The sequence below is a fragment of the Podarcis erhardii genome, assembly GCF_964252035.2.
Source record: "Podarcis erhardii genome assembly, chromosome: 14".
NCBI lineage: Eukaryota > Metazoa > Chordata > Lepidosauria > Squamata > Lacertidae > Podarcis > Podarcis erhardii.
The window spans coordinates 12,473,130-12,545,218 of record NC_138503.1 but is presented as its reverse complement, the minus strand read 5'-3'; the positions used below and the strand labels follow the sequence as shown (position 1 = coordinate 12,545,218).

Here is a 72,089-nt window from a genome sequence, read left to right as displayed (position 1 = left end):
TACATGACAGGGCTGTGTGATGGGAGTCACAGAGTTCACCGTGTGTCAAAGAAACAAGTCAAGGAGAACATCAGAACTTTTCCATAACATTCTGCACCAGAAGCCCTTCTTTCAGTTAAACACATTTGAGTTTCTCTGTTGTTTTGAAAAATTGTAACTCACGCTTCAGGAGGCACTGCCCTCAATGGCAGTTTTCAAGAATTCTCCAAAAATAAGAAGGGGCCTGATGGCTCAGTCCAGAAGCCCATCTAGTCCAGCAGTCTGTCCTCAAAGTTACAAGCCAGATGCCCAAAGGATGCTGACAAGCAAGACAGGTGTCCTTTCCCACCCTGATCCCTGGCAAATGACATGCAGAGGCATAATACTGGATGTTATGGCCATCATGACTGATCCTGAATGGGGTAACTGTGCCCCTGAAGAACCAGGAGTCCTTTTGGACTCACAGCTGTCCATGAAGGCGCAGGTCAATTCAGTGTCCAGGGCAGTTGTTTATCAGTTCCATCTGGTACGCAGGCTGAGACCCTACCTGCCCGCAAACTGTCTCACCAGAGTGGTGCATGCTCTAGTTATCTCCCGCTTGGACTACTGCAATGCGCTCTACATGGGGCTACCTTTGAATGTGACTCAGAAACTGCAATTAATCCAGAATGCAGCAGCTAGACTGGTGACTGGGAGTGGCCGCCGAGACTATATGACACTGGTCCTGAAAGATCTTTATTGGCTCCCAGTATGTTTCCAAGCACAATGCAAAGTGTTGGTGCTGACTTTGAAAGCCCTAAACAGTCTCGCTCCTATATACCTGAAGGAGCGTCTCCACCCCCATCATCCAGCCCAGACACTGAGGTCCAGCACTAAGGGCCTTCTGGTGGTTCCATCGCTGCGAGAAGCCAAGTTACAGGGAACCAGGCAGAGGGCCTTCTTGGTGGTGGTGCCTGCCCTGTGGAACGCCCTCCCAGCAGATGTCAAGGCAATGAACAACTATTTTACTTTTAAAAGACAACTGAAGGCAGCCCTGTTTAGGGAAGTAATGTCTGACACTGTAATGTTTTTAATATTCGGTTGGAAGCCGCCCAGAGTGGGGAATAAATAATAAATTATTATCATTATTATTATATAGCCACTGATATCTTCCATGTGTTTGTCTAATCCCCTTTGAGTGGTGCACAATAATATTAAAATGAGATACAATACAAAAGATTCAGAGTCCTAGCAACCAAATCCTGTCTACTAGGACTGTATAGTTAATATTCCATAAAATGATTGGCGGCAGGTCCACACCATACATTAAAGGCACATTCAGTGCCTTTATTATTATTATTATTATTTATAGCATGTGACCTCCCCCAAAGTATCTTGGGGGTACTGGGAATTGAAGCTCTGAGGTGGGGTGAGGTGGGGAACCCCAGTTCCCAGGATTCCTTGAGGGAAGTAAATGACCCTCATTGTCTCTTCCTCCTCTACGATTCTATTTGCTTTAAATGTGCATTGAATGCACTTTTAATGTATGGTGTGGATGTCTCCAAAGTTACGCTTCAGGGAAAGGCCTAAGAACATAAGAATAGTTCAGCTGGTTCAGGTCAAATGTGTGACTATCATGAAAGGACCCACACTTCTGAACTTGCTACTGCACTGTTGCACAACACCACAACATGACATAATACAACACCACAACATGTAATCAGCAGCTTATAGCCTTAAACAGGCTTCTTAAAGTGTTATTAAAATGAAGCAGAGGTATATTTGGGTGACTGAGCACCAGATTCATTCCCAAAATAGTGAAGTCTCAGATTAATAAAATGAATTAATAATAAAGAAAGAATGGGATCTCTCTCTCTCTCTCTCTCTCTCTCACACACACACGCACGCACGCACGCACGCGCACACACACACACACACACAAACACAAATAGGGTGTTTCCACCTCCACCCCCGTGTACATTCTGTACTTAGTCTGTTCTGTAATCTACTTAGCAGATTTGAGTTTCAAGGCTGTTCCTTGACTTATGTAATAGCAAAAGATTAAAATTTAAATCCTTTTTTTTCCACTAACAGCATGATTAACGTAAGTCTTCTTTCACAGATACTTACAGATCTGAAGGGTGGGGAGAGATCTGTGAAGCTGCATCGACAGCTCTTTTAAAATTAAATAAGCGGATATTATCTGGAGAATTTTAAGTGGGATAAGGAATCAAAACTCTGGATGTTCCTCCTTCATGCTTTGATAGGGATATATATTAATTGGGCATTTTCTCAGGGAAAGGACGGCGGAGCAATTTGAACCGATACTGCAAAGAGTGATTTGCATTTAGATGAATTAGGTCTTGATTTTATTTATCTCCCCAGGAAACCAATCCAGCCAGGAGCCAGATGCAAGGATCCATGCCTGGTGCTAGATCACAAGAGACAGAAAAGGGATCTTATTGATGTACCACTCACCCTGCCACCCAACTCCCCTGCCTGAGCTGGCAAAGGTTGCCTCAGTGCTTGTGTTGGAGAACTCAAGGATGATTGTCCTGGCAGACTAACATTCACTGTCTGGTCTAAACGAGGATTTCATGGCCACCATGTTAACCCTGGGGCTGTCTCAGTACATCATGAGCTTGGCTCATGTTGCAGGTCAGAAATCTCAATCTGTTTTTTTGTTACTGGTAAATGGTATTTGATGTTCTGGGGATTTTCTTGTTAGCATAGCTGGAGGTCCTGACAAGGCTTGCTTTGGAAGAGCAAGATACAGAGGTCCATCAAGCAATTTGCTCCCATGCATCTTCTCTAGTACTGTGGAACCTGGAATGTCCATTGGTTTTTGGTGGCGCTTGGGATGAGGAAGCATATTGGACAATGACTGGAGTGTCGGTGGTGCAAGTCTTAGAGTGAGGTGAGGCATCTTACTTTGCTGCTACCATTGTGTCCTCAGGTAGCTGTCCAGCAGTTCTTTATAAGATAGTGCAGGGTCTGGTTAAGGTCCTGCCACAAGAACATCTGTGCAGTCAGAAGCCTTCAGGGAAACAACAACAACAACAACTTATTATTTATACCCCGCCCATCTGGCTGGGTTTTCCCCATCACTCTGGGTGGCTCACAACAGAATATTGAAAACACAATAAAACATCAAACATTAAAAACTTCCCTAAACAGGGCTGCCCTCAGATGTCTTCTAGAAGTCAAATAGTGGTTTATTTCCTTGACATCTGATGGGAGGGCATTCCACAGGGTGGGCACCACTACCGAGAAGGCCCTCTGCCTGGTTGTCTGTAACCTCACTTATCGCAGTGAGGGAACCGCCAGAAGGCCCTTGGAGCTGGATCTCAGTGTGTGGGCTGGACGATGGCAATGGAGATGTTTCTTCAGGTATACTGGGCCAAGGCGATTTAGGGTTTAAAGGTCAGCACCAACACTGACCTGAGAACACTGAGAAGAGGATACTACTCTAGATTCCCATCAGCGATCTTGCTATGTCCACCACCCTCCATTCCAGCAAGCAAGAGGTGTTATCCCAGTTCAAGGAGAAGTTCTGCCAGACAAAAGTACTAGAGGAGGGTGCAGAGCAAGACCATTGAGGTGTGTGGCCTGGGTAGGATCCCAAGGGCCAGGCAGAGAGACCTGGAGGGCCACATTCAGGCCCCGGACCTGAGGCTCCTCACTCTTGCTTTACGTCCACTTTGGGAATAAAAGTGAGAAGGAACTGTTAGGATTCCCGCTCCGTGTTTGCAGTCATGGGATTGTTGTCTATCACATGACGGTGTATGTTTTGACTCCACAGAGTGGGAAGTGACAGAGACAGGATGTTTGTGTTACTGTGTTCCGTGAAGTGGAACTATTGTCCTTTGTTCTTTCTCTTTGGTGCCAATGCTAGAGAGAGAGGGAGCCATGTTGTGTTTATATGTGTGTGTTTATATGTAAATAAAGTAGATTAGCGAAAATGCTGAGTTGCTGAGGTCTGTTACGCTGCCAAGACTCTGTGGATCCCTAAGTGTGCCGGTGTCTGTTGGCATCGGTCGCTGTGATGTTCGGGCTGAAGAAAGCTTCTGCAGCTCCTGAACGATTGACCAGGAGGGAGAGAAAATGCCAGTCGGGCACGTGTCTCTGCCAGAATCCTACTTGAGAGTAGGATGGGCTCTTGACAGGAACAAACAGGTTGAGTCAGCTGGATAGCACAGTCGATTAGAGCATGATGCTGATAATGCCAAAGTTGCAGGTTCGATCCCTGTAAGGGACAGCTGCATATTCCTGCATTGCAGGGGGTTGGACTAGATGATCCTCAGGGTCCCTTCCAACTCTATGATTCTTTGATTCAAGTCACTTACAAAGGATAGGGGCATATTTTGCAACTGCTGCACATTCATAATGTGGACAGTTCCCGTAACCCACGCTGAGTTGCTGCTCTCAGTCTCCACATAAATATTAGTAAGCATTGACTCTGAATGGTTTCCCAACGTGGTCAGTTTAACGCAAAGCTAATAGATTCTTTTTCAAAATAATATAATTGCTTTGTATCCTTTGTGGGGAAGAATAATTTACTGACTGGCATTCCACTAATTAACAACCAACGTGAAAGCCCCTCAGTGCCTTCCTATTTATGAACTTCAATATCTGTGACTATTCAACAGTACATTATAATAGATTCAATATTGAAATACCTTTTTCTATGTAAAAAAAATAAATCAGAATGACTTAATGCTTGACATGACAAGATGTGCTCTTAAACTTAGGCAAGGACGCTCTCACAAAAGAGGCCACTTGATATCAGTATAATTCTTAATTCTTTCCACCAACTTGGAAGTTCTATCGTGGCAATCTACAATTGCTTACAACAAAAGCTTTGCTGCTCATAAGGGGGCCTTTACACACGGATCTTTGTTTTCTCCCTTATCTTCCCTTTTACTCTCCTGCGGATCTTAATTTGGTTGCTATGGAAGCAACTTTCAACATCCAATTAGCGGATATAAATCCCATTGAAGAATTCTTAGCATTAGCTTAGGCTACCTCTGTGTAATTCTACTTCCATAAACCACGGAGGAGGGGGGGGGGAGTTAACAGGGAGCCAGATAAGCACTGTCATTCATTTCCGATGCTGACAACCAGGAGACAATCGTAGCTCAAGGTAGCCCCCAAATCCCTTTACAGCGCTAGTAATATTCAAATGAACACATCTTGCTGTCCACAACGCAATGAGAATATATAAACATCAGCTCCTCTGGCTTTGAAGTACAGATTGCCATTTCAGTCCCTTTTGTGACACGGATCCTCTTCAATAACAATTATTTTTGCAACGGTGCTTGGAGGTTCTGAAAGGAGAGGTGGAAATTCCAAAGACAGAAGCAGGCAGGTCTTGAATGACGTTGATAGCTCAGTTGGTGGAGCATGAGATATTTAATGTCAGGGTTGTGAGTCCGAGCCCTACATTGGACAATAGATTGCTGCATTGCAGGGTGTTGAAGACTTTCATGGTCCCTTCCAGTTCTATAGTGCTAAGATCCTTTGCCTTCAGCTCCACTGAAGACAGTGTGTGCTTCCATTCAAGATGTGGGGAGGGTCTGTGCAACCTCTTCACACCAAGACAAAAGCGTGGTGGGTTCTTATCCAATATATGCTGCTTGCAGATGATGCCGCCTTGGCAGTGCACTCTGAGGAAGCTCAACAGAGACTCATCAACCATTTTGCCCAAGCCTGTATGGAGCTCAGCCTCACCATCAGCACTCCACACATCAGCACTGGTGACCACTCACTTGAGGTGGTCGATGATTTTGGGCTCCACCATAACCATCAATGCTGAGCTGGACAAATGTGTTGGCAAGGCAGCTAAGGCAATGTCTTGTCTCTTCAAAAGTGTATGGGAGAATATGATACTCATGACCAATACCAAGGTGAATGTCTACCAGGCTTACATACTGCTTTATGGAAATGAATCATGGGCAACTTACACCTGCCAGGAAAGGGGCCTCAATGCCTTCCATGTGTGCTGTCCAGCATATTTGCACTTCTTTCTCAGTAATGTCAGTGCTGACTTGGTCATGAGAGCCAGTGTGGTGTAGTGGTTAAAAGCGGTGGGCTCGTAATCTGGTGAACCGGGTTCACTTCCCCGCTCCTCCACATGCAGCTGCTGGGTGACCTTGGGCTAGTCACACTTCTCTGAAGTCTCTCAGCCTCACTCACTTCACAGAGTGTTTGTTGTGGGGGAGGAAGGGAATGGAGAATGTTAGCCGCTTTGAGACTCCTTCGGGTAGTGAAAAAGCGGGATATCAAATCCAAACTCTTCTTCTTCTTCATGTAGAGAGAATGGAGGATGGCAGGATCCCCAAGGACGTGCTCTCCGGGGAGCTGACTTCAGGCACTAGGCCTGTTGGCAGACCAACTCTGCATTACAAAAATGTCTGCAAACATGACATGAAGTCTGGCAACATTAACCCTGCCATGTGGGAATCCCATGCATGTGACCACGGTGCGTGCAGATAGTCAGATCTGGTATCCACAGCAGTGCCCAGAGGAGGAATGCCTGCTGGGAGAAGAGCAGAGAGAAGAAATGACATCGTGCACCTGTAGCAGTAAAACTGGATGCCTTCATGTGCCCCATCTGCAACAAAACATGTCTCTCCTGTATCAATCTCTATAGCTGCAGCAGGCACTGTAACTTTACTCCTGAAGGCATACTCCTCCATTGTCTCCCTAGACAGACAGATGCCAACAATGGTTCAAGGAAATCACTAAACTGCTAAAAAAATGGAATGGACACAAAAACTTTATCCTAATAGATGTCGGAAATCAAGCCCATATCAGGAGAAACTGGCAACTCTCCCAGGCACCCGGCTTGATCTCCTGTTGACCTCCCTGGCTGCATTCCCATCAAGATCCAGGCGAGGTCTCGATAGGCAATCCTTCTCAGCGTGAGAAGAACACACCCCTCTTTCCTGCCCCCTGGCAGGGGAAAGAGATAGACAGAAACGTATTTACATGCCTTTATTTCTGTCTTTGCAGCATTACAAAAAACATGACTGCTCTCTTCAAGCTCCAGCAGTCTAAAGACAAACACTTCCTGGACAGGAACAAACGGAAGGGCTCATATTACACTCTGAGCTAATTCCGATGCTTCGCACTGTGAACTGATTGTCCCTCTGATTCCCACGGGCAGTCCCAACATTCCCATCATGTTTACTTTTCAAGCTAGCACTTTGCAGCTGCATTGCATCCATATCGTAACATAATAGATGCATTTCTCGTACACATTACTTGGCTGGGAAACTGCACAGCAAAATTCAGTGAAGTGCTGGTTGTGGCGGCTCGCTGTGTTTCTACTTCCATATTGTTTCAGAAAGTGTGGATCTGGTAGGTTCACTTTTTAAATGTGAACCGAATTTAATTTCTACCCCAACCCTGCTAAAGGCTCAGTCTGGGTTTGTTGGCTGTTGGGCCAAGTGTCAAGCCTGCCTTGTCTTCGAGCTTAGACTCCTCTCAGAATCTAACTCACCTTACCATTCTTCTTCTGGCCTGTGGCCTCTGCTTTGCTTGACCTTGCTTGTGTAGACTTACCTTGTGCTTCATCTGGCTTTGACTTCCCTACTCCTCTGAATGGGTGGAGCTCAGTGGGAGAGGAGGGGCAACCTCACCCTGGAAAAGTGAGCTTGTTCACACCAGAACAGTTCGCCACACTGTCACCACTCTCTGTAGAATATATATTTGTAATTACTAAGCATGCACGTGCCTTGCTTCTTTGCCCCCTCCTCTGTCCACAGATGAATAATTTCATCAGTCTTCCTTTCAATCTGCTGGAACCTTTGGACAAAAGAGATGGCACAAACCCTCTGGCTGCTGTCTGAAGTGTTAATATTGTTCCAGAGAGTGGTGTTTGTTTGTACACCATCTAAGCTTTAACCGCTCCACATCATCTTTGAGCCTCCCTGCATTTAATTGACACATTGCTTCCCCGCTTCAGGAATTAATAACAGGAATGGACTGTGCTCATGTTTCAATCTCCTGACGGTGTTCGCAGGCACACAGATCAAGCCTGGGCTGATATTCCCGTACTTCCTTGATCGTGAAAGAGACTTCTTCTTTGTGTGTAGAACCAACATTAACATTTCAAAAGTGAAAACAAAACAAAACAGCACGCTTCCATCTCCATAACCCCTGATCAGATTGTGGTCACATCGGTCTGAATTTTGCTACGCGTCTTAGCGACTCCTTATTTTGAGAGGAAGCAAACAAATAAGAGTCATGTCATCCGGGAAAATCCACCAGCCTCTCCTTCTGGCAAACAGCATAATGCTAGTTTATTCTCTTTTCACCATCAAAGAATTCCATCTTTTCTTTTCTTTCATATGCAGCTATTCTTGATGTCTGGGGGGTGGGAAGAGAGAAGGGCAATGATGCCATCTTTTCTCATTAGCTAGAAAGCAACTGGTAGAACTCTGCCGCATTCAATTTCCTCATACATTCATAACATGGAGTAGAGGCTAATAAGGAGACAGACAATTAAGTCAGTCCACAGACAGGCACACGTGCCGTCATCAAACTAATAGCTCATGTTACAGTCATTTCCCCTCCATCATGACTATTTCATTTCTAATAAAGCAGCCTTAGCACCGTCTGGTCCCCAGATGAAGAATATCTACAGCCGTCGGAAGGAACCTGTAGCTCTCCAGATATTGCTGGACTTCAATTCCCATTATCCCTGACCATTGGCCATCTGGCTGGGGCTGATGGAAACTGGAGTCCAAGACCATCTAAACATGCTCTCCATCCCTCTGTGGTAGACTATATCTGTTTTCAAAAGTTCATGGACCCAGGGTAGGCTTCCTGCCTCCCTCCCTTTGAGCTGGTGTGTTGAAAGCATTTTCTCTGGGAAGCCTCTGGTCCCCTTGATATTATGGAAGGGTCATAGCTAAGTGGAAGAGTATCTGTTTTGCATGCAGAAGGTCCAAGTTTTAATACCCAGGTGAGGAATGTACCCTGCCTGAAATACGGGAAAGCCTCTACCAGTCAGTGTAAACAATGCTGAGCTGGATGGTCTGACTCAGTGTAAAACAGTTGTTAGGTTTCCAGTGTCCTGTGTGTTCCTTTCATCTTATTCTCCCTAAGAATGCTTGTGGCAAACACTTTGTTCTTGCATTCCTAATACAGCCATCTACAGTCAAACCTTGGTTCCCGAACGCCTCTGTTTTGGAATGTTTTGGCCCCCGAGCGCCGAAAACCCAGAAGTAACTTCTCTGGTTTTTGAACGATTTTTTAGAAGCCAGAGAGCTTTCGAGCCAATTTTTTCTTTTTCTTTTTCCATTGACTTTGCAGCCAGCCCGCTGATCCTCAGTTTTCAAATTTTTCAGAAGCTGAACGGTCTTCCAGAATGGATTAAGTTCGAAAACTGAGGTTCCACTGTATAGGACAGAGCACAATAGGTAAAAATGGAGTCCTACCTTAGTCCAATTAAGAAGACAACAAATCAAAAGAAAACAAAAGAAAGGAAACAGCAACATTGTATCTGTGACCTGTCATATGCCAGGTGAGTGGGTGACCTACCCAAACACCCAACTAGAGCCTGGATGAAGGTCTAAACAGCAGGCATATTTTTTAGCAGGAACTTGAGGGAACTTCTAAAAACTAAATAATAATGATATTTTTTTTTGTCTAGGGGCAGCTGAAACAGATATGCACACAATGCCTGAGCCAAAAATCCATCTGTATCTGTAATCAAAAAAGTTGTGGCCATTTCTAATCCAGATGATTGTCTGCTTGAGTTTATTAATCACATTTTACATTTAGCCACTGCTAAATGTGGGGGGTGGCACTGTGACTGGGCCCATAATAAACAAACGTTGTGGTGAGTTCCCTCACCTTTCCCCCCGGAAAAAAGCACTGATGCTAAGTATCTCCTGGTAATGGTGATGGGGGATCAGGTCAGAAATTCAGGGTAAGAGGAATGGAATGGAGTGTCATGAAGAAGGGCGTGGATGACTGGCTGGCTGGAACACTGGATAGGAGCTCTGCATGCCTGCGAGTCCCGTTTGTAATGCGCCCTACAGTTCCCTCTCAATCAAATGTTTCCCCACAAAGCACATTATCATGTCGATAGATGGAAACTTGAAATGGGCCTTTATTCTTAACTATGGGCACTATTACGATGTCAATGGAATCCTTTCATATCCTTCCTAGCATTTACAATACCACCAGCAGCATTAGAATATCAATGAGTTTCCATTGCATTTGCTATTTTATTTCATTGCCCTCCCTCTGCAACCTCCTGAGCAAACAGACAATAAATGCAATGCCATTGCAGCGCTTGCTTAATTTAATCCTCACAATGCCAGGGAAAGTTGGGGCGAACACCAGCTCTGCATCTTCAGTGTTTTATATCGGGAATGAAATTTATACTGCAATATAATACACAAGGATCCTTGTAAGATGTACAGGATGCATACAAAGGAAGTTAATGTTCAAGTGCTCACATTACCTTGCCTCAGCCTCCTCAAGAAAGACCCTTAATGTATTACCATATAAGAATGTTCTATGTTTAATAATGATGGTCTCTCTCTCTCACACACACACCCAAAAAAAGATGATTGCGGCGCTGATTATTCTCTAATGTGTGGCTCCAGAAGGAGAGTGGAAGTCTGAAGTAGTCCCTTTCAATACAATCAGAAAGCTTTAGAACTCAAAATATGAATTAATTCTAAATTTAAAATACTGCAATTAGGCCACAACCCAATAGCCAGTTTCTTGGGAATAAGCGTCTGTCATGTCCTACCCTCGCTATGAGTCCCAAGGAATGTCAGAACCTCAGTGTCCCTTGCTTTCAGAGACCATCTGGTGATCCCCTTTGCTCTCACAAGCCTGGGTACTCTGATCAGCATTGACCCCATTTGTCAGTGTGTTTTATTTCCTCAGTTAAGTATTTCCTGCTACACTCTTGCAGCCCTAATTCAGTTTAGGTTCCCTGCATTATGGAATCCATCCCCAACTTCTTTAAGCCCATCACTGGGGGTTTCCTGCACCCCAGACCTTCCTTACCAATTCCTTCTATCCCTTTTCCTCCAGTTCTGGAGTAAATATTCTCACAAGCTTCCCTGTACCATCATTCTCTGTCTCACACTATGCACTTTTTAAAAATCTCTCTTCTTCCCAGTCTCCCTCTTTGCCTCTGTCTTTGGTCTTCTGCTTCCTTTCCCTCCAGTCTCCATCTCTATATTCCTGTCTCTCTCCCTATTCCCATTCCCATCCCTGCCTCTGTCCCTGTTTTCATTCTCCACCTCTCTGGCTCCTCTCTCCCCAAAGCTACCTGCTCCACCTGCTTTCTCTCACTTGGCAAGCGATTCTGCTGGACAGTAAGGTAAAAGGTAAAGGACCCCTGGACGGTTAAGTGCAGTCAAAGGTGACTGTGGGGTTGCAGCGCTCATCTAGCTTTCAGGCCAAGGGAGCCGGTGTTTGTCCACAGCTTTCCGAGTCATGTGGCCAGCAGGACTAAACAGCTTCTGGCACAATGGGACACCGTGATGGAAACCAATGTGCACAGAAACGCCGTTTACCTTCCCGCCACAGAGGTACCTATTTATCTACTTTCATTGGCATGCTTTCAAACTGCTAGGTTGGCAGGAGCTGGGACAGAGCAACGGGAGCTCACCCCATTGCAGGAATTTGAGCTGCTGACCTTCTAATCAGCAAGCCCAAGAGGCTTTATGTCTGCATTCCAAAATTTATTACCGCCGGAGTGGTACCTATTTATCTATTTGCACTTGAACATGCTTTTGAACTGCTAGGTTGGCAGGAGCAGGGACCGAGCAATGGGAGCTCACCCCATCGTGGGGATCCAAACCACTGACCTTCTGATCAGCAAGTCCTAGGCTCTGTGGTTTAACCCACAGCGCCACCCGCATCCCATGTCATTCATAGTGAGAAGCTATTTTTAGACAGATTCCAGAGACAGAATGCAAAGCTGCCCATTGACAACAAAGGAGAAATTAATTTATTTATTGCAGCTGGAGCTGACTACAAGTTGTCCAGCCCTTAACTCTGGGGGGGGGGGGTCCAAATGGACAGAAAACCATGAACAGGTTGATATGTACTGCTTAGTAGACATAGAACACCAACTAACTATTGGTGCTGGAAGGAAAAGCAGAGGAAATGGAATGGAGTGTTTGTTTGAAAATTTATTTCTTTATTTCTGCATTCCAAAATCCTATTAATTTCAATTACATTCTGATCAAAATAATCCCTTGTAAAACAACTGTAATATTAAAAACTTCTGCTTGTGTGTTGACACATTAAGTGATTTATAGAACTACAAGTGAGGCACTCAAACTATATCCTTGTGCTTCCTGTGTGTTGCAATTATTCTGCCCGTGGTGTTTCTTCCTGTCGTCGTAAAATGTTATGTCTAGCTTTTCCCAGTTGTTGCTCTTCTCCATCATGCCTTCATTTTCTCTTTCCCCCCCCCCTTTTTTTTTTTTGGCAGATGTTTTCGGCAGCACATCATCAGCACGGTTAGTGTGTTACTGGAACATCCACAAATCTTTCCGCTTTCCCAATGGTAACACACTGTTGCCCTATGGAGGGACACTTTTGCACTAGAACACAACAGAAAGGGACAAAAATAAATAAATAACCTGGAACATTTGTAGTGGTGCATAATTAAACTATATAATTCAATCCAACAGGAGGCAGTGACGGCCACCAGCGAAGATGGCTTTAAAAGCGTATTGGACAAATTCATGTGCAGATAAGGCTCTCAGTGGCTACTAGCTGCTTCTGAATGTCAGTAGCTGGAAACCACAGGAGGGGAGAATATTCTTTTGCTCAGACCCCTGCTTGGTTTTCCACAGCCATTTGCATGGCCACTGTGAGAACAAGATGCTGAATTAGCTGGGAGGGGCGGCGGTTTGGTCTGATCCAGCAGGCTCTTCTAATGTTCCTATGTGGTATAAAAAGTTGCAGGATTTCATCAGTGTCATGAATGAGCCAGCCCCCAGGGAAGGTTTGCAGCCAGTTGAAGGAAGCATCCAGGAACAGAGCGGTTTAACTGCCAGGCAGGATGAGCACCCAGCCCTTTGGAATGCAGATTGATAAGGGAATGACTGAGAGTGAGCCAGAACCCTGACAACGCTCTTGAGAAGCGCAAAATGCCGCGAACAGAGAAAGAAGTAGATCATCAGGTGGGAAAGAGCTAAGAGACAGCCCCTCAGAGAATGGGGAAGAGTTGGGAGCTGACCCTCTCAGTCCAAGGTCTCGGCGAATGGGAGGGCTCCAAGACAGGAAGCAAAACAAGAGACATCAGAAGCGAAAGTTCAGCTGCTTCTGGTCTCGCAGGAAGCAGTCTTCAGAAGGGTCATCATGACTGATGAGGCTGGCGGCTTGTTAGAGCCGTCCGGTGAACTCTGTTTTTTGCAATACACCTTCCTTTTTAATTAACTACGCTTGCTGTGTTATCAAGACGGGAACCCGGACTCCTGACAATCAGGAAGCTATGGGAAATGCACTGTTCAGAAACAAAGCAGCACGTCCACCCCAAAATCTTTTCAGGCGCATATAGTATTGAAAGTAAGATTGCATCTAACCACCCTGCTAGCATAAAGAGCACAAATGAATACACAATAAGAAGGAATCTGAAGGGACTCTGAATGTTAAATGAGGGAGTTGGGAGAGAGAAATATGAGCATTATGTTGGAGCCCCCAAATCTGCAAAGATTCCCAACAGTGATCTTTGGTGAAGGCAAGAGGAAGGGGAGGGAGGCACCAACAAGCGTCAGTACTAAAGTATAGAGGCTAAGTGTTTTAATACTACTCTGGCAAGCAAGCAAGGATGGTGAGGAGAGCCCTTGACTCCTAGTGGCTCAGTCAATGGGAGGCATCTCTTCTGAAGTAGCTCAGATGAATAGATGTCTGTGGCAGCTACACTGTTCAAGAATTCATTTACCAACCTTTACTTCTAGGAATATCACTTGTGTCAGAATTTCCATGAAGACAGTTGGCAGAAGCATATATCTAAAAGCCCACACAATGAGAGCATGTGATGCTACAAATTTCAAATAACGCAGTATTATAGTTTGCTGGGATAGGGACGCGGGTGGCGCTGTGGGTAAAATCTCAGCGCCTAGGACTTGCCGACCGCATGGTCGGCGGTTCGAATCCCCGCGGCGGGGTGCGCTCCCGTCGTCCGGTCCCAGCGCCTGCCAACCTAGCAGTTCGAAAGCACCCCCGGGTGCAAGTAGATAAATAGGGACCGCTTACCAGCGGGAAGGTAAATGGTGTTCCGTGTGCTGCGCTGGCTCGCCAGATGCAGCTTGTCACGCTGGCCACGTGACCCGGAAGTGTCTGCGGACAGCACTGGCTCCCGGCCTATAGAGTGAGATGAGCGCACAACCCTAGAGTCTGTCAAGACTGGCCCGTACGGACAGGGGTACCTTTACCTTTACCTTTATAGTTTGCTGGGAAGATTGAGGAAACATATGTGTTATCTGATCAGCTGAGGCATCCATTGTTGTTGTTTAGTCGTTTAGTCATGCCCGACTCTTTGTGACTCCATGGACAAGAGCACGCCAGGCACTCCTGTCTTCCACTGCCTCCCGCAGTTTGGTCAAACTCATGCTGGTAGCTTTGAGAACACTGTCCAACCATCTCGTCCTCTGCCGTCCCCTTCTCCTTGTGCCCTCAATCTTTCTGAACACCAGGGTCTTTTCCAGGGAGTCTTCTCTTCTCATGAGTATTGGAGCCTCAGCTTCAGGATCTGTCCTTCCAGTGAGCACTCAGGGCTGATTTCCTGAAGAATGGATAGGTCTGATCTTCTTGCAGTCCATGGGACTCTCAAGAGTCTCCTCCAGCACCATTTGATCCAAAAACACAGAGAATGGGCCATGATTTACTTTACAGAACCTAAAAATATGTATTTGGGAATATAACCACAGCTCCAATTTTAACTCATGGTAGAGAAATTCCACCACTGTGCCCCTGAAGCTGGGAATCTTAATTGTCTGGGGGCAGGTGATATAAAGGATCATCTGATCCAATACAGTGGTACCTCGCAAGACGAATGCCTCGAAAGATGCAAAACTTGCAAAACGAAAGAGTTTTTCGTTTTTTGAGTTGCTTCGCAAGACAGATTTCCCTGTGGGCTTGCTTTGCAAGACGGAAACGTCTTGCAAGTTTGTTTCCTTTGTCTTGCAAGTTTCTTTCCTTTTTCTTAAAACCATGCATTCACTTCGAGGAGCAACTCATAGCACGCGGTGTGGTAGCCTTTTTTGAGGTTTTTGAAGACTTTGGTGATTTTTGAAGCTTTTCCAAAGTCCGTGCTTCGCAAGACGAAAAAATCGCGAGACGAAAAAACTCGCAGAACGAATTAATTTCGTTTTGCGAGGCACCACTGTACAAATTTTCCTATGTGATCAGTCTCAGAAGCTATGCTTGTGGGTCCACCATACAAATTTATAAGATTGACAGCACAGGAGACAAGGCCTTTTCAGAGCTGCCCCCCTGTCTATGGAACTTCCTCACATGTTTGGTCTCTCCAGAGTGGATTTTAAATAGGCTTTGAAAACTCATATATTCCATGCTGCGTTAAATTCGCATGCAGAGCTTTGTACAGTTTTTATATCACTGCTGGTATTAAATGGCTCCTGTTCACTGTTTAAATAAATACAAGTGTGGTGCTGCATTTTAAAATGTTACACCTGCTGTTTTGTCTTTCTTTGTATCTTGTATAGGAATTCTGTTTTATCCCTTTTCCGCAAGCCACCTTGAGAGCCTCCTTAAAATAAATTAAACAAACAGACAAACAAACAATTGTCAGAAGGATAACAATAGTCACACTGGGTGGAAGAAATGAATTATCTGAAGAGACGAGTGCTTTGGGGAAGCAATCATTTGTTATCTGAAATAGGTGACTCTCCACCTGCTCCCCAGTCACTGTCTCACTTAAATGGCATTTCTGCTTTTAAGATAAGGGAGACCGCTTGGTATAGCTTGAGTCTTGGGAAGGAGGACCACAGTTCAGTGGTAAACTGGCAGAGCATCGGCTTTGCATGCAGACAGTTCCTGGTGCAATCCCTGGCATCTCCAGGTAGAACTGGGAATGTCCTCTTGTCTAAATCTCTGAAGAGCAACCACCATTCAGTAATGAGCTGGATGGACCCTTTGGGCTGACTCAATATAAGACAGATTTCTTTGTTCCTATGATTCATAGCTCAGACTCTTTAGCCACTAAGCTGTGCTAGCTTAATCAAATTTGATTGTACTTTAGCTTGCCTGGTCAACCTGTGCCAGGAAACCCAGCCAGCTGGGGAGCGGTTGTTGTTAAGCGTGCATTAAAGATCCTGCTGCATGCCCAAAATTTCACATTCCTAGTGGTGCAACATCAAAAAAACTAAGATCATGGGCCCTGGGCCCATCACCTCCTGGCAAATAGAAGGGGAAGAAATGCAAGCAGTGAGAGATTTTACTTTGTTGGGCTCCAGGATCACTGCAGATGGTGACAGCAGTCACAAAATTAAAAGACGCCTGCTTCTTGGGAGAAAAGCAATGACAAACCTAGACAGCATCTTTAAAAGCAGAGACATCACCTTGCCAACAAAGGCCCGTATAGTTAAAGCTATGGTTTTCCCAGTAGTGATGTATGGAAGTGAGAGCTGGACCATAAAGAAGGCTGATCGCCAAAGAATTGATGCTTTTGAATTATGGTGCTGGAGGAGACTCTTGAGAGTCCCATGGACTGCAAGAAGATCAAACCTCTCCATTCTGAAGGAAATCAGCCCTGAGTGCTCACTGGAAGGACAGATCGTGAAGCTGAGGCTCCAATACTTTGGCCACCTCGTGAGAAGAGAAGACTCCCTGGAAAAGACCCTGATGTTGGGAAAGATGGAGGGCACAAGGAGAAGGGGACGACAGAGGACGAGATGGTTGGACAGTGTTCTCGAAGCTACCAGCATGAGTTTGACCAAACTGTGGGAGGCAGTGGAAGACAGGAGTGCCTGGCGTGCTCTGGTCCAGGGGGTCATGAAGAGTCGGACACGACTAAACGACTAAACAACAAGTGATGCAACACGACTTGTTTTGGAAAGTTCCCAGACCAGAGGAAAGTGGGATTCATTTTCAGGTTTCTAGAAGCTCCTTTCCCATCACTGCTTCTTGTTTTCTTTACTCTTTTATCCCCCCCCTTTTTTTTTTGCACAGATAACCCCACCCCCCTGCCCCAAATTGCATCCCCACTGGGACAATGTGGGTTTGCCCTACTTTTTAAGCTCTGGCAAAATGACTGGAATTACATTATGAATTACTGTTGACAATGGCCATCCTACTTTTTTAAGCAGGATGTCCCTTCCAGGTTCCTTTTGTCCTGGCAGTAAAGTAGGCTGAGAGCAGTCGTTCTTTCAAGCAGAGCAGCAGGACGAAAAGTGCTGAAAAACCTCATACTAGCAACAACAACAAAAAAGACGGAATCAAAAGTCCCCTGCGCAGGGGAAAGGAAAGGGGCATACAATGGCCAGCAAAGAAAGGCTCGTTTGGAGCTTACGGTGAGCGTGACAACTTGCCAAGATCTGCATTCTGCGTCAAGGAATAACTAAATGCAATGCCATCTCTGCTCCTGTTCTGTTTGGAGCAGGGTGACCAAAATGATCAAGGGAATGGAACAGCTTTCCTCTGAGGAAAGATGAGCACATTTGGAGCTTTTAAGTTGGGAGGAAAGACAAGTAAAAGGGGGGGTATAAAACTAGGTGTGTATAAACTGGGGGGAGAGGTGATATTCTCCTTCTCTGATAATAGGAGAACTCGTGAGCATTCAATGAAGCTGGATGTTGGAAGATGCAAGACAGACAAAAGGAAATACAGTGGTAGCTCGGGTTACATATGCTTCAGGTTACATACGCTTCAGGTTACAGACTCCACTAATCCAGAAATAGTGCTTCAGGTCAAGAACTTTGCTTCAGGATGAGAACAGAAATCGTGCTCTGACGGCATGGCAGCAGCAGGAGGCCCCATTAGCTAAAGTGGTGCTTCAGGTTAAGAACAGTTTCAGGTTAAGTACAGACCTCCAGAACAAATTAAGTACTTAACCCGAGGTACCACTGTACTCCACGACACAGCACATACTTAAACTATCAACTAAGGCAAATTCATGAAGGAAAGGGCTATTATTGGCTACTAGCCCTCATGACTATGTTCTATCTCCACTTTCAGAGGGGTTGTGCCTCTGAATATCAGCTGCAGGGAATCACAGACGAGAAGAGGGATGTCGCGTTCAGCTCCTAACTTGAGGCTTGTCATGGGCAACTGGCTGGGCCCTGTGAGAATAGGATACTGGACAGGGTGGGCCTTTGGCCTGATCCAGCAGGGCTCTTCCTTTGTTCTCTGGTTCCTAGACCAGATGGCCTGCTCTTGATGGGGTTACACTGTTAGAATTCCTGCTCCGTGACTGCAGTCATGGGATTGTTGTCTATCACATGACGGTGTATGTTTTGACTCCACAGAGTGGGACGTGATGGAGACAGGACATTTGTGCTACTGTGTTATGTGAAGTGGGACTATTGTCCTTTGTTCTTTTTCTCTTTGCTATCTAATGCTAGAGAGAGAGGGAGCCATGTTGCAGTGCTCCGTGTGTGTTTATATGTAAATAAAGTAGATTAGCCAAAATGCTGAGTTGCTGAGGTCTGTTATGCAAGCTGCGAATACTCTGCAGATCCCTAAGTGTGCCGATGTCTGTTGGCATCAGTCGCTGTGATGTTCAGACTGAAGAAAGCTTTTGAAACTCCCGAACGATCAACCAGGAGGGAGAGAACATGCCAGTCGGGCATGTGTCTCTACCAGGGTGCTACTCGAGAGTAGGACAAGCTCCTGACCTGAAGGAGCAGGTTCATGGGGTACTCCTGCAACCTTTGCTGTCACTTGAGGCTCAGGTGGCCTCAGTGGCCCAGGGTACCTTGCATCAGCTTCGGCTGGTGGCCCAGGGATAGCATAACTACTGTTGTCTATGCTCTTGTAACTTCAAGGTTAGATTACTGCAATGCGTTATACATAGGGCTGCCTCTGAAGATGATTCGAAAACTTAAGCTAGTGCATAATTCACCTGAACAAGACAGTTTGAGCATATTACACCGATCATGGTCCAACTGCACTGACTACCAATTAGCTTCTGGGCCTAATTCAAAGTGCTGGTTTTGACTTATAAAGCCTTAAATGGCTCAGGACCGCCATACCTCAAGGACCACCTCTTTCCATATGAACCTACCCCAGACCCTGAGATCATCTTCTGAGACTCTTCTTCATGTGTCACCTCCTTGAGAGGTCCAGAGGGTGGCAACACGAGAACGGGGCCTTCTCTGCAGTGGCTCCCCATCTGTGGAATGCTCTCCCCAGGGAAGTTTGCCTGGTGCCTTCATTACACACCTTTAGGAGCCAGGCCAAAACGTACCTTTTGAACCAGGCCTTTGGTTGATCTGTTTGACATCCTATACCCTTTTGAAATATGGCTCTTTTCTGGGGGAGTGTTATTGCGTTGTTGTTTTTATTTTGATTATATATGTTGTGATCCTTTCTGTGACCTGCCCTGAGACCTCCGGGTATAGGGCAGTATATAAACTTATTTAACAACAATAACAACAACTGATGGAACCAGTGGTGCAGTAAAGAAGTGAAAAGTAGCAAGAGCCTTTTAGTTCTGGGACTGGGCACAGAAGTAGAAGCAAGAAAAGTGAGGAAGCGGTTAGGAAGAGGTGGGCGCACACAGAGAGAGGGGTGGCATTTTTAGACCATCTTGTTCAAAGCCCCTGCCCTCCCAAGAAAACAACATCCCCAGAACTGGCATGGGTGGTGTCCAAACTTTTTTCAAAGAGGGCCAGATTTGATGAAGTGAAGGTCCGTGAGGGCCGACCAAAGGGCCAAACAAAGTTGCTGAGCTTTTTTGAGGGGTTTTGGGGGGGATTTGATTCAAGGAAATAAACTGCCACAGAGGCCGGATTAAACCAACCAGCGGGCCGGATTAGGCTCCCGAAACAGACTTTGGACATGCCTGGAAGAAGAATGAATGCCACTGAGTGGAAGAGACAGGGCTGTCCAGGGGCAACTTTGCTCCAGGTTACCCACCTCAGCAAGGCTGCGAGTCTTGAATACCTTAATCTTCTTAAATGACATTTTAAAGCCTCAATCAGAGGAAAAACAAGCCAGTGAATGCTTTATAATTATCTCTTTCCCCAAAGCTGTAATAAACTTTATTTAAGCAAAATGCTTACTATTTTATTTGCCATTCTCAAATCACTTGCTCCTTTTCCAGGTACAAAGTGTCCTCTTGACACCCTAATGAAAGTGCATTCATACATGTCAAATGCAGCAATTATGCACTTCAGACAAATGTGCAGCGAAGAATTATTCCGTCTCCCCCCTTCCTCCCCCCCCCCCAACCGCTGACATTTTTCAAACATGACATGCATATTAGAAACACCCAAAGGTGTGAGGGCTGTTTGATTTAAGCGGCAGATTTTTCAGCTCACTTTCTCTCTCTGGTATTTGGGGTAAAAGAGAGGGAGGGGGGAGAAAGCACGGTGAAAGTCACTTTCCCACACAACGTGCGTCTGTTATTTAGATGTATGGGGCAAGCCTATCCCTGAGGCTCAAGAGAAGATTTCGTTATCTCATTAATCTTCACAACAGACCAGTGAGGTAGGTCCGTCTTTCCATTGTCTGATAAATGGGGAATGCAGACTCAGAAATGTCTCTCTAGCAGGGTCATCTGCAAGATGTCAGGACTCAGAGCGAGATTCAGCTGCAAAACTGCAGCTGATAGACTCAAATTCCCTGTACCTGGAGCTGAGCTGAAACCTTCCCTCCCCTAGCCCCTTCACACACATTTCCAACAAACTCTCAAACACCTCTGCATATATTTAGGCACCATGTGAAGACATTCCTCTTCAGCCAAACCTTTGGTTGATTAAACAATCTATTACCTTTTCATTGTATCCGTGGTGAGGAGGTGTTGTTGTTCTTGCCGCCATTATGTTATGTATTTTGCAATGTTCTACTGCATGGCTAATGGGACGTGGGTGGCGCTGTGGGTTAAACCACAGAGCCTAGGACTTGCCGATCAGAAGGTCGGCGGTTCGAATCCCCACGACGGGGTGAGCTCCCGTTGCTCGGTCCCTGCTCCTGCCAACCTAGCAGTTCAGAAGCACAACAAAGTGCAAGTAGATAAATAGGTACCGCTCTGGTGGGAAGGTAAACGGCGTTTCCGTGCGCTGCTCTGGTTCGCCAGAAGCGGCTTGGTCATGCTGGCCACATGACCCGGAAGCTGTACGCCGGCTCCCTCGGCCAATAAAGCGAGATGAGCGCCGCAACCCCAGAGTCGGTCACAACTAGACCTAATGGTCAGGGATCCCTTTACCTTTTTACTGCATGGCTAGGCAAACTAAGGCCCAGGGGCCAGATCCGGCCCAATTGCCTTCTAAAGTAGAATGTGTCTTTTTATTTAAAATGCATCTCTGGGTTATTCGTGGGGCATAGGGATTCATTCATCCCCCCCCCCTCAAAATATAGTCCGCCCCCCCCCCCACATGGTCTGAGGGACAGTGGACTGGCCCCCTGCTGAAAAAGTTTGCTGACCCCTGTCTACTGTAAAACACCCTATGATCTTCAAATGAAGGGCAGTATATACATTTAATTACAATTAATCCAGCATGTGGCAACTAGACTGGTGACTTGGCTGTCGAGACCATATAACACTGATACTGGAAGACCTACATTGGCTCCCTGGATGTTGCCAAGCACAATTCAAAGTGTTGGTGCTGACCTTGAAAGCCCTAAATGATCTCAGCCCAGTATACCTCTCCAACCCCATTGTTTAGCCCGGACACTGAGGTCCAGCTCCGAGGGCCTTCTGGCAGTTCCTTCACTGCAAGAAGTGAGGTTACAGAGAACCAGGCAGAGGGCCTTTTCGATGGTGGCGCCCACCCTGTGGAATGCCCTCCCATCAGATGGCAAGGAAATGAACAACCATCTGACTTTTAGAAGACATCTGAAGGCAGTCTTGTTTAGGGAAGTTTTTAACGTTTTATAGTGGTTTTAATATTCTGTTGGGAGCTGCTCAGAGTGGCTGGGGAAACCCAGCCAGATGGGCAGGGTATAAATGATAAATTATATTATTATTATCATCAGTGTTTTTTTCTGGGGGGATGCAGGAGTACACATACCTCTAAATGTTTTGTGAATCTTTGAACTTTTGTCCATTTGTGTTTATTTTTCCTGATTTGAACTATAAAATGGTGATTTTCTTGAGTCAAAATGAGAGAACCCCTAAACATTTTTTTAGACAAAGCACTGATGATGATGATGATAATGATGATTGTCAGGGGTTCAGGGAGAGAGGCGCAGATGAGGGAGGAGACAGAGAGCGAGGGGGAAGGATTCCAGGGTGACGAGGAAGAGGACGACAATGACCCAAGATTGTCCATGAGTCCGTCCAGTGAATCGGAGGACTCCCAAAAGGGAGCCCCTCTGGTCAAGCCAAGGGGAGCCAGAGGGGGAAGCAGTCAGGAGCAGGGAAACGAAGGGGGAACCCCCAGTGGGAGTTGGGGATCGGGACCGGCTGCTCCGCCGGAACGGAGTGAAGGGGGTGGAGTGACCAGTGTGTCAGAAAGAGCAGAACAGGAAGCAGAGAGGGGAAGGAGATCAGGGCAAGACGTCCTGCCGGAAGGGGAGGAAAGTAGTATCGAGGGCAGTGTAACTGTCAAAGGGAAGGTCAGGAGCAACGTACGCGCGCCAAGTTCAAAATGGGAGGCGCGCGGAAGTGAAGAGAGTCCTGGGGAGGAGCCTGGTCCCAAAGCCCGAAGGAGGGGGGAGGAGGCGCCAGAGGATTCAGCCTCTGGGGAATCCCGAAGGGAGAGAACACAGGGGGGCAGAAAGACCCTGCGGAAAAGGAAAGAGAGGAAGAGGTGGACCAGTACAAGCCTCTTAAACTGGTGTAGAGGCGGGACTGACTCAGAGGGGACTTCAGCGGTCTAAGCGTAACAGACGTAGAGTCACGGAGCTCGGCTGTGAAGCTAAGAATGTTCTTCAATAAAAACTTTTGTACATAAGCCGGAGTGGACTTTGGTCTCTTGTGAGCTGGGACCACGGGTGACTCTGACAATGATGATGATACTTAAAGTTGCCTTCCTATCCATTTTTTCCTTGTTTCAGCTTCCCTGTTTACTTTTCTGCAGTGCGGTTCTATGGATCCAGAAATGGCTCTGTAAGCAACACAAGGATTTTGGAATGACTCGTCTCCAATGTTTTCTCCTAAAACCTTGCCCTTGAAATACTTTCCATCAACTGGCTATTGCAAATGGCTTCTCCATGCCTCATTGTCTACTGGTGTTGGATTCACAGTCGTGCCTAATGATGAATGAAGAAATGAAGCAGATGGTCCCCTGGTTACTGTCCAATGTCTCTATCTTTTACCAGGGGGAGAAAGGCGCTTACTCAATTTTTCTCTTCATGATTGCACACAGTCTCCCCAAAGAAAAGAGAGAAAAGGCCTGGTCACAGATGGCTTCCCCCCCCCCCTTTCACTTTTGAGTCAATATTTGTACTTTTGTCTGCATGCTATGAAGCAAGCAAAACAAACAGAAATAGCTGTAGTTTCCTGCTTATCAATAGGTCAGTTGTGGCATACCCAGAATCCCAATGCAAGCTCCCTTGAGCTGTCTTTTGATATCCAGCTGATATCAAGACAACCTGTCTGAAGACGAGATCCAATAGTACTCCCTTAGCAGCTCACATCTTAGCCTTTTGTTTTTACAAACAGAGGATGACAAAGCCAAATTGATATTGCCATCAGCATTGCAGGCAGTTTTTCTGATGCGCAGGATTCCCCACTGGGAAGCGAAACAAACAAAAATACCCCTATGTTCATTTGCAGCCCAATCCCATGCATGTTTTATGAGAAAAGTTATCCTGCTTAATTCATTGGAGTTTACTGTGAGGTAAGGATGAATCATAGAAACATAAAATTGTAGGGGTGCGGGTGGCGCTGTGGGTTAAACCACAGAGCCTAGGACTTGCCGATCAGAAGGTCAGTGGTTCAAATCACTGCGACGGGGTGAGCTCCCGTTGCTCAGTCCCTGCTCCTGCCAACCTAGCAGTTCGAAAGCATATTGAAGTGCAAGTAGATAAATAGGTCCCGCTCCGGCAGGAAGGTAAACAGCGTTTCCGTGCGCTGCCCTGGTTCGCCAAAAGTGGCTTAGTCATGCTGGCCACATGACCCAGAAGCTGTACGCTGGCTCCCTCAGACAATAAAGCGAGATGAGCACCACAACCCCAGAGTTGGTCACGACTGGACCTAATGGTCAGGGGTCCCTTTACCTTTACCTTTAAGGATGAATCATAGAAACATAAAATTGCAGAGTTGGAAGGGACCCAGAAAGTCATCTAGTGCAACTCCCTGTGATCTGTCATTTTTATTTCTTTTGGTTTCCCATTTTTTCCCATCTTAAGTTCAGCTCTCCACATTTCTGCAGCAATTTTGCATTTTTCAAAAATTCATCGGCATTTCAATGCGATTTTTGCAAGCAATTTGCCCTAACATAGTGAATATTTGTATGAATGCGTTTTTTTATACACACGTTTCCCATAATATTCAGTTTTCTGTATACATTGTTTGGCCAGAGAACCGCGTCACAAAATTTGGTGAAATATGAGTTTCAAAGTGTGGCTGTATTTTGATTCACACAATGATTCAAAAAGTGCAAATTTAAGTAGTTTCTCATTAAAATGCAAACCAAAGCCCATTCCCCCCCCCCCCCATCCCTACTTCCAGGTAAGTTCACATTCAACTTAAGCCTTAAAAACATCAGAAGAGCATTCGGGATCAGGCAAGTGGCCCATCTAGTCCAGCATCCTGTTATCACAGTGGCCAAACAGATGACTGTGGACCACCCCAAAATAGGACCCAAGCACTAGAGCATTCTCCTCTCCCGTGGTTGTCAGCAGCTGGTATTCAGAAACGTTATTGCCTCCAGCCATGGAGGCAGAATACAGCTATCATGGCTAGTTGCTTTAGCTACGTTACAACTGCGTTCAACATGAGATGAGGATGTGTTACCATACAGATTGAACTGCTTCAAAAGGGTGCCCATTCGAACACTGCTAGCCCTGATCAGAGGCAGGACCCACCTCTCTGTAAAGAAGTGTATGGTGAATCCAAGCTCTTCAGGTCAAGATCTCAACCAGAAATTTTTCAGCACAATTGTCTACTCAGAAGTAAGTTCCACTAAGTTGACTGGGGCTTACACCCAGGTAAGTGAGCAGAGGATTGCTGCCTTAAACTGTTAATGCGGGATGTGGGGAGCAGGGGCGCCAGTGGGGAGGGGAACGGATGGAGAACTCTTGACTCCTTTGTGATTGCAATCAGGCTGCCAGCTGAAAGAGACGGCTGATTTTAAAACACCCTGCATTAACCAGCCGACATTATGAGAGCAAAACAGTACACATATGGTGTACTGATAGCACAGTAGCGACAAGTGGGAAAGTTAAAGAAAAAAGTCAAACTTTCAACTGATCATTACGAGGGGGGTCAGGGGTGAAAGAGGACGTGAAATCATCTTGATTGGTGACTGGTGACTGGGAGCGGCCGCCGAGACCATATAACACCGGTCTTGAAAGACCTACATTGGCTCCCAGTATGTTTCCGAGCACAATTCAAAGTGTTGGTGCTGACCTTTAAAGCCCTAAACGGCCTCGGTCCAGTATACCTGAAGGAGCGTCTCCACCCCCATCATTCTGCCCGGACGCTGAGGTCCAGCGCCGAGGGCCTTCTGGCGGTTCCCTCATTGCGAGAAACAAAGCTACAGGGAACCAGGCAGAGGGCCTTCTCGGTAGTGGCGCCCGCCCTGTGGAATGCCCTTCCAGCAGATGTCAAAGCGATAAACAACTACCTGACATTCAGAAGACATCTTAAGGCAGCCCTGTTCAGGGAAGTTTTTAACGTGTGATATTTTACTGTATTTTGGTTTTTATGGAAGCCGCCCAGAGTGGCTGGAGGCCCAGCCAGATGGGCGGGGTATAAATAATAAATTATTATTATTATTATTATTATTATTATTATTATTATTATTATTATCTTCCTTCTTTCACATTTTCAGAGGCAGGTAACCTCAAGCTAAAGGGCTGAATTTGGCCCTTTACGCCACTCTCTCTAGCTTTCTCTGGCCCCTGGTACTCTCTCCACAACATGCCACACCCCGTGCCTTGCCACAACTCTCGCTCCCCCTCCTTTGCACATTCTGTGACAGACACCCTCACTGAAGATGGATACTGGATAATGTTTCGGATGTATTATAAAGGGACAGATCTTCATGCTCTCAACTAAGGGGGGGGGAAGTAAGGCAATAATAACTTGCCAAATTTAGCCTTCTGCAGACTGTGTTTCTAGAACCTCTAAAATGTCAACTCGGTGTGTTTTCAACATAAAGAAGGCAAAGTCAATGCTAGGAATTATAAGGAAGGAAAATAATAAAACAGCAAGTAGCATCATGCTATTATATAAACCCACAGTGTCTTGACTTTTCAAATATTGTGTGCTGGTCTTTGTGGCTCCTTCTCAGAATGCACATCATTGAGCAAAAGAAGGATAAGAAAAGGACAACTGAAATGAATCAAGGTTGCAAAGTTTACCTCTCTTACTGCTGGCCAAAGCACCCCTGAAATGGTGTGCTGGGGTGGGGATGATAGAAGAGTTGGGTTTCAAGTGTTGAGCTCAGGCCAATCTTTGTGTATACAGTGCAGTGGAGGCTTAAATATGTTTTTGGAGAGGTTGTTCAGAAGGCCAGGGTAATGTGCAAGCAACTGATGCTAAAACTCGGTCTTAAAAGAGGCTTGTGGGGGATCTCAAAATGTGTTTAGATGAGCTGGCATGCTGACCAATGAGAGGAGGTTAAAATGAAGGACTTGGAAAGTGGCTTGGATAAAATCGAAGTAGGTGCACTTGGGGAGGTGATTCAGGAGAAAAGACCCAGGAAATACAATACAGAGGGTTCTGGTAAGAGGTAGATGGGGGTATGTAAACAAATGCAGATAAGTCATCTGAAAGGTTTGTCCTCCTGAATGGATTTACCTATCAAGAATGATGACCCCTGAAAACAAAATGGAGTCAATCATCTCATCCTTACCTGAGCCTATCAGGTATTCTTTCAGAAAGTAGAGGCAGTTAACTGTCTCCACTGAGTGTAAAGAATATCCACCCAAATCTACTGAATCACTAGCAGAAACACAGATGCAACCAGGTCACCACAGCTCATGAGGAAACTCAGGAAATCACTTTTCTTTGTCCTCCCTTGGGATTGGCAATTATTATCACCTCTCTTCTTTATCTGATATTTGCCTCTCTTATCTCCCTAATCTTGCTGTCTCTCAACCCTCATGTAGTCCAAACAGACTTCATTTGCATTTGAGCTTTCCGCCCCCCTTCCTCCTTGTGTGTTTAGGCTTCCACTGAATCTTCCCTAGTTCCTTTGGGCAATCTTTCTGCCTCCATCTATTTTTATCTCTGTGCTGGTTAAGAATCAACTTATGGTCCACCTTACGTGGCGTTGAGCGGCCTGTACAACATGTAAGAACTAACCATCTTGCTATATTTCTGCACCGAAGCTTCAAGCCATTATATTCCCAAAGCCCATCCTTTTGTGTTAATATATATCTTAATTATAGAGATGTCAGCAAGTGAGCAAGTCACCACTAATGTTTCTATAATGGCAGTAAAGCTGTGCAATAACTGCAGTGACCTGCAACCATCTCCAGATTAAAGATTTCCAAATTCGTACTTTTGTGAACACGGGTATAAAAATACGGGTTCATGTGTATGTGTGAATAGATCCATTGATAGAATCCCTCCCAGAATTGTTGTTGTTGTTTAGTCGTTTAGTCGTGCCCGACTCTTCGTGACCCCCTGGACCAGAGCACACCAGGCACTCCTGTCTTCCACTGCCTCCCGCAGTTTGGTCAAACTCATGCTGGTAGCTTCGAGAACACTGTCCAACCATCTCATCCTCTATCGTCCCCTTCTCCTTGTGCCCTCCATCTTCCCCAACATCAGGGTCTTTTCCAGGGAGTCTTCTCTTCTCATGAGGTGGCCAAAGTATTGGGGCCTCAGCTTCAGGATCTGTCCTTCCAGTGAGCACTCAGGGCTGATTTCCTTCAGAATGGAGAGGTTTGATCTTCTTGCAGTCCATGGGACTCTCACGAGTCTCCTCCAGCACCATAATTCAAAAGCATCAATTCTTCGGCGATCAGCCTTCTTTATGGTCCAGCTCTCACTTCCATACATCACTACTCTCTCCCAGAATACGAACCTGATAAAAGGTGTTGATTTCTTTAACCAATAAGCCAATTCCAAGAGGAGTGTATTCTAGACAATGCCTCCTTAGAAGAAATCCTTGGTTCTCTCTCTTGTTTTTCTTCTTTGAGCTCTACACAAGAAAAAGCAGAAAAAAGGATCACCGATCAGAGCATGCTGCTGCCTTTAGATGGAAACTGCTGATGGCAAAAATATGGTTCACTTGCTAAAGTATATTGAGATGGGACAGGAGGAAATGAGAAACGTGTCACCTGTCTTTCCCTTGAACCACTTGGCGTTTCACAAATCTCTCTCCATGTCTTATTTACTACATTGCTCTTTCTTGCTTTTGTTTTCCCTGATGGGGAGACATTTCTAGGTTTGCTTTAAGAATGTCAAAATAATTCAGTTGGAACCGAGAACAACAGGGTGGCAAGCAAGAGTGTCTTGATGAATTGATTATTGGAGTAATTGATAAAAGTTCTTAGATTTCCCCAGTGGAGCAGTAAGATTAGAAAATCTATCTGGAGATTGGAAGGGGAAATAATCATTTTCAACTCCCACCTGCCCCCTCCTACATTTGCTCACCTTTGGCATTAGCTAGCAAATTTACTGAGTGGACAGTCCCAGGGAAATGACAGAGAGAGGTCTGTCATAGTCAGAAAATTTAACAAAATAAAATAAAAGGTTTTCTTACAGGGTGACCTAGAGTTCCCTATGTCAATCAAGAGTAATTCCACAACAGACACCAGGGAAGCTAGTCTTAAACTTGCAGAAATGAGGCCTTTCTTTTCCAGTCCTATAGAGTTCGTCTCAACTCTACCAAAGTCAATAATAAGCTTCTCATTAATTTTAAACAGATCATGGTTGTGCTCTGACATTCTTAGAACCTGAAGGCACAAGCGTGTTGATTCCCAATAAACAAGGGCCTGCACCCTTTGAATTTGCCACTTAGTTTCAGATTATATATGGATAACCTGTTTCATATGCAATGCTTTCAACTGAAACATTAAAGACTAGAAACTTAATAACTTCATGGTAGCAGTATACCAGTGGGAAGATGCATGGATAAAAAATAAATTAATTACCATGATATTGAAGAAATTAAACAAGAATTTGTATATCTGAGCAAACACTGCTGAACTCAGGCATTTTCATGAATTGCACCAGGTTTCCCCAAACTGTTGCTCTCAATATATTTTGGGCTACAATTCCCATAATCCCTAACCATTGGGCCATGCTGGCTGAGGCTGATGTTATGGAGGGCAACAGATTAGGTAAGGCTGATCTACACACAACAAGGTGTATGTCTTTGTGGAATCCATGTGCTTATAACTCTATGCGCATTGGATTCTCTACATAGGTGCATTCCATGCTGCCATACAACTGAACCACCCCAGCCCCAATGTGCATTTCCTCTATAAGACTCACTTTTTCCCTCCTAAAAAGTACGGGGAAATGTGTGCGCGTCTTATGGAGCGAATGCAGGCTGCACAGCTATCCCAGAAACCAGAACAGCGAGAGGGATCACCGCACAGCGCTCCCTCTCGCTGTTCTAGCTTCTGGATTAGCCAGGCGCAACCTCTTCAGGGCAGCGGGGAGCCTTGATCCTGCTGCCCTGAAGAGGCTGTGCAGCTCTTGGGGGCTTTTCTGGGAGGTGGGGGAAGGGACAGAGCGCACAGCTGTGTCCCTTTCCCCACCTCCCGGAAAAGCCCCCAAGAGCCGCGCTCCCTTTAAAGAGAAGCGCAGAGCGTGTGTGCGGATCTTGGGGGCTTTTTCCCGAGGAGGAAGAAGGGCAACCCATCAGTCATGGGCTACCCTTCTCCCTCCTCAGGGAAAAGCCTGCAAGCGCCACACACATGCTCCACATGGCTCATGAAAGGGAGCACTGAGCAGAGCCTGGGATGCATACAGGCTCTGCTCAGCGCTCTGTTTAAAGAATATTTTTTCCCCTCTAAAAACTAGGTGCGTCTTATGGTCAGGTGCGTCTTATGGGACGAAAAATATGGTATTTCCTTTAGACATATCATGAGAATGTGCCTTCTGTCAAGGCTCCTGTTGTTATTTTTTTATGCAATTGAAATATTTGTGTCCCACTTTTCCACCACTTCGCTCTTCAGGAGATGGGGGAGGAATTTGGCTCAGTTCACATTTGTATTGGCAAATCATGGAAGACCATGATTTTTGAAGGGGTTTAGGAGGTACGCAACCATGCTTCAAGTTCCTGTGGATTGTGTAGCCTTTAAGTAGTTAATTCTCTTTCTGTCTTGTTTTTCTAGGCAATATCATTCTCTCACAGTTAATTAAACACTGAGATGTGTGGAATTTTAATCTCCAGATAAGCCTTAACAGAGTCCCACAATGGCACATTGGATAGGACACACCTGCTAGTCTTAATATAAATGTTGTCAAGGCCACTGGTGTGGTACATGTAACCCTATAAATCCCAAGAACACCTCTGTCGGTCAGAACTTTAATGCAGCTGGCATGGAGCTGCACACTGGTTCTACAGAGACATATCCATGTCCATTCAGAGGAGTTCCCAGCAGCCAAAGGAAGAGATATAAGTCCTCTGCCTTTGCTCTCCTTTGCTTTGACACAACCTATTAATAACACAACCTATTAATAACACAGCCTATTAATAAAACCTGTTTAGTAAAGAACAGACCCATTGTGCTTTGTTGCCTTGTTTGGATGCAAAAGGAACCTCTGTCCCTTTTGGCAGAAGAGCATAGCAGTAGGAACCCACCCAATTCACACTTCCTGAAAGAAGGAATACACGAACCAAAACTTAGCTAGCCTTCAAAACTGGACTGCAGTTCTCCAATCTAGTGTGAATAAAGAGGTATATATTTGGGCAAACATGCATACATTAAGGAAAATTGAACACACACAAAAGCATTGCATATGGGGGAACTGTTTGCTATAATGTGTGTATTAGGCAAAATCCCATGCAAAAGTGTGGATATTAGGCATGCTTAAAGGCTAACAAATTCTCACAGGGACTTTTAAAAAAAAAAGCAAACTGATGTGAAAATGTATAGAACTAAACTTGGAAAAATAAGAAACTAAGAGAAGGGGAAACTCACAGAATTATCTGTCCCTTGGCTTACAACCTAATTCTAAAGCAGAATTAGTTACCAGCAACAAAATAAATTTAACCATCAACCTTTTTTAAAAAATCCCACCCAAATAAATATGCACTCAGCAGATATGAGTTCATTCCTTGCCAATCCTTTAAATACCCTTGTCACTGTTTCCTCCTTAGAGGCTGTACGGTAGTGGCTGGTTTCCATGGGGATTGGTAGGGTGGAAAATGGGGAGTCCAACAGTAGGTGGCGCTAGAGCCAATGATAGGCAGAGCCAAGTACTTCTAGTTTTGTCCCCATCCTCCTCCCTGCTAAGGATTACAAGGTAAACACTGAGACTAAGGAGAAGGAAGTCAACAGTCAGTGCCACCTCCTGGACCGGATGGAATGAAGAAGGCAGGAAGGCAGGAGTTGGTTGAGTGCAGATGGAGGTTGGTGGGGCAGTGCCCCATTTGTCAAAACAGACTACCAGTAGCACATGTGCATGTGCTTCCATGATTTTTAGAGCTCCTCCAGGCAACCAGTTTATCATTGAGCACACTTCCTGATTTGCTTGCACAAGGCTTAAGGGGAGGTTAGATTACATCCAACCTTTGCTGAGCATTAGTTCTGATCTGTTTACAGAATATGTACACATCTTGCTGTGAAACTTGCATTCACCCCACTCTTTTCAAGTTATTTCCCCGTTATGGACGCATACACTCATATATACATAAACACCTGCACCCATCTTTTTTTAGCACTTTCCATTTTTTAAAGAATATTATTATTAATGTCATTTCTGTAGTTATTTAGAATTATTATAGAGTTATACATACACATGCATGCAAACACCCACCCACCTATAGATATTTAAACCCCAAACAATTTAGATAAAAAAAATCATTTATGGCAGCAAACTGTCTATCCTTCTTTCTATGATACTGTGTGGGTGAGTGAGGAGAGAGAGAGAGAGAGAGAGAGAGAGAGAGAGAGAGAGAGAGAGAGAGAGTTGGGATCCATTTCTTTATTTCATCTCTAGCAATCTTATAAGGAAGCAGAATCTCAGTTAACTTTCTATATTCTAATTGTTTCCCCAATTTCCCCAATTAATTTCAGCATCTTTTGTCTTCTGTTCTTTCACCATGTTTTAGCATACAGTATCTTTGCAATTTGTCACTATGTGCTAGACCTGTGTTTGGCATTTCCTTTGTACTCTTGTTCCCTTGTGTATAATTTAAAAAGCCCAGCAGTGGTTCTGCATTTATTCCCCATCACTTTCCTAACTGCAAAATGTCATTTAAACAAACAAACAAACCCAACTGGATTTGTTGCCCTAGGGTAACAGAATACTTTAATTGCACAAAGCTAAACTTCCAGTGTGCACTTGAACTTCTTCTACAAGATAGTGACAGCCTAGAAGCACCTTACATTTCACTCCCTGCCTCCATATAGGAATCTGGGGGCTTCTGCCCCATCTCACTCCATTCATAAACACCCCCCCCCATAAACCAACTGCTTTGCCAAACGCTCCTCCCTTTAGATTTCACCTATCACCTCCCAACTCACCCTAACCTCCTCCCAGCTTGCCACAATCCTCACCCCCTTTTAAATGAGGAGGTGGCACTTAAGAGAGCAGTTTTCTGATGCACCACATTCCCACAGCTGCATTTAACTGGGGTGGGGTACTTCACAGAGTAGCTTGTGAAGCACCTAGCTCCCTCTGTTAACCACTGCTGCAGAGCAGTTTAACAGAGGAGACAGGTGCTTCAAAGAGCAGTTTTTCAAACCACTCTGTGAAGCACCTCCCACCTCCATTAAACCTCACTGCAGCCACATTAACAGAGTGGGGAGATGCAGCCGCACAAACTGTGGCATGACAACAACCTTATATTTTTATGTATACAGGCAGAAAAAGTTCGTGTGTAATCAGTCCAAATTTCGACCACGACCAAGGATCAATTCAAAGGCTTGTTTCAGGGTTCACTGAACCCATCCATATTCAGCTCACAAAATCAACCTTAGCTGACCTCCTTTGCCTAGGAAAGAGTAATATATCTGCCTTGTTTGCCTTCTAGCTGCATGACTCAGACATTCAGAGCAGGAGGATTTGTTAACAACTGTCAATCTTCGAGAAAGGCCACTGGCATGCATTGATAGTGGCAAGCCTGATCTTGAGCTGTACTGAGCCTGTTCCTTAAGAGAAGGTTCTTCAAAAGATATCAGAAGATTGAAAGGACAGTCATTCTTCCACAGGAAGAAAGATACCCACCTTTGTGCTTTCTAGCATTGCTAATGTCAAGAAACAGAAAGCATGCAGGTATACTCAGAAGTTTCACAGTACTAGGCAGAACTCTTTTGGCCTCTGATATCATCTGACCATTGATGTTCTGGTGGCTGCAATACTGACATTTTCAGGGATGATGCCTGAATCCACCGAGATCCAGCTAGCACCTTCCTCCTCTTGTACCAAGGTGATATCAGGCCTCATCAGAAACCCTCCTGCTTTTTGATGCAATGCGCAGTATTGCTGTTCCAGTTATCTCTGCTGTCTCAGCTTCTGCACATTGGGTGGAAAATCTGAAGCTGGACCCTACATGTGCTCATCTGAATATGCATTGGCTTCTTCACATCATCATTAAAAGAGGCTTTAGAAACTGGCTTCAAATGTGGATTGGACAAATTCATGGAGAATAAGGCTTTCAATGGCTACTAGCCAAATATGACGATGCTCTTGGTGACAGTGATGCTTCTGAACACAAGTTGCTGGAAAGGACAGGAGGACAGAGTGCTCTCGTGCTTTGGTCCTGCTTGAAGGTTTCTCACAGGGGTCTTGTTGGCCACTGTGGAAACAGGATGCTGAGTTTGATGGGCCATTGGCCTGATCCAGCAGGCTCTTTGTATGTCCTTATCATCAGAAGGTCCATATAATTAAAGCTATGGTTTCCCAGTAGTGATGTATGGGAGTGAGAACTGGACGATAAAGAAGGCTGATCACTGAAGAATTGATGGTTTTGAATTATGGTGCTGGAGGAGACTCTTGAGAGTCTCCTCCAAGAAGATCAAACCTCTCCATTCTGAAGGAAATCAGCCCTGAGTGCTCACTGGAAGGACAGATCGTGAAGCTGAGGCTCCAATACTTTGGCCACCTCATGAGAAGAGAAGACTCCCTGGAAAAGACCCTGATGTTGGGAAAGATGGAGGGCACAAGGAGAAGGGGACGATAGAGGATGAGATGGTTGGACAGTGTTCTCGAAGCTACCAGCATGAGTTTGACCAAATACAGGAGGCAGTGGAAGACAGGAGTGCCTGGCGTGCTCTGGCCATGGGGTCACGAAGAGTCGGACACGACTAAATGACTAAACAACAACAAACAACAAATCATCAGAAGCCCTGCACTATCAGGGCTCCAAATCACACATGGGAGCTCCAAACTTTCCTTCCTTAAGGGTGGTATTCATCAGGACCACTGCAAAAGAAGGAAGGGTTCACACACACACACACACACACACACACACACACACACCCTACTAGCCCAGAGATGGAAAGAAGAGACAATCCCGACCAGGGAAGAATGGCAAACCAAATGGATGGACTATGCTGAAATGGCAAAACTAACTGGGGAGCTCAGGAACCAAGAAGACAAGAATTTTTTTAAATAATGGGAGTTACAGATAGGTAGCCGTGTTGGTCTGCCATAGTCAAAACAAAATAAAAAAATTCTTTCCAGTAGCGCCTTAAAGACCAACTAAGTTAGTTCTAGGTATGAGCTTTCGTGTGCATGCACACTTCTGAAGAAACCCTCCTGCTTTTTGTTACCTAGAACTAGAACTAGAACTTTGTTACCTAGAACTAACACTTCTGAAGAAGTGTGCATGCACACGAAAGCTCATACCTAGAACTAATTTAGTTGGTCTTTAAGGTGCTACTGGAAAGAATTTTTTTATTTTGTTTTTAAAATAATGGGAAACGTTTACAATGTACATACAAAATTATTGTAAGCAGGTTAAAACATTAGCAGGATTTAAACACACTTGTAATTAACAGAATGTATAGAATACCTAGGAAGATAAAAAAAAAATTGGAGAAGTATTGATATGCCGTTGAAAATAGGATTAACAGGATCCATGGAAGGGATAGGGGGAAGTCAGGCGATTCAGAGTAATCTTAATAATTAGATTTGGAGTTGGTTTTGTTGCATGTTTATGTTTTTTGAAAATCAAATAAATTATTTCAACACACACACACACACACACCTCCCCATGTGTCGTTTTTGCAGCCCTGATTCCCACCATCACTGGGTGGGGACGGGACGCCTAGAGATGTTAAATGCATGTACACATTTAAAATTGCATCTACTTCAATCCAGAAATGGTCCCTCTTTACTAATTTGCAGCTTTGCTTTTGGGGGAACTTAGAGCTTTGAAAATGTGTGTGGTGCAGATTGTGTATTGCTACCTTACAGGGTAACTACACTTTGTTTTTGATTCATGGCAAATAAGGCTTTTTCTCCCCACCCCTGCCACATAGCCCCAATTTAATTATAATTCAGGATTCAGAACTGCCTTGTGCAAACCACCTCCTTTTTTATGTATGTATGCCTTTTCCATAATTAATAACAAACTTCCTAGCCCATCGGCTGACAGAAAAGCATTCCAGGCCTGTCAGGTTCCGAGTGATAATGCCCTACTCCACAATGCCATATGAAAAGCTGTCCTTTGGGGTTCAGAAATATACAATGTGCATGGCTTCAATGTGTGAAGATAAGATTAAAGTACAAAGGAGGCAATTAAATTCTTAGATCATATTTATAAAGGTATTTCTGATGTTTACTGCGGCCTTATCACTGGCCGCAATATTGAGCAGACTTTTCCTGATTTAGAACAGAAGCAACAAATTAAGGGGGAGGAGGAATTCAAACAGTAATTGTGGACATTGGGATCAGTAGGGTAGAAGGCAGGGAGGAAAACAGCAGGGGGAGCTATAACCAATGACAGGCAGTACCAGAGCCAATGACAGGCAGAGGCAACTTATTCTGCTCTTGTCCCCATCTCCCTCCCAGCTGAGTTCCACAATGGCAACACAGAAGTTGAAGAGGAGGAAACTAGTAGCCAGGATAGTTGTAAGAAGGCAAGCAAATGGGGGCCGGCTGAGGTTGGTGGGGCAGTGCCCTATTGGCCCCAATGGTACACAGCATAATCCAGATTTGTTTAAGCATCTTGTCCTGGTGTGATAAAAAAAGAGCGAAAATCTGCAAAAAGTGTGTTTTGAAAATCAGAGCCAATTAAGAAAACAGATTTGCATATAAACAAATCAAAGTGGACCATTCTCCCTTGAATTTCCTGGTCTCTTAAGAAAACTCTGGCCTTGCTGAGGGATGCACTATGTACCATTTCTTATTTATTTTCCATGCCGATCACATTAATTTACCCTCCTTGGTCCATTCTTGCTGTAATTAACCAAGAGAGACACCCTTTAATGGGAAACAGAACCTCTCCAAAATTAATCAAGCTAATTAGTGCTAAACAATTGGAAACCATTGCATATTTATGTCAACGCTTGCCCAGAGGACTCCAGAGAATTTAAGTTCCCATTTTGCCCAGGGAACCAGGCAAAGACAACAAGATGAATTCAGATGAAATATGCCATAATGCAGCCTACGCCTTCGTGGAGGAGGGCTCATGGATGCGAAGATGCATCAGTAATGACCATCACTGTTGTCCATTTCAGAATCTGTATCAATGCGTCGAGAACCTTGTGTGGGCACCAAATGTGGGCCTCTAGACTTCTCTGTCTGACTTTCTCCAGGTCTTCCCAGGCCACACAACCTATCGCCAGGCCACAGCCCTCCCCGGCCCTACATCATAACATCCTTCAATGCTGGAGCATTGAACTCTAATCATGCCTCTTGCTTGCTTGGGTAGAAATTACCAAACTCTACAAAGGTAACATTTATTTCTCCACCCGCTTTTGCCTCTGGCCACTCCCACCACCAGCATATGTCCCTCAGAAGGTTGCACAGAAGAGAACATGAAAAAGGCTCCGAACGCCCCTAACGAAACATAATCCCTGCCAGTTTTATAGTGGGAGTAGATTGCAGTCTCTTGAAGTATCTGAAGAAGTGTGCATGCACATGAAAGCTTATACAGTGGTACCTCGGGTTAAGTACTTAATTCGTTCCGGAGGTCCGTTCTTAACCTGAAACTGTTCTTAACCTGAAGCACCACTTTAGCTAGTGGGGCCTCCTGCTGCTGCCGCGCCGCAGGAGCACGATTTCTGTTCTCATCCTGAAGCAAAGTTCTTAACCCGAGGTAATATTTCTGGGTTAGCAGAGTCTGTAACCTAAAGTGTATGTAACCTGAAGCATATGTAACCCGAGGTACCACAGTACCTGGAACAAACTTAGTTGGTCTCTAAGGAGCTACTGGACTATTTTTATTTATTTATTTATACTGCGTCAGACCAACACGCCTACCTACCTGAATCTAGTCTCTTGAAAGTTGGACATGCCTTAAACATATAGGGCAGATGGGGCCAGAGAGGAGCAGAAAGTGACAGATTTGTCATCATTAATACAAGTATTTTGTGTATGCAGGATGGGGAGAGCTAGGAATTATATAAGTAATTTCTGCATGTCTCTGTACACTTCCTGGGGGAGGGGACAAGCCAGTTTGTAAAGGCGCAGTGCGGGATTTTGTTCTTGCTTCCCATCTCTCCTTCCTTGAGAGCCTTAATAAAAATCTTACATTACAATATGGATTTTAAACTGCAAAACACTGCGGAGACTTGAAGGTAGGCGGGCGCAGAACAACCCTACATGAAAATGTGACATTTGTTACTATCTGTGTAATGCTTCCTTTCCTTTATGACTCATCTCTTCCGGGTTTGTTGACAAAGGGAACGTAGAAAATTATCAGCAGCCGAAAACCATACACTGAAGCTGCAGGAGGACTCGATGTTGCCAGCCAGCATGAACATTTTTGCCTGTTAAGCAATCAGAATGCTTGTCAACTTCGGGATCTGACTGGTGCAATGAGGGTAGGAGAGATTTTAGGTTACAAACCCCAGCTGAGATTTACAACTGTAGCCTTTTGCAGAAGTCCGCTTTTTTTCACTCAGTGAGGGAAGAATGTGGGGCAGGGGTTGTTACTGGGTTTTCTTCAATTAGCCTTAGCACTCAATATGTTTTAGGCAGTTTGTGCTTGGTCACAGCAACAGCAGGCACCGGGGGACCCACAACAATAAGAGTCCACAGGTCTTAGCTTTACACATGCATAGAAATTAAGCCGTGTAACAAGCAGAGGCTACAATTAGGTAACTAGGCAACGACCTTATCAGAAGAGAAAAAGTAACCAGGCCAATGGTGCTGCAGTAAAACTGCTAGCACATCTGCCCACACACCTTGAGCATGACTCAGTGTGCCCAAGCAGGACTTCCTATGAAGTTGAGCCAGTGGCATATCATGGGTTGCCAGTGGCCAGGGCAAGGCAAGAATTGGATTGTGGACTGTGTGCTGTGCTTGGAAGGTGTTAAGAGGAGCGGCCAGAGGGGTGCCTCTCCACCACCCAAGAAGTAGCCTCCAAGGCAGGGCTGCTCTGTCTAACAGGCCTCATGGCTGCTCTCAAGCACAGTAGTGCATGTGTGTGACCCCCATCCATTTTTCCTCACTCAGGGCCTCCCTGCATGTTTACCTGCATCTTTCGTCTTTGCTATGGCTTTGTTTATATGAGGGTCACGCAGAGTGAGGGAAACGGACGGAGTACATTCAATTGCCTAACAGTGTCTGCATCACTCAGGAGATCACAGCCACAGAGATAAGAGAAGAAGAGCTGCTCCATGGTCTGCAGAGGTCACTTTCTGGTTCATATGGAGAAGCCATTTTCAGTGGAGCCCAGCAACAGAAGAGGAGGAGGAGGAGGAGTTTGGACTTAATATCCCGTCTTTCACTCCCCTTAAGGAGTCTCAAAGCGGCTCACAATCTCCTTTCCCTTCCTCCCCCACAACAAACACTCTGTGAGGTGAGTGGGGCTGAGAGACTTCAGAGAAGTGTGACTAGCCCAAGGTCACCCAGCAGCTGCATGTAGAGGAGAGGGGAAGCGAACCCGGTTCACCAGATTACGAGTCCACCGCTCTTAACCACTACACCACACAGCTGTATTGAGGCAGCACCAAGGGTAGGAATTTTGCACCCTTAAGAATTTTGCGCCTGGGACAACCACCCCTGTGCCTTCCCCCATGCTATGCCACTGGGTTGAGCTTCTTCTTCAGTCCTGCCTCCTGACTTGTTCAAAAACTCTGTCCTTGCCCCTAACTCTTTGATGGCTTCTCGATCTTGCCCCCTGGTTTTGCCTTTGCCTTTTATCAATTTTTAGCCTATCGTTTACTTCAATGAGCATTTTAATATTTTAAATAGCTGTTTTTAACTTTTTTTTACTGATAATGTTAGAGTTTTATTCCTTTTGTAAACCACTTTGAGGAATATATATATAAATTTTATATATAAATTTTATGAAATGGTATATAAATTTTATGAAATGAAATGAAATAAATAAAATCCAAAATGTGTCCCCAAATATGGGTGACTCCTCAGCCAAGCCTTGACATCTGTTCTGGAAAAATATGGATGGGTTAGAAAGAGCTTTTTCATTCATTGTCATGTGTAGAGCTGAATTGCATGGTCCATGCATTGCCCCAGAAAGATAATCTGAAAGGAATTAATCGTATCATAGAACAATAGAGTGAACTTAACCTCCACCTGCTTGCTAGAATTAATATAATGGCACTGGAGGAAACGGTCGCTGATTATGGCTCCGTCTATTCACACAAGCTTGTTACATGGATTATGTAAGTCAAGATGGGGGGTTTCTCGATCGATCCCAGTAAAAGCTCATTTCACAGTGAGAATCCATTCCCTTTGGGCTCATAAAGCTTCACTCATAAAACTCAGAGTGCTTTCTTTGCTTTTTCCTGACTCTGTAATATGAATGTTAAAAAGCTATGTTGGCTAGAATGCACTTCTCATTTCAAAATGGCTCCCCCTTCCCCTTTCCACACTACATTAACAGCATTTATGAAAACAGTGGGAGAGGCACTTCAGGGTGCTTTCAGTGCTATGTGTGAAAATGCACAAAACCTTCGCCATCCATAATCCTTTTTATCTCATTCGCTTTCTTGACAGCTCAGTTTGGGCAGCAGGGGTTGAAAGAGTCCACTCGGTGGAGCCAGGGCTCCACTGAGATATGAACTCAAGGCAGTGTTGGCATGACAGTTCAGGGGGAGAGGCTTCCCCTCACTGGTAGACCACCTTTCTCCCTCTGAAGGAGGAGGAGGAGGAGAAGGCGGAGAAGGATCAATACAGGCGTCTACCAGACAGGATGAATCTCCTGCCATAGTCCAGGCTATCCAGCAGCTTGGGAAACTTGCACCCTATTGCTCAAGAGAAGAGAGGGTGAAACTGTCAATTTTCTCTCTCTTCCCTCTCATCTTACATTCAGTTCTCCAAATTTCCCCACTGCTTAGCTCCCCACACCACAAACACATCATCCTAATACAGTGGTACCTTGGTTCTCGAACGGCTTAGCTGTTGAACAAATCGACTCCTGAATGCCGCAAACCCAGAAGCGTTCCAGTTTGCAAATGTTTTTCAGAAGCCAAACATCCGATGCAGCTTCCTGTTGAGTGCAGGAAGCTCCTGCAGCCAATCAGAAGCCATGCCTTGGTTTTTGAATGGTTTCGGGAGCTGAACGGACTCCTGGAATGGATTAAGTTCAAGAGCCAAGGTACCACTGTACACAGAAGCTTGTAGGCAATTTTGCATTATATACAGATTTTTGCAAAGTGATTTCCGCCAGCAGAATGCATTTCAATGCTATTTTCACTAATATATGGTTTAGCCTATTATATGCATTTTTGTACTTGGCTGGAGAATTGCACTGTGAAATTTGGAGAATTTGCAGGGGTGGCTGTGTCCTAATTCACGTATTGTTTCAGAAAGCTTAGGGCCCTCGTATTTATGGGACCGCCTCTCCTGGTATGCCCCGCAGAGGACCTTAGGGTCCATGAATAATCACAGTTTAGAGGTCCAGGGCCCTAAGGAAGTGAGATTATCCTCCACCAGGGCCAGGGCCTTCTCAGTGATGGCTCTGACCTGGTGGAATGCTCTGTCCCATGAGACTAGGGCCCTTCAAGATTCAACTTCCTTTCACCGGGCCTATAAGACAGAGCTATTCCACCTCGCTTTCAATTTGAACTTTGCCTGATCTTTTATTCCCCTTCCTTCCCTCCCCCTCCCCTTTTTATGAAGATTACCCACACTAATTCTCCCCTGGTCTCCTCGCTGGCCCAAAAAGGACTAATTTAGCCAGCTAGCCCTGGTGATCATTTAAAGTTTATTGGATGGATTTTCCCCCCGAATTGATTTTTGAATTCTGAAATTACTGTTATTTACTTTTCATACTGTATTTTATGCTGTTTTTTGTTGCATCAATTAAGTGGTTTTTTTTATTTGTTGTTAGCCACCCTGAGCCTGGTTTTCTGAACCGGGAAGGGCGGGGTATAAATAAAAAAAATTATTATTTATTATAATCTTGTATGTCCACCTTTAAATGCAAATGGAATTGAATTCTCCTGTCATGCCTCCCTTCTTCAGCCCGGCACTAGGAATTCTGAACAGCACTTCAAACTACAGGTCCCATATCCCAGCAATTTACCGATGAAACCAGATGAAACTCCTGCACATCTGTGATACTTACCCTTCCACCAAGCATCACCACTGGTGCCTCCCATTCTTTACCTCCTGTTGGACACTATATTCCTGTCCTTTAGAATGACGTGCCTTGCACTGGCTTCTAAAGAAAGTTATGATGGTAAGTGGATCATAGCAGTTACCTTAAGAAGGAAAGAAAAAACTGGAGAATGTTCAATATAATTTGCAATTTTACAATGGATCTGATTGTGCTTCCTGAATAGCTGCAGGATGGCACATGGCATAAGAAAAGCACTGAATGAAACAGCTGCACCAGCAGCCATTCCCAGAGCCATTACTGGTAAATTAAAATGGCGGTGAATACTCAAGACACATGGCCAAGTGATAGATCTAAATCAAATGGATGCTGGCATCAGTCCCAGTGGGAACTGACGTTTGCTCCACTATTTTGTGTTTGGCGACAACTGAGGAGAAGGAGCAAAAGCCTACAGCCAAGAAGGGGAAGCTGTGGCCCTTTGGATGCTGTTGGGCTCCAACTCCCATCACATGCCCCGCAAGTATCCTGGAAAATATAGGACATCCTGAGGAGATTTCACCCCTCCCATATCCAAGAATCTCCTGACGAGTCTGCTGATTCTCCAGAGAGGAGGAGCAGTGTTTTGCTTTCTACTTATTCAGCTCCAGCACCAAGTCAGTCAGTCAGTCAGTCAGTGTGTTGGAGAGAGAGAGAGACTGAGTGTTAGAGATCGTGTGTAGAGATAAGGTTGCTGCTAAGAGCAGCTGCAGACACTCAGTGCAGCATTCATTTATGCTTAGACCTATTTAGCTCTGTATATAGTTTTGTATTATAGTTGTAGTTATAGAATAAAAGAAGATATTCTACAGAGCTGCTCTCTGAGTCGTTTATACACTGCCAGACTCTGCTATACTCTGCTGTGCGACGACTGTATTGTGGAAGTGAATCCGGTGCTCACAACTCTAAGCTGTGAGTCCACAGCACTTTGACCTGTTCCTGTGTAGAAGGTGGTCTCTGGAAGTGCTACCCAGCTTGCCTAGCCCAGTCAGGGTTGAAGTGCATGAGTCCAGTTGGTGACACTGGCTCAAAGGCGATGCTGACACATCCTGCTTTGTCACATGAGAGCACGGCAGCCATTTTGGGTGCTGTGATCTCACGTGATTTCATACTAAGTTCTCACCCAGATAAAAGCACATTTCCCCCCTAAAAAAAGAGCTTTTTTTCAGGGCTTCAATCTCTCATGGTGCCCCAAAGCATGCATTTTTGGGCACCGTGTGAACACAGCTCTGAAAAAACACATCTTTTGGGCTCTGTGATCTCGCACAGGAGCATGGACAGAAAGGTGTGCTTCCTAGTTTTGGGGTGCAAGATGTTGGAGGTTGTGCCATCAGTACCAGCCAACATGGACAAGGATCAAGGATGAGAAGAGTCACAAGCCAGAGGCATCTGCAGGGTGACACGTTCCCCATCCCTGAGCTGCAGCATCCCTGATTGCTAGCCATCCATCCTCTGCTTGGATGCCTCTGAGCCAATGTGGTGTAGTGGTTAAGAGCGATGGACTTGTAATCTGGGGAACCGGGTTCATGTCTCCGCTCCTCCACATGCAGCTGCTGGGTGACCTTGGGCTAGTCACACTTCTTTGAAGTCTCTCAGCCCCACTCACCTCACAGTTTGTTGTGGGGGAGAAAGGGAAAGGAGAATGTTAGCCGCTTTGAGACTCCTTTGGGTAGCGATAAAGCGGGATATCAAATCCAAACCGCAGCAGAGCCCGCCATGTCCTACACAGTTGAGCACTCCCACATCTAAGCCCAGCAGCCCCCACAAGTCTCTTAGCTCCTGCTATTGAGCAGGCAAGCGCTGCAAGTTCTGTGCATTAACAATCATAAAAACCATTTCAGGATGAGAGAGGAAAAACCCAACATGAAAAAGTGCCCGACGGTCTATTATAGGTACTCAGTTTTAATAAAGATTATTTGTCCCAGCTCCGCATCCAACGTACATCTGACAGGCCATCTGCTCATCCAATGCTCTTGAAAGTTTGATTTGAAAGCATCATTCCAGCACTGATTTAGAAACATGCCCTCCAGAGGAACTGAATGCATATTGTATGATATATGGCAACAATTATGTTCGGTATAATTGTGTACCGTACTGTACCCAACAGGCTGTTAACCTGTTAATTCCCCCCACACACACTTCCATGCATAGCGGGTAAATAAATGCTGTCGACCATTATCTTGGGGAAAGTTGCAAATCAATAGGACCCTTTTACTTTATGCTTATGGGATCTTGGCGTTTTCATATGCTAGATAATTGGATCATTAGCATTTGTGATAAAACTGCACTTGGAACCTGTGATCTTGTACCATATGCACTCTTAGCTGGCAAGTTTTGCTAGATTGTCAATAGTAAAAAAAGTCATAATCTACTGGCCAACCAGACTGTTGGGTAGAGAGGATAGATCAGCTATTAGGTGAAAGTTAATGCAAGTGGGCTTATTTGTTCAATAGACTGATGCACTTGCAGGGGCAATCTGGCATTATTTATGAAGGATTACTTCTGTTTTGTTGGTGCAGAATTTGGTGCAAAATATGTATTTTAAAGCTCTTCCCAGGATAGACTCTTTGATGTATTGGTGTCAGAGACTGTGCTGAGGAGGGCTGCACAGAGGAGGAATGGTGGGGGCCACCCCTCCCCCTGCTCCTGCTCCTGAATCTTCCCAGGAGCAGGAGGGCAGTATAGATTTGGAACAGTGGTTCACAGAGGGACATAGTTCAGAAGGCAGAAGCTGGGAAATGCTGGATGGGGAATAGCTAGGAGAAGAAACACTGGAAGGGAGAGGGTTAACAGATTCGCAGTCATTGGACAGCATTCCTCCAATCCCCCCAAAGTCACAAAGAGCTCACAAAGTCTCAGAACAGAACACGCTGTTGAATATTGCAGAGCATACACAGACTGTCCAGATGCAGTCGGTTGCAAGCTGGCAGGATGAAGCAGGAACAAGACTCTGCTACAGTGGTACCTCAGGTTAAGTACTTAATTTGTTCCGGAGGTCCGTTCTTAACCTGAAACTGTTCTTAACCTGAAGCACCACTTTAGCTAATGGGGCCTCCTGCTGCCACTGCACGATTTCTGTTCTCATCCTGAAGCAAAGTTCTTAACCCGAGGTACTATTTCTGGGTTAGCGGAGTCTGTAACCTGAAGCGTATGTAACCCAGGGTACCACTGTACAGGATACAGGCTCGGATCGTAACTCTTTGAACAAACTCCAACTAACTCTCAAACAACCACTGACCAACCAACCAACACACAAGCAGGAAGTCATGAGTCATCATGCCTTTATGGGTGACCTTGTCCAATAGCAGAGTTGTATCCAAGGTTCCATCTCTCTTTTTTTTAAAAAAAAAAGAATTTTATTAAGTTTTTCAATAGTTATATAAAAGCAAAATAAAACAATAATAAAACACAGACAAAGAAAAACAAAACAAAAAAGAACAGGTATAATTTCATTCCCTTTTTTTCTTATACCTTACTTTCCCGACTTCCCCATACCTCCCCTCTCTGTATTCCAATTTCTATTATGTTAATTCAGCAAATCCTTCCCCTTAACTTCATTTAAATTTTTAACCCTTCTTTTCTTGTTACTTATCCAGTTCAGCTGGAAACCACACAGTTTCTAAGCCAACGCCATTCTAACACTCATTAATTTTGCAGTATTTCTTAAGATAGTCCTTAAATTTCTTCCAATCTTCTTCTGCTGTCTCTCTCCCCTGGTCTCGGATTCTGCCCGTTATTTCTGCCAGTCCCATGTAGTCTATCACCTTCATCTGCCATTCTTCCAAGGTGGGTAGATCTTGTGTCTTCCAATACTTTGCGATGAGTATTCTTGCTGCTGTTGTAGCATACATAAAAAATGTTCTGTCCTTCTTTGACACCGTTTGGCCGACAATACCCAAGAGAAAGGCCTCTGGTTTCTTCAGAAAGGTATATTTAAATACCTTTTTCAATTCATTATATATCATTTCCCAGAACGCCTTAATCTTAGGGCACGTCCACCAAAGGTGAAAAAAGGTACCTTCATTTTCTTTACATTTCCAACATTTATTATCAGGCAAGTGGTAAATTTTTGCAAGCTTGACTGGGGTCATGTACCATCTGTAAATCATTTTCATAATATTTTCTCTTAAGGCATTACATCTCTCTAGGCAGAATAACTCCCTCTGCTCAGTCTTCCTGGCCTTTGGCCAACTCCTTAATTGCTTCTGTGGGAAGCTACATGTAGGCAAAGTCCCAACAAATGCAGAGGGTACAAGCTCAGATTACAAGACATAGGAGTGATGTAGATTAATAGGGATGGAGGGGTGTAATCCTTAACTGGGAGCATCACCATTTCTAGAACAAGTGTTCTTTGTTCTCTCTCTGGGATTTTAAAAGTTTCTAACTGGTAAAATGTTCATTTCTTTGATCTTCTTATCTACTGCCACGGAGGGAGGAAGCCAATTCCCCGAAGCCTGACAATTGGTTGCACAATAATATAATCATTTCAAGGTAACCTACAGCCGCAATCCTAACTCACCTTCCTGTTATCGCCACCATGCTGAGGGGAAGCGGGAGCAGGACGTCTCAGATGGTGCCCCCTGCCAGCGGTGCACCTCCTATGACGTCTGCTCCACTGCCAGCTGCTTAGGCCCCCATTCCTGCCCCTGCCTCTGCAGTGGTTTCTCCTGCCCCTGGGCAGATGGCCATCCCTATGTGGCTGTGGGCTCCACTGTGGGGCACACTCAAGGGCATGCCATGTCTGGTGGGTTTGGAGGTGGAAGCTCTGAAGCCCCAAGATCTGACATCACTTACCAGGAGCCTCAGGCAGCCCAGCCTGCAATGCAGCAGTATCTGAAGAAGTGTGCATGCACACGAAAGCTCATACCTAGAACTAACTCAGTTGGTCTTTAAGGTGCTACTGGAAGGAATTTTTTTATTTTGTTTTGACCATGGCAGACCAACACGGCTACCTATCTGTAACTGCAATGCAGCAGTTCACATCTTGCCAGTACAAGATGAAGAATTCCTGAAGTAAACCCAGAAACAGGTGGAGTTGAAGCTGTGCGAGGGGTTCAGTGATGTACTAAAGCAATGCCTCTTTGCAAATGGTTTAATCTAACAAGAGCTCTGCAAGATGAATTCACTTTCCTGGGAATTAGTTAATGAGGCTTACTTCTGTGTATGGAAGTGGGTGGCGCTGTGGTCTAAACCACTGAGCCTCTTGGGCTTGCTGATTGGAAGGTCGGCGGTTCGAATCCACGCGGTGGAGTGAGCTCCCATTGCTCTGTCCCAGCTTCTGCCAACCTAGCAATTCGAAAGCATGCCAGTACAAGTAGATAACTAGGTACTGCTGTGGTGGGAAAGTAAACACCATTTCTGTGTGCTCTGGTTTCCGTCATGGTGTTCCATTGTGCTAGAAGCAGTTTAGTCCTGCTGACCACATGACCTGGAAAGCTGTCTGTGGACAAATGCCAGCTCCCTCGGGCTGAAAGTGAAATGAGTGCTCATAGTCGCCTAAGACTGGACTTAGCTGTCCAGGGGTCCCCTTTACCTTTCCTACTTCTGAGTAAGCATTGTTAGGATTGCAAAGGAAGTGAGGAATAGGGATGAGGGAGATGTATCAAATTCTCCATTTCCAAAATGATACAAGAACTGGAACTAGGACTGCCATATGTCGGAATTTTCCTGGAGATTACTGGAATTTCAAAGGCGGAAGTGACGTCCGCGAGGAATTTCCGAAATGTGGCTCTTGTCCCAATACTCATTCATTTAAAAAACTCAACAACTTTTGGGGTGTCCTGGTTTATACTTTTTAAAATATGGCAACCCTAGCTGAAACACAGCCAATCCTTCAAATTTCTCACTTATCTCTGCTGCTCCAGAGAAGCGGACACGGAGCAATGGTTCCAAACTACAAGAAAAAAGATTCCACCTAAACATTAGGAAGAACTTCCTGACAGTAAGAGCTGTTCGACAGTGGAATTTGCTGCCAAGGAGTGTGGTGGAGTCTCCTTCTTTGGAGGTCTTTAAGCAGAGGCTTGACAACCATATGTCAGGAGTGCTCTGATGGTGTTTCCTGCTTGGCAGGGGGTTGGACTCAATGGCCCTTGTGGTCTCTTCCAACTCTATGATTCTATGATTCTATGAATCTTGAGGTACAGTTCTCCAACCAGACAATGTTCACATACATGTACATATTAGGTAATAAGTGTGCATTAAAATGAAGGCATTAGTGGAAATAAAAAACAAAAATGCATCACATTAGGACAGCCATTCTCAACCTTGGGTCCCCAGATGGACTACAACTCCCATCATCCCTAGCTAGCAGGACCAGTGGTCAGGGATAATGGGAGTTCTGGTCCAAAACCATCTGGGGACCCCAGGTTCAGAAAGGCTGCATTAGGAGAAATTGCTTTCAGAAATATGCACATTAGTCAAAATGAAAATAAATGTGTTTATTGGAAGAAAATCACACTAAAATGCAGGATATTTTTTTTCATGATGTGAACTGCTCCAGTAATGTGAAGAACTGGATTTAAGATTGGAATGGAAAGCTTGGGTAGTCAAAATTGTTCTTCTATCCCTAGTGAGGACATGGTGGTTTGTGGAATTTTAACCTTTGGGTGGGGAGGGACTGCCTTATTTTGTTGTTGTTGTTGTTTAGTCGTTTAGTCGTGTCTGACTTTTCGTGACCCCATGGACCAGAGCACGCCAGGCACTCCTGTCTTCCACTGCCTCCCGCAGTTTGGTCAAACTCATGCTGGTAGCTTCGAGAACACTGTCCAACCATCTCGTCCTCTGTCGTCCCCTTCTCCTTGTGCCCTCCATCTTTCCCAACATCAGGGTCTTTTCCAGGGAGTCTTCTCTTCTCATGAGGTGGCCAAAGTATTGGAGCCTCAGCTTCAGGATCTGTCCTTCCAGTGAGCACTCAGGGCTGATTTCCTTCAGAATGGAGAGGTTTGATCTTCTTGCAGTCCATGGGACTCTCAAGAGTCTCCTCCAGCACCACAATTCAAAAGCATCAACTCTTCGGCGATCAGCTTTCTTTATGGTCCAGCTTTCACTTCCATACATCACTATGCCTTATTTTATCATGCTGCAATTCAGTCACTCAGTTAAACTGACTGGCAGTAGGTTCAGAAGCATGTTCTGATTCTGGTTGAGCAGGACCAAAGCTCAGCAGCAGAGTTCATGCATAGCATGCAGAAGACCCACCTCCCCGGTTCAGTCCCTGGAAACTCTAGTCAAAAGGAAGTCATTCAGAAACACCTCGTGCCACTGAGTAATGAACCTTCCTCAAGGGTCTAATTATAAAGATAGGAGCTGTGAAAGGAAGAAGAAATAGGATGGACAATTATGCCACAGATACTGTAGAGAAGGTCCTCCATTGCACCAGAGGCTCTGACGGCATTTCTGTCCTTAGCAACACCGAGTCCTCCTTTTCCTTTCAAGGAACATAGAAAGCTGTCTTATAGAGGTCAGACAATTGAGCCATCTACACTGATTAGCAGCAGCCCTCCAGAATTTCAGACAGGATTCTTTTCCCAGGCTTACCTGGAGATGCCGGGGATTGAACTCACGATCTCCCGCATGCAGGGCTGATGCTATACAACTGAGCTACAGCCCTTCCCCTGCTGCCACCGACCATAAACATGAACCACAAGCAGCAGCACAGCAAAAAAAAAGAAAGAAAGCAAATTCTTGTCTCTTGATTTACTTAGGGATTTATGCCTCTCCCTTTAACTGGTGCCCAGGGTTGCTTACAGAAAGTTAAAATTGCAATAAAACAAGATAAGGAAAACATCAAAAGACCACAGTATAGAAAGCATCATGAAAGCAGTAGGCAGAAATAAAATGAACACGTAAAATGCAGAAAGCAGCATAAGAGCAATTTTTTTAAATAAAAAAGGAGGGAAATAAATAAGGTATTTTATTGACACCCAAATAGCATCATGCTAGGTGCCAAGCTAGCCTCTCTTGGAAATCATTCCACAGTCTGGGTGCCACTACCAAGCAGGCCTTTTCTCTCTGTTCTCATCCACTGTATCTCCATCCTGTGATGATGATGATGATGATGATGATGATTTATTATTTATACCCCGCCCATCTGGCTGGGTTTCCCCAGCCACTCTGTGCGGCTTCCAATCAAGTGTTAAAAACAGTACAACATTAAATATTAAAAACTTCCCTAAACAGGGCTGCCTTCAGATGTCTTTTAAAAGTTTGGTAGTTATTTTTCTCTTTGACATCTGGTGGGAGGGTTTCCACTACCAAGAAGGCCCTCTGCCTGGTTCCCTGTAACTTGGCTTCTCGCAATGAGGGAACCGCCAGAAGGCCCTCAGCGCTGGACCTCAGTGTCCGGGCAGAACGATGGAGGTGGAAAAGCTCCTTCAGGTATACTGGACCGAGGCCGTTTAGGGCTTTAAAGGTAAGCACCAACACTTTGAATTGTGCTCGGAAACGTGCTGGGAGCCAGTGTAGGTTGAAAGGTGATCTGAAATGGGTCACCATTGGGGGTTTTGGAATATCTCGGCTTATCCTGATATTTTTTCATTTAATCATTCATTCACTAACTTTAAACCAGTGGTGGCCAAACTTGGCCCTCCAGCTGTTTTGGGACTACAACTCCCATCTTCCCTAGCTAACAGGACCAGTGGTCAGGGATGATGGGAAATGTAGTCCCAAAACAGCTGGAGGGCCAAGTTTGGCCACCACTGCTAAACACACACACACACACACACGTACACACACACTATTTAGAAGTTGCAAACTGGCTCTGTGGATGTGTGGGGCTTCATGGCATCTCAGGCACTAGCCAATTGGCACTGTCCTTAGAGAACTCCAGTGGACCATAGGAAGGTTGCAGTTTGGTGCTAGGAGCAGAAGCTTTGCATGCAGAAGGTTCCAGGATCAGTCCCTGGCATCGATGGGTAGGGCTTGGAAAAAATTGCATCTGCAACTCTTAACATTCACTATGAGTCAGAGTAGAGGGTACTGAGCTAAATCAATTTGTAGTCTGACAATTTGTAGTTCAGCCATGTACAGCTGCTTTCAGAGCTAGATCCTGTGCTGGCAAAAATAAAGTTTGCGTTTTGAGGCAATGCTGTGGCAATGCTCATTGCGTCGGCCTAGTGAAAAGGACCCATCGGAATTCACCTTCTGTTGCTACTCAGTTGTCCAAAACATAGTGCTGCCTTTGGTCAGCCAATGTGGTCCCTTCAGATGTTGTTAGACTACAACTCCCATCACCCCTGATCATTGTGCCTGTTGGCTGTAGCTAGTGGGAGTTGTAGTCCAGCAACATCTGAAGGGCACCACATTGGTTAGCCCTGTGTGACACACGCCCAACTGCTTCTGCTACTCATCTATCAGGTCTTAGGTGAAAGGAAAGCCCATTGACTGAATAATGAAAGGCAACTTCTACTGGAGCACAACTTAATCTCCATTTGACTCATGGCTGTTGAACAGATATCCAAGGGGTCAGGCATCATCACTGCCTGTGTACCGTGCCCCTAAACCTTCCCAAAGTTAAACGATAAGCTAGAAAAAGTGCAGAGGAGGGCAGCTAAGACAATCAAGGGTCCAGAAGCCAAGCCTTATGAGGAACGGTTGAAGGAGCTGGGTATGTTGAGCCTGGAAAAGAGACTGAAAGGAGATACAAGAGCCATTTTCAAATATCTCAAGGGCTGTCACATGGAGGATGGAACAAGCTTGTTTTCTCCTTTTCTGGAGAGTGGGACTTGAACCAATGGCTTGAAGTTACAATAAAGGAGATTCCAGTCAGGAAGAACCTTCTTCCGCTGTTCATTCGGGAGAATGTGGTCTCTCCTTCCTTGGAGGTTTTTCAGCAGAGGTTGGATGGCCATCTGCCATGGATACTTTAGCTGAGATTCCTGCATTGCAGGGGGTTGGACTAGATGGCCTTTGGGATCCCTTCCAACTCTACAATTCTATGATCCCATTCTGAGCCACTGAGCTTCTGTGCTCGCTCGGCCCAGCAAATCAGCCCTGTGCTATCTATCACTTGTGTTATTTCCCTGGATGGTTGTTTCATATTTTATTAGATATGACAGCTCTATTATTAACAAGGTGGGGGCAGGGAACACGCACATACATATATGCAGCGCAGTAGGGTTTTCTTTTTTTAAGCAGTGGTCTTAAGAGGCTGGTATTGAAGGATATAGAAGGCTTCATTTACAACATGCAGTAAATGGCTCTATCTGTAAAACATTTTTTTTTTCCAGTTGGGCAGTTTATTAAAACTGACACAGTACTACAATTACCACCAATTATGTTGTCAACAGTGTTGATTCTCTTTAAAGCAAACAAGTGAGTGGAAAGCCCCTCTATCCACTTGGAAAATGAAATGCATTAAGAAATGAATCCGGTTTTTTGGAAGGAGGTGTTGCAGTAGATGAACAAGGAAGCTGTTGTTTTTAATAGCGACCAAATCCAGCAAGGGAGTTGCATTTCAACCAATGAAGGTGAATTTTGAAAGATTCAGGCCAGATAAAAGGAAGCGCTTCACCAAGCAGGGCATAGTTAAACTGTGGAACTCACTTTCGCAGAAGGCAGTGAGGGCCACCAATCTAGATGGATTTTTATATATATATATATATATATATATATATATATATATATATATATATATTTAATTAAAGTTTTCTTAGTTTACAAAAATATGTGCATTGTCTCTTTTTTCAAGTTGCATTTTCTACAGATCAGTTTCATTTGTCATGCATTTTCTACAGATCAGTTTCATTAGCATTACATGCAGTATTAGGTTAGGAAGAAAAGAGGGGTAAAGAGGGGGAGGGGGAATGGTGAGTGGGGTGGGGTGGGATGGCAATACTTCTACTTAGTGTATGTGTGGTTGTTTTGTGTCAGCGTCACTTGTGTGGGTTCTCTTACTATTCGCTTGTTGTATTTCCTTGGTAGTGAAATAGGGGTAGCCTAGTGTGTGGTGGGTTGTATTTGGTTGGCCGTAGTGAGGTTTGTTTTTGTGTGAGAGTGGGGTGCGTGTGTGTTTTTGGATCAGGTTAGGCATATTGATTCGTATGCTGTCAGCAGATTCTTGTTATCTTGTTGGGCTGTGTATGTGATAAAGGGGAACCATACCAGGGTGAAGACGCCTTTTTTCCCTTTGTCCCTGTGTCAGTTTCACTTTATTGGTTAGTTTTCCTAATAAGGCTGTTTCTCATACTATTTGATACCATTGGTCCATGCTTACTCCTGACAGGTCTCTCCAGTGTCTGGCTATGATGCTTCTGGCTGCTGAGAGCAGGTGGGTTGTGAGCTCTTTATGATGTGAGTGGGCATTATTATCTTGGAAGATGTTTAGTAGGGCCAGTTCTGGGGCGACTTCTAATACTTGCTTAGTTATTTTGCATATTTGTTGTATGATTGCTGTCCAGAATTGTTGAATTTGGGGACATTCCCACCACATGTGGAGGTATGTGCCTGTGGAGGTGCAAACTCTCCAGTATTTGGGTGAGGTTCGTGGACATATTAGGTCCAGTTTCCGTGGTGTTAGGTACCATCTGTGAGTTTCAGAGTGAGTTCTTTTCTTTTCGCTGATATGGATTTAAAGGGAGGTTTAGACCACATTCTGGTCACAAAAGAAGACTAGACAAATTCATGTAGGAAAGGGCTAGCAGTGCCTATTAGCCTTCTGCCTCCAGTCAGAAGCAGTAATGCTTCTGAATACCAGTCGTTGGAAACAGCAGTGGACTTTGGGCTTTCATTTTTTTTAAAAAAAATATTTATTAAACATTTTCTTAATACAATAAAAAAGAACATACAAACAAAGTATCATAATCATACTTTCTTCACTTCATTGGACTTCCTCACGTCCCTCGTTCCTGCGTTCCAAGTTAATCAAACTTAATCCAGCAAAATATCAGCTTATTTCAATTCTTATTTTATAATTTTCAAATATTCTATCCCTAATTTTAGATAATTTAGCCCAAATCTTAAAAGCTTAATTTTAACATGATATTTATCCAAAATTTAACTTTTCTTATATTTTTACTTATCTTCATGTTCCTTTCAACTAATTTAATGGTGCCAAATTGTTTGTAATCTTGCATCTTTCTTAATACTCATACAATTTACAATATTTTTGTAAGTAGTCCTTGAATTTTTTCCAGTCCTCTTCCACTGCTTCCTCTCCCAGGTCTCGGATTCTGCCGGTCATTTCTGCTAGTTCCATATAGTCTATCAGTTGCATCTGCCATTCTTCCAGCGTGGGCAAATCTTGTGTTTTCCAATGTTTGGCGACAAGTATCCTTGCTGCTGTTGTTGCATACAAAAAGAATATTCTGTCCTTCTTTAGCACCTTCTGGCCCACAATGCCCAAAAGGAAGGCCTCTGGTTTCTTAGGAAAAGTATACTTAAATACCTTTTTCAGCTCATTATATATCATTTCCCAGAAAGCCTTAACCCTGGGGCACGTCCACCAGAGGTGATAGAACGTTCCTTCAGGGACTTTGGGCTTTCAAATAGTGGTGCCCTGTGTGAGGCTAAAATTCACCTCTCACACTTCATTCTACAGCACGGTTTTGGGGGACTTCACAGTGTGGCACCCAGTACAACCTTATTGGCCGTGCCACCTTAAAACTGCCTCTACTAGAAACCAGAGTGCTTTTGTGCTCGAATCCTGGGAGAACAGAATACAGTAGTACCTCAGGTTGCAGACGCTTCAGGTTACAGACTCTGCTACCCCAGAAATAGTACCTCGGGTTAAGAACTTTGCTTCAGTATGAGAACAGAAATTGTGCAGCAGTGGCGCAGTGGCAGTGGGAGGCCCCATTTGCTAAAGTGGTACCTCAGGTTAGGAACAGTTTCAGGTTGAGAACGGACCTCCGGAATGAATTAAGTTCTTTTTTAAAAAAATAAATTTTTATTGAAATTTTAAAGGTTACATGAATAATAATAATAATAATAATAATAAATAACAGCAGAAAAAACACTCAATTAGGCCAAAAAAGAAAGCATAACAATACATAAAAACAAGTCCCATCAAAGAGAGAAAAAAATAAAAAAGGAAAACAGACAAAAAAGAAAAAAAGATGCATACAGTCAAAAAAAAGAAAAGGAACAAATCAAACCTTTACATAACTTTCTTTCTTTAGCTTATTTCCTTGACCTCCTCACACCTCCCCTCTTTGTATTCTAATTCAGTTAGATATTTCAGCAAATCCTTCACCTTTGTTTTTATCCTAATAATTTATCTTTATATGCTATAATTTAACATTCTCTTCTTTTACCAATTAATCATTCATTTTTACTTTGCTTAATCTTATTTCTCCTTGTAACTAATAAATTTAAACTTAATCTCTTAAAACATTTCCCCTAGGGTCATAAAAAATTCATTCCACTATTTTTCCATCTCTCATTAAAAATATTTTGAAAACTCCATATATACACACTTTAAATTCCCAATTTTCTTCCACCGTCTCCCCTCCCCGGTCTCGGCCCCTGCCATCAGTTCCATCAACCTCCCAACGTCCATCAACCTGGAGATCTTATATCCGAGGCTCTTAACTCTTCTTCACTTCCCTTTTGCCGGTCTTCTTGATAATCTTTGGTGCTAAAAAACAGATCTCGGGAGATCTTGGGGAATGAATTAAGTTCTTAACCTGAGGTACCACTGGACTGGACTAGATGGGCTACTAGCCTGATCCAACAGGCTCTTACGCTTTTAGATTCCAATATTTGAAGATGGCTGCCTCCTCAAATATTTGAAGGGCTATCACATGGGAGATCGAGCAAGCTTGTTTTCTGCTGCTCCAGAGGGTAGAACCCAAAGCAATGGAAAGAAGAAGTGGAAGAAAATGACCTGTGCCAGGCCAAGTAAAGTCAGGGGACAATATTACATTGGCTGATTTGTTCCATTTCTTCTACATCTCCCTGAGATCCCAAAATACTGATCCCCTTAAAAGAGCCTGCCATTCTGAGAGTCGGTGTGTTGTAGTGGATATACTATTACTCTGGAGACCAAGGTTCACATTTCTGTTCAGCAATCATGCTCTTTCAGCCAAACCTACCTCACACAGTTGCTGCGAGAATAAAATGAGGGAGGGGACCACACATGGCGCTCTCAACCTCTTGGAGGAAAGGCTGGATAAAAATAAAACAAATCAGCCCTTTCCCCCACCCCCACCCCTCAACACTGTCAAACCAGAAGCCTGAAGAACAGCGCACATTTTAATTTTGACTCAACACAAATAGTTTTTGGGTAAAGTGGGTGATGTTATTCACAGGAAATGATTAGTTTTTCCACAGTACATTAAAATTGAAACTTTAATAAAGAAAACAGTAATTGTGTGCCTATAATTTTGCTGATTGCAGGACACAGCTTGCAACTATCTAAATTACAGTTTACAGAGACATTATTCTGAAACTCTCCCTCCTTTTTTATATGAAAAAAAATCTAGTTATGTAGCAGTAGCCTTAGCAGAAGAAAAGTAATCTATCCCATATCTGAGTTTCTCTTCACAATCATCTTCGGCTCCCTTCCCAAGTCATCATGCATTTGAAATCAGATTGGAATCAGGGAGGTACTGAGAACCTGCAGGCCTCCAAAAGTTGTTAGAATACAACTCCCACCATTCCTGAGTATTTGCTCTGCTGCTTGGGGCTGATGGGAGTTGTAGTGCACCAACATCTTGGAGGGCCTCAGGCCATAGCTGTCAAGTGTCCCTTATTTGAAGGGACAGTCCCTTATTCCAGCGCCATGTCCCACTGCTGTCCCTTATTGATGGATGTCCCTTAAATGTCCCTTAAATGATGTCACTTAAATTTCAAAGGAAGCAGCTCCTCTCCCTTCCTCCCTGCTGGCCAGGGAGGAGGGAGGCTCCAACTGTGTTACTTGGCTGTGTTGCTCACCCAATAAGAAGTCTAAGAATGACTGGGGGGGTGGAGCTTGCATGCCTTGTGTGTGGCTAGTTAATGCAAGCTGAGGGGGTTTTTGAATGCTGGACGCCATTTTGTTGCACGTGCTGCTGCAAACTTTGCAGTGCAAAGCCAGGCCGGGGAGCCATCTTAAGTTGAGGCTGCATAGGCCTTGTGGTGCATGTGATTCAGATTCTATTCAGTTGAACCTCTGGTTACAAAGTTGGTTGGACAGTGTTCTTGAAGCTACCAGCATGAGTTTGACCAGACTGCAGGAGGACAGGAAGACTGGAGTGCCTGGAACAGATGAGGCTGCAGGTCCCTTATTTTGGCTGCTGGTCCGTTATTTTCAAGGCTGCTGGTCCCTTATTTTCAAATCTGTAAGTTGACAGCTATGCCTCAGGCTTCCCATCTTTGGAATACAGTGGTACCTTGGGATGCGAATGGGATCCATTCCGGAGCCCCGTTTTGCTGCTTCCGCGCATGCGTGTGACATCATTTTGACCGTCTGTGCAAGCGGCAAACCCGGAAGTAACACACTCTGTTACTTCCGGGTTGCCGCGGAGCGCAACCCAAAAATACTTATCCTGAAGCGTATTTATTCCGAGGTATACCGTAACTGTATGACCTGAGTCACAGGGACTCAGAGCAAGGATCTACTCCCGTTAGGACAGTGCTAGAAACTGAGATATGAAAGCTAGGAGCTAAATGGCACCTTAAACCAAGGTTATGGGCACAACAACAGAATGTCTAGGTGCACTTCTTTATAACAAGAATACAAAGCTGAAAATGAATGAACTGCAGCCAAAATTCATGTTCATTTTTCATGTGGTCCAGTCCTTCCCCATCCCACCCCCCTAATATTCTTAAGAGGGTGTCTTCTCCAGTCTTCAGAGAGTAGCTGGAAGTGGGGAGGCAGAAAAAGGTCCTCCTTTCATTCCACTCTGCAGTTTTAATCTGAAATCTTAGGCGCAGTTCTGTGCCCAGAGCTCAGAAACAGCTCACGCTAATTATTATTATTAATAATAATAATAATAATAATAATAATACCCCGCCCATCTGGCTGGGTTTCCCCAGCCACTCTGGGTGGCTTCCAACAAAACACTAAAATACAATAACTATTAAACATTAAAAGCTTCCCTAAACAGGGCTGCCTTCAGATGTCTTCTAAAAGTTTGGTAGTTATTTTTCTCTTTGACATCTGATGGGCGGGTGTTCCACAGGGCAGGTGCCACTACCGAGAAGGCCCTCTGCCTGGTTCCCTGTAACTTGGCTTCTCGCAGCGCTGAAGGCCCTCAGTGCTGGACCTCAGTGTCCGGGCAGAACGATGGAGGTGGAGACGCTCCTTCAGGTAGGCTGAACTGGTATAATGAAATTCCCTGTTGTGAAATGCGCCTAAAACAATGGGAGTTTCAAACAGTGTGTTAGGGACATTTCAAAATTTCAGTTTTTCTGGAAACAATTCTCTCACTCTTTCACTTTCAGAGACGTGTAGGCGATGTTCTCAACCCATAAGCAACAAACGAGCCCACACCTCCCCGTGTTATAGCCAGTAATGGCAAAGGGACTGGGAGAAGGGACACAAAATAGTCACTCATTTTCAAATTGTATAATAAAATTAGATTGCATTTTATGCATTTGTTTGAGCTGCTCTTAAATATGAATTTTAAATTGTTGCAACCCATCCTGGGACTTGCTGGGACTTGCTGAAGGGCAGGTAATAAATCTAATAAAATAGTAACAACAACAAAAAAACTTTCTCCTTTCTTTTATCTATAAAAGCTCACTGTGGCAGCATTGGGGTGCTACCCCCCCCACTAGTCCCAATTGTTATTTATAACCCCCAGTTAAAGCAGGGGGAAGCTTTTCCATAACCTCCAACATTTCTCTGACGCCCGATTCAATAATAATAATAATAATAATAATAATAATAATAATAATAATAATAATAATGGTATTTATACCCTGCCCATTTGAGTGGGTTGCCCCAGCCACTCTGGGCAGCTTCCAACATATATAAAAACTTAATGAAACATTAAACATTAAAAAACTTCCCTATACAGGGCTGAGCTGCCTTCGGAAATCTTTTACTTTTGTTTATTTTATTTTTATTTATGATTTTCAATTTTATACATTTCAATAATTTTACAATCACTTTAGCATTTCAAAACTTGACTTCCTTCCCCCTCTTTCTATGGTTCCTTAAATTTATTGTAATATTTTCTGCATATCCAAATTAAGTTAATTTGCTCATTTATCCATCTACTTTAAATATATACCCTTATAAAACTGCAGGTTACTACAATAATCCTGCCAATTTTCTTATCTGTTTACAGCTTGTAAATATTTAGTGAACCATTTCCCTTCTTTTACCAAAAGTTTGTTCTCTTGGTTTCTTATTTTTCCGGTAAGTTTTTCCATTTCTGCATATTCCGCAAGTTTTTGCATCCATTCGTCGTTTGCTGGGACTGTTGTAAAGGTAAAGGTAAAGGGACCCCTGACCAATAGGTCCAGTCATAGCTGACTCTGGGGTTGCAGCGTTCATCTTGCTTTATTGGCCGAGGGAGCCGGCGTACAGCTTCCAGGTCATGTGGCCAGCATGACTAAGCTGCTTCTGGCAAACCAGAGCAGCACACAGAAAAACCATTTACCTTCCCTCCAGAGTGGTACCTATTTATCTACTTGCACTTTGATGTGCTTTCGAACTGCTAGGTTGGCAGGAGCAGGGACCGAGCAACGGGAGCTCACCCTGTCATGGGGATTCAAACCACCGACCTGATCGGCAAGTCCCAGGCTCTGTGGTTTGGAAAAACAAGCAACTGAAACTGACAGATTTCCCCCACTCTTAACTTCAACCTAGGTAGGCAGAGCCTTAGCTTTTCAGCCCCCTATACCTTTCATAAGTACAGTATCCAGTTCTTTCACACAATAACTCCTGGTACAACCTCAAATTATATCCATTTCAATTAAAAGCACGCACCAAAAACAGGCAAACGAAGCAAGTTGTTTTCAACCAAACTGAACATTTCTTAAATTAGCCCTCATGCTGATAAGGTGGTGTTTCCTATGCATTATACCACATACCAGCAACTCTGTCAAGCTCCATGGCGTTGTTGTTTTTTACTTTCCCCCTCCCCATTTCCTTTTTCTGTCGACAGAGAGCCCCTCCTACATCAATCTGGTTATTTAAACACACTCATTACCTTGGCAGCTGTTGCTTGTTAGCAGAACTCCTGCTAAAATGGTTTATGCACTTCCTTAGTCTGTGAACAACAAGGAAAAATCTAAATTGTTCAAATCCTGCCTCAACAGCTGGTTGCAGCACAAGAGAAGTATATTGGCAGACTCTGAAAACTTCACAGTTGTACACTGTTAATATTACTCAATGGAGTATCAAGCAGTATTAAAGAACTGCACCTGACATTGAACAGAACAGCTAATAGAGGCCTATACCCAGTGTTTCAATGGAAGTGCATTGCAGAGAGCATTCATTAGGGCGGACTGATCATAAGAAGAGCTTGCTTGGGCAAAACAATGGCCCATGCAGTCTAACATCCTCTTCTCACAGCGGTGAGACCTATGAGAAGCCCCAAAGCAGGTCCTTAATGGAACAGAACCCTACCCAAGTGGTATCCAGAGTCATATTGCCTCAGACAGTGCAGGTAGAAGATAGCCAGCATAGCTACTAGCCAACAACAGCATTCTTCGGGGCCGGATATAACTCTTACAATATTATGCTTATTTACTCAGCAGCCCCACTATATCCAATAGGGCTTACACTCCACTGTGTTTAGCATTCCAGACTTTCAGTGTAAACCTATTCATGTCTACTCAAAAATAAGTCCCACTTTGTTCAATGGGGTTTACTTTTTTAGGGGTGCTTAAGGACTAAGGCCTCATATATACCACAAAAGGTATAGTCCATTCAAAGGTGATTGTGTGGCAAGTCCCCCCCCCCCCACCAGTGGAAATAAAGACACATGACACAGATATTTAAGGTTAATGGGCTAAATATGGCCACAACTATATTGGTTACAGGTGATGAGCCTTATTGGCTTAGGCATTGGTCCTAACAGACTATCCAGCTTCAGCCTGTTCGCTTGAAGTCCGAGAAGGGTTAACCACCAGTAGGGAAAGTCCTGCTAATGCACATCAACTAGGAACTCCCCCGGGGTCACCCCTCAGGGGCCTGCCTTAGGCCCTCAACTCCATAGGCTTCAGACAGGGCCACGCCCCCCAGAATCCTTTATCGGAGTACCCTTCAATATGTGGGGGAGGTGATGGCACTTCTTCCCCCCCCATCCATCTACATAACAATACCACTACCAATGCCTAACCGCCAATACTAAGAAAGTTGTGATGATTTGCTACGAGGCAGGCGAAAACCAAGTGGCTGGTGCCAATTTGCCAAGTGGAAAAATTCCTACCAGGCCCCTTAATGGCGACCAACAGAGGTCCATAGCAAGGTCAAGGAACGAAAAGCTTAAAGGGCGGGGGGGGACAGGAACAGCTGGTAGGTGGGAAAAGAGGGAGATCCCCGGCCGTTCCTGTGTTTAAATTGGGCGGGTCACACCCCCAAAGCCAGCCGATTGGCTGGCCAGGGGGTGACACAGCCGGGGATTCCTCCAATCGCGCAGGGGCTGGGGCCGTGACATCCGCAATCCCACCTCCTCTGCAGGGCGGAAATGGTTCTATGGGGTTGCGGCGCTCATCTCACTTTCAGGCCGAGGGAACCGGCGTTTGCCCACAGACAGCTTTCCAGGTCATGTGGCCAGCAGGACTAAACCGCTTCTGGCACAACAGAACACCGTGATGGAAGCCGGAGCACATGTGTGGCATTCGTACGGAGCCCCCAGTTGTTTCATGGACTATTGACCCGTACACCACTAATCCGCTGCCACCAATCAGGTTCTCCCCGGTAAAACACTTAGTCTCAGTCGGGTTCTCAAGTTAACAACAAAGATTGGAGTTTATTGCAAACACAAATAAACTTTAAATGCATTTGAAATGCTGTTACCCTTTACCCTCTTAGTCTTATTTTATCCTGTCTCTAACTCACTCCCACTCTTCTACCTCCCCTCACACAAGAACCAACTGCACTGTCTATTTCCATCTGTCTTCCAACTGCTTTTTCCCAACTGTCTAAACCTCTGGCTAAGCCTTTTAAAAACAGGTAGCCTCCGCCTCTGGGCTTTTCTATTGGTCTACCTATTCACCCTTTCTCTCTCCCTGTACAGACATTTCCAAAAGAACGGGCAAACGCCACATCATGGAAACGCCATTTACCTTCCCATCGCAGCAGTATCAATTTACAGTGGTGCCCCGCAAGACGAACGCCTCGCAAGACGGAAAACCCGCTAGACGAAAGGGTTTTCCGTTTTGGAGGCGCTTCGCTAAACGAATTTCTCTATGGGGTTGCTTCGCAAGACGAAAAAATCTTGCGAGTTCCCGTGGGGTTTTTTCCGCTTTTTTCGCCCTGTTCCTAAGCTGCTAAGCCGCTTAACAGCTGATCCGCTGATAAGCCGCTTCTCAGCTGATCGCTAAAAGCCGCTAGACCGCTAATAGCGCTAATCCGCTAAGCTGTCAATGGGCTTGCTTCGCAAGACGAAAAAACCGCTAGACGAAGAGAATCGCGGAACGGATTAATTTCGTCTTGCGAGGCACCACTGTATCTACTTACACTGGCGTGCTTTCGAACTCCTAGGTTGGCAGAAGCTTACCCGGTCGCGCGGATTCAAACTGCCGACCTTCCGATTGGCAAGCCTAAGACGCTCAGTGGTTTAGACCACGGCGCCACCCTGTCCCATCTATACCATATGTTTACAGTGGCATGTGATACTGGAGTCTGGTGATGCAGTGCCTGAGAATTCCACCAGTGGGCTGGAGCCTCTCTCTGATTGGCTAAAATGACAGCAAGTCAGAGAGGGGTGGAGTCAGCACTTTGGGAGGGAGAATAAAAGGATCAGGCGAAGACCTAGGACAGTGGTGGTGAGCTTATGGCACTCGTGCCAGAGAGGGCACTCAGAGCCCTTTCTGTGGGCACGTGCGCTGTTGCCCCAGCCGGGCCATAGCTAGGGGGTGAAACTGGTGCTCCAGCACTGCAGGAGGCTCCTGGCAGCTTCCAGCATGGTCCCAGCACTGCTAGGGCACCATTTTCACCCTCGAGGCCATGCTGGGAGGAGGAGGAGAGGAGGGCTCATCCTGGGAAACTGCTGCTCTGTCCAGGCCTCGACATTTGATGTGCCAGGGCCTCCCGCTAGTTTGTTGTTCCTACTTGGGAGTAAGCTGCCTTGAGTTCAGCAATGTTAGACAAATTATCAGCATGCGTACAACAGCAAAAATCACATTAATTGTTCAAAAGCATGCCAAATGCAAACTTTTACCTTTCAAAAAAAAGAAGTTGTTTGTATCATTGAAAGCTCTGTTATTGTGTTTTTCTTTTAAGACAAAAGATGTTAATGTATGAGTTGTTGCTTTTTCTAAACTAAAACCTCAGTATTCAGGTTAAATTGCAATGTTGGCACTTTGCAATAAATAAGTAGGTTTTGGGTTGTAGTTTGGGTACTTGGTCTCTAAAAGGTTTACTATCACTGGCCTAGGACCTAGCCCTAGTGTGTCCCAGTCCTGGCTATACCCCTCGTCCAGCCAGTTCATGCTGCCCTAGTCCCTAAAGGTACAGGTCAAGGGACCCCTGACCATTAGGTCCAGTCATGGCTGACTCTGGGGTTGCGGCACTCATCTCGCTTTATTGGCCGAGGGAGCCGGCGTACAGCTTCTGGGTCACGTGACCAGCATGACTAAGCCACTTCCGGCGAAGCAGAGCAGCGCACGGAAATGCCATTTACCTTCCCGCCGGAGTGGTACCTATTTATCTACTTGCACTTGGACGTGCTTTTGAACTGCTAGGTTGGCAGAAGCAGGGACCGAGCAACAGGAGCTCACCCTGTCGTGGGGATTTGAACTGCCGACCTTCTGATCGACAAGTCCTAGGCTCTGTGGTTTAACCCACAGCGCCACCCGCGTCCAGCCCTAGTCCCTAGGTGGTGGTTAAAAATACATTTCTAGGAGTCATAAGTGGGCAGGAGGTTGCTGCACAGCGCCATACCACTTTAAACAGTCATGGTTTCTCCCAAAGGATCCCAGGAATTCTAATCTGTTAAGAGCCAGTGTGGCATAACATACACATACTCGGAAGAAAGGGTGGTATAGAAATGTAACAAAAAAATAATAAAGAAAGAAAAGTATGGAGTTTTTCAGATATCCCATTCCCCTCACACATCTAAAATTTCCAAGGCCCCCTGGAAGTTAGATTGATGGTTAAGCCACTCTGGGGGCATGGGGGAGGGATCGTTTTTTACAATAAATTCAAAAACAATGGTTTTAAGCAAAGCAACCTGATTCGCCACCTCCTGGACGAATACACAGATCCAAACATAATTATCCTTCAGATTTCACACTTTCCCTGAATTTTGCAATATAGTTCTCAGCTGGGGGGAAAAAACCCTACCCAAAAGCACTTTAAAGTGAGAATGGAACTGATTTATGTATAAATAAATAAATGTGAATTTTACCAGGCCCAGAAAGTGACTGATCCACTCATCCCTATTTTCAAGTGGTGTCTGGAAGCCATCAGAAAGTGAACCAGAGGGACATTAGAAGTATCACAAACAATGAATCATGACTGAGATGATGCTTGTCTCTCATTGCCACCCACCTTAGTTCATAAGGTGGTGGTGTGAGCTCTGGACAGATCTTCTTAATGAAGATTTCAATAGCAGGTCTGGTTAATATGAGAATAACCAACCTTAGATAAGCAATGCATTGCAGTGTGCAATGTTGTAACATATCTATAATCCTGCATAAGGATAGCAAAGAGCAATAGCGAAGGAACCTCAAAGCACATCAACTTACAACATAAATAACTAAATTATGCCTCAGAGAATTACAGCTAATATACTGCAAGACTACCCTTGACCTTTGCAATGAATAGCTCTTGTTCATAATAGAAGCTATGAGACCAGCCATAACCAATTAAATTAATTGCCTGTAAAACTTCAAGGAGAGGGAGGTAGATGTTTACATTGTCTCAACAGTTTGCATGGAGAGATTTGTAAAGCACTTAAACAATTAATTTGTTTGCTTGCTTGCTTCAGTTGTCCTGGGAGAACCATGTTCGTGTTCTTCAGGTTTCTAACACCAATTCAGTCATCGCACCATTTAGAGGCAGGTTCTGCATTTAAAAAATATCACCTGGAGGAATTTCCTGGCAAAGCAGGTTCCTACTTTCAGATTTTCAACAAATAAATTAGGTCTGTCAAAGCAAAGCACTCTTTCCTGCAGCTGCTTCCGGATTCTCACTAATCTGCCTCACAGGCTCGGGGCTAAGATTGCAGTTGCTGGCAGGTGATGAAAAGGAGGATGGTGCAGAGAATGCAGTTGGTGGGGTGACCTGAGAGGCAGGATGGGGACCCTGCCCCATAGCGCAAAGAGGCCAGGAAGTGCGAGATGGTCCTCCCAGGTCTTTGTCATTCCCCATCCACACAGAGAACAGATTCCTTAGGAATGGGAGTCAGCGCCACACCAGGAAGGGAGGCTGGAATGCAGAAGGAGGGGTCCTCTGTCTTATCCCTGAAAACTAGGTGTTGTCCAGATGAGGAAAAAACTTAAATATGTTGCAGAGTTCCCAAAAATAGACCAGAGGCAATTGTTCTGCATCCAGCAGAGCTTTACTGCTACTGAAGGCAAATGAGCATAATGGCCACAAGTCCAATACATTCAAGATTGGCACAGTCCATAAAAGATACACTTGCAAAAGACTTAGCTTAACTTATAATACTTATAATAAGACTAAACCTTAACATTAAGCATACAGAACAGACCACACCAGAAGAAAGAGATAGAAAGAGAAAGTAAGTGAAACCCAGGCTCCTCCTGGCCCGACTATTATAGTCAGCATGACCTTGTCAGAAAGATAACAGAACTAGTTTAAACCAGCTTCCCAGAAGGAATAACCCAAGCATCAGAAACCTTCTGCCTGTTTCTTTCACATAGAAAGAAACCTTCCAGAACCCTCTTGAACTAAGCAGAACAGGAAAGATCTCTACCCATCAGATCAAAATTTTCTGTACTAAGAAATGTAAACTGACACTGGGTGCCACCTCCTGTTATGATATGGATGCAATGCAGCTGCAAAGTGCTAGCTTGAAAAGTAAACATGTTGGGACTGCCGTGGGAAAAAGAGGGACAGTCATTTCACAGTGCGAAGCACCGGAATTACCTCAGAGTGTAATATGAGCTGTACAGGAAGTACAGGAAGTGTTTTGTCTCTACACTGCTGGAGTTTGAAGAGAGCAGTCATGTTTTTTGTAACGCTGCAAAGACAGAAATAAAGGCATGTAAATACGTTTCTGTGTATCTCTTTCCCCTGCCCGGGGGGGGGGGGCAGAAAAGAGGAGTGTGTTCTTCTCACGTTTGAGAAGAATCGCCGATCGAGACCTTGCCTGCGCCTGCTGGGGAATGCAGCCAGGGAGGTCAACAGGGAATCAAGCCGGGTGCCTGAGAGAGTTGCCAGTTTCTTCTGATAAAGGGCTTGATATCCCGACACCTCCATCATTGGGAGAAGTCCTACACCGCAGTTTGGGGTGCACTGCACCTCCAAGAACACCAGTCTCACAGGAAGAGAGAGAGAGTCTTGCGAGTGATGACGCCATGAGTAGCTAATGATGTTCACTGTATTCCCATCTGGCAACAAGAGCCTCCCAAGCTAGTTGGGCCTGGGAGGCTGATGACAAGCTATTGGAATTAGCACCTTTGATGCAGCTGAAGTCAATTTGCATTAAGACATAAATGAGCATATTCAAATTTTGTGCTTTGCAGGTGCTGCCGCACAGCCCAGGTAAGGGTGGTAGTGGCAGTGTTGGACAGCATCCCAGTGTTAGGATTCCTGCTCCGTGTTTGCAGTCATGGGATTGTTGTCTATCACATGACGGTGTATGCTTTCATTCCATATAGTGAGAAGTGATGGAAACAGGGTGTTTATGTTACTGTGTTCCGGAATGTAGAACTTTTGTCCTTTGTTTCTTTCTCTTTGCTGTCTGATGAGAAAGAGGAAGGAGCTAAGTCAGAATGCTCCGAGTGTATTATATGGAAATAAAGTAGATTAGCCAAAATGCTGTGCTACTGAGTTCTGTATGTGAACTGCTAATACTCTGCAGGATCCTAAGTGTGCTAATGCCTCTTGGTATCAGTCGCTGAGATGTTTGGGCTGGAGAAAGCTTTTGAAGCTCTTGGATGATCGACCAGGAGGGAGAGAACATGCCAGCCGGGCATGTGTCTCTGCCAGGGTCCCACACGTGAGTAGGACGTTCCTAACACTCAGGCCTCAAAGCAGAATGCACTACCCCTAGTACCAAGAGTTCTTCGGAGACCCCTGTTCCCCTCACAGAGCTACATTTTCCAGAGTGCTTCAACAACAAATCCCTCTTCTCAGGGAACTCTGGGAATTGTAACTCTGTGAAGGGAACGCAGCCAGCTCCTCAGGGAGATGGGCATACTGCAGAAGGGAATTGTCTGCCTACATAATGCCTCAGACATGCCTAGCCCCTGACTGAGACTGCATCTTCCAAGCCCTAGCCAGTAGGGCCCATCTGCCTGGATTATCGATGGGAAATCTCAGGCCCAGCACCCAAATGTGGCCCTCCAGGCTTCGTTATCCTCCCCTCACCAGCCTTGTTTCATAATCCAAGTACTTTTGCCTGGGTGGAATGTGTCCTTGAACTCTTGTTTGTCTGGGTGAGGGTTATATGTAGAGACAAAGATAAGATTTTGATTTGTTGCTCGGTCTACTTTTCCCTCTGCCCCCCTCCCTCCTCACTACTGGCATGTAGTCCTTGGAAGATTGCTTAAAAATGAATGAATGCAATCCTTGGGGTGGAAAAGATTCCACCCTCCTTGGCTTAAATAGCCCTGCGTTGACTTTGTCTGGACTTCACCTGCTTGCCTCACTCGGTGTGGCCTATTTGCTTTCTCCACTTCCCTTGCAACCCTTAGCAGAGCACCTCAAAATGCTTGAGGTGCTTTCCTAAGAAACCAGAGGCCTTCCTTCTGGGTATTGTCGGCCAGAAGGTGCTAAAGAAGGACCGAACATTTTTTATGTATGCAACAACAGCAGCAAGGATACTTGTCGCTAAGCATTGGAAAACCCAAGATTTACCCACACTGGAAGAATGGCAGATGCAACTGATAGACTATATGGAACTGGCTGAGATGACTGGCAGAATCCGAGACCTGGGAGAAGAGACGGTGGAAGAAGATTGGAAGAAATTCAAGATTTATCTACAAAAATATTGTAAATTGTATGAATGTTAAGAAGGATGCTAGAGTACAAACAACTTGGCACCATTAAGCTAGATGAAGTGAAATATGAAGATAAGCTAAATTTAAGAAAAGATAATTTTTTTATTTTTTTTTAAAAGTAATTTTTATTAATTTTACAACATAAACAAAAAAACAAACAAACATAACACGACTTCCCCAAACCTCCCCTTCACTGCATCCTTATTTTAAAATTTTTTTAGCAATCCTTCATCCCTTTTTATATTTAATTTTCTTTAAAGCTTTTTTTCTTTTTTCTAGATTTCAATTTTTACAGCTATAATTCTTTATATCCAATCCCTTGACATCTTAACATTCCGAAATTTTGCAACAATTTTTAAGATAGATTTTGAATTTTTTCCAGTCTTCTTCCACTGTCTCTCTCTTCTGGTCACGGATTCTGCCGGTCATCTCTGCCAGTCCCATGAATTCAGTCACCTTGGTCTGCCATTCTTCCAGAGTAGGTACTTCTTTAGTCTTCCAATACTTCGCTAAAAGAATTCTTGCTGCTGTTGTTGCGTACATAAAGAATGTTCTATCTTTCTTTGGAACCGTTTGGCCCACCATGCCCAAGAGAAAAGCCTCTGGTTTCTTTATAAATGTCCACTTAAGGACTTTCTTAATTTCATTATAGATCATTTCCCAGTAGGCCTTAATCTTCGGGCAGGTCCACCAAAGATGATAAAAAGTTCCTAGAAAAGATAAATTTTTGGAAATTTTAGGTTATATTTAAATTTTTAAGATCTGAATAAAGGATATCTAAAATTAGAGACACAACATTGGAAAATTAGATAATAAGAATAGAAACAAGGGGATAAATTTGCTGGATAAAATTTTATAGTCAGGAACGCAGGAGCGGGAGATGTGAGGGAGTCCAAAGAAGTCAAGAAAATTATGTTAAGAGATGTGTTATATTGTATTGTTTATTGGTATTGTAATTAAAAATAAAAACTGTTAATAAATATTTTATATTAAATTTTTTTTAAAAAAATGCTTGAGGTGGAGAGGGCAGGTTAGACCTAGCCATCTGTTCAGAACTCCTGATGGAAGGCATACTCTTGTTCTTCCTCCTGCTCTTTGTGGTCTGATGTTCCACACCCCTTATCTTCTACAGCTTCCATAGTTTTCATCCTGCACACCTTTTCCTGTGCCATGTCCCTCTGCCACTGCTTATCATTCTCCTCGAGCCTCGTTCCTTCTGTGCACTAAGCACGCCTATCAATAACTGAATGTGAATAATCACATCATTAGTCAGTCGCCGCTGATTGATGCTCTGCTGTCACAATGTGGTAACTTTTACTGCCAAGTAGAAATTGCCAGATGTCCCTTATTTTTTTAAGGGAATGTTCTTTGTTTCAGAAGAGACACATGGCTCGTTTGCTGGGGTTCCTTGGTGTGTGAAATGCTTACAAGGCGGCGCGTCTTCCTCTCGGGATCATCTTCAAGAGTCCTGCTTCTTACTGTTTCAGTGAAGGTAGTGAAGTCACAGGAAGAGCTGCTTTTTTATATAGGTCTCTGGAATGACCTCCTGTAAGAGGTGCATCTGTTTGAGCAACTGTGCATCTCATCTGCAACTATGCAAGATGCACTGTTTTCAGACAAGTATCCATACCGCAAGTGTGCAGAAGGTCCCAGGTTCAATCCCTGGCATCTCCAGGTTGGACAGAGACGATCTTCCACCTGAAACCCGGGAGTACCACTGCCAAATGTTGGAAACTGATCTAGGTGGGCCTTTGGGCCTGACTTAGTATAAGCCAGCTTCCAATGTGCTACTGTATGGACTGCTTACTGTTGTTATGTAATAATGGAGTAGTTATTGTGGGATAACCAGCCACATACAAGTAACATACTTAAGTCTAAAGGGGTTAACACCATAGAGTCCTGCCAGGCTTAGCTCACTTTGGGAAGGACCACATGGCTCTTACAAGCCCTCTAGAGCTCCTATACCAATAATTCAGTAACTTTCACCACTGTAAAGTTTTACTGCCTGTGCACTTCTTCTGAATGCTGTATGGAAAAGCACATAAATCTGACCTTTGTAGAGTTTGTGAGTAAACCCATTTTGAACTTACCAAACCTGTCGGTTACCCTCACCTGGTTTAGCCAATTCTTGCGGGGGCGGGGGGTGGCCGTTGTTACACGCTGACAGCTTCTAGGAGCCACAGGTAGGAGATGAGGGCAGGGTGGACAAACAATCCCAGAAAGAGAATGACATGTACCTCACCAGAGGTACTACCCCTCCCCTAACATCCCACACACCCCCTATAAGGTTGCAGCCTTAATTAACTGAAGCATCCCTCTAGGAGTAAGTCCAATGGTATATCAGATTAAGTAGGAATGGAGGTGGATGCCGAAGGTCTCAGGTTCAATCTCTAGGTAGGGCTGGGAGAGACTTCGGTCTTAAACCCTGGAAAGCCACTGCCAGTCTTGTGTAGACAGTACTGAGTTAGATGGGTCAGTGGTTTGACTCTCAGTATAAGGCAGCTTCCTATTCTTCTTCTTTGGCAATCACTACTAGCGAAGTAAGATTGTCTTCCATGAACACAGATGGGAGTTGATCATGGTGAGGGTTTGCCAAGAATGCCTTCCTCTTAGCTCATTTCTCCCTTTCGTCCTGAGTTTGAGCGTCTTCAAAGCCAATGGCACCTTCAACTTAGTTGGACTAGTCATGTTGTGCGGATGCCTGATTATCATCTTCCAAAGCAACTACTCTAATCCGAACTTAAAAATGGAAAGCATATAAAGACTCAAGGCAAATCTAAAAATATGTGGTATAAACACCGACAACTGGGAAACACTGGCCTGAGAGCGCTCCAGTTGTAGCTTCCTATATTCCTAAATAGAACCTCTCAAACTTCAGGGGAAATATATATATATAGCCTCCATGAAAGCCTGCACCACCAGCCAATGAACAAACCAAGAACAATATCCTGGAAAAGAATTATTGCTGACTATTGTATTTAACTGGATTAAGATGCTAAAGGAAGCCATGCATCTTTAATCCTCGGAAAGGACATTCAAATGCAAAATGTAGAGGGGAGGGAGGCAGGTGGCCCTATGAATAATTAACTGAGCATTTGCTTCTGTAATGAGAAATTAAATTCTAAATACATACAAGCCCACAGTGACGGGAGCCCAAGAAGTCAAGTTCGTCTTCTTTGTGTCCTCTTCTGGATGGGAAAACCGCACGCCAATGTTTGACGCCTGCCTTGCTGGTGTCTCGTTCGTTCTTTCATCGTTTTCTTTGGAGCTGAAGGGGCAAAGGCCTAGATGAAGGGAACAGGAACAGTGATAAAGGAAGCGAGGAATTGGGAAGAGGGAGAAAGAGAATTAAATAAAGCTACAGGAGACAAAAGAGAGCTGAGTATTAGAGGGAAGGTTAAACCAAAGAGACTGAAGCACACCTGAGTCCTCTACAAAGATTTCCTCTCTCTGTATTCAGATACTGAGAAGAGTTGTGATCTCCTTCTGCACTATACTTTTCAAGCAGTATCCTGTCACTATAATCAGCAGTGGCTTCCCCCCAAAATACTGGGGATTTTAGTTCATGAAGGGTGTAGACAGTTAGGAGACACCCTATTCCCCTGATAGGACTACAATTCCCAGAGTTCCCTGGCAAAGAGGGATTGAATGTTAAACCCTGGAGATTATAGCTCTGTCCCCAGGGATTGCATAGTGGTGGATTCTCTTGGGGGAGGGCTGTGTTAGCAGAATGCAACAGTTTGAAAT

General features: G+C 44.6%; 1 long non-coding RNA gene across 1 annotated transcript; it reads right to left on the bottom strand.

Moving 5' to 3' along the window:
* Window positions 1-12,209: 12,209 nt before the first annotated feature.
* Window positions 12,210-71,611, bottom strand: LOC309329000. Its single transcript, XR_014151002.1, has 3 exons — window positions 71,476-71,611; window positions 28,281-28,397; window positions 12,210-12,548 (listed from the first exon to the last, which is right to left on the bottom strand). It is a non-coding gene; the product is annotated as an uncharacterized lncRNA (long non-coding RNA).
* Between the last annotated feature and the right edge of the window lie 478 nt (window positions 71,612-72,089).